Raw genomic sequence first — 61,829 nt, 5'->3', positions numbered from 1 at the left:
ATAGATCAAGCAGAGTTCTAACATCTAGAAATCGATTCCCAACTCAACAAAGTTTGTATGCATTTTTTTGTAATTAGGTTGGCATGTACATGGTTGAGTCACTTTTATTTAGGACTATAGTTATGCAAATTTTTCTTTTGGATTCAAAGTATATATGTATTCATGTATATATGTATTTATGTATATATATATATATATATATATATATATATATATATATGGATTTCACATTTGGTTATGCACATAGGTACTAAAGTATAATGGCATGGAAAATTTGAATATGCATGCATAAAACTTAAGTGATTATGGTTGATGATAGAATTAAATATGTTGTGGTCTTAGACGATGATTGAATAGATTTGTTGATGTGTCATGAATGGTAGATTAAGTATTGGACTAAAGTTGAATGAAAGATTCGAGTGATTAAGTTATTGTATACGAAGTTAACATATGGTTTGTTAAGTACATGAGATGTTCTTGCAAATAGTCATTTGTGGATAGCATATATGTAAATGGTCTAAATGAGTTGAACTAGTTAGATAGCTCGTGTGAACAAAGTATTAAATGGTTTGAATGGAGACTAAATAGTTGTATTTGGCTGAAAAGCATGATTTATGCTAGCCTATATGTTGATGTGGAAATTTGCAGGTTGAAGTGGACTTAGAAACTATAGAAATAATATGTGACATCATGACGTCAAACGTACCACATCGCGACGATAAATAACCTATAATGTCATAGTGAGACGAGGAGCCCCTTCGTCTTGACAAGGCCAAAACAGTAAGTGACGTCACGGTGTCGAGTGACATGATATAATGAGATGAAAAATTGTTTGGCGACGTCATGATGTCAACCCTGTAATTTGAATTCTTTATAATTAGGTCTTGTTACTATCTTGGGTTAGCTTTAGGGCTTTCGTAAGCTCGTGTTAGACCCAAAAATGATTGTATATCATATTGAATGCATGTTTTAATTGAATTTAATCATCTAATAGTATAATTTGATTGTAAATTATCGTAGTTGCTTTAGCAACAAATGTGGCATCCTGTAGCTCGAATCCATTGCCTAAAAAAAATACAATTGGATGTCGATTTCCTCGAATCTTGACATGATTGGAAGGCAGAATCCGTGTATCCAGTGGGAGTTAAATGCTCTCTAAAACATACTAGCATATAAGTCGTTGTTCTTTTTAAATACTTAAGCACATGCTTAACTGTTTGGTAATGTTTTAGACCAATAGTTGTCTAATATCGACTCACCAATCCTACTACAAAATAGATATTTGGTCTCGCATACATAAGATTTTGTGCTGTCGAAGCATAATGAACCTTTTTCATACTTTTTTTTTTCCATTGAGACCATTATTTAAAGAAAGATGAAAGCAAGGTTATCCATTTTTGGAATCGAAAATAGCAAAACATTCCATGTATTGTTTATGTGTGAATCTTGCAAAAAAGAAGATATCAAAATTTCAATTCTTAAAAACTTGAATTTGTAGAACACATTTAGCTTCACCCAAATCATTTATACTAAACTATTGAGTTAAACACATTTTATTAGATAATAATATCTCTAAATTATTTTTAATGCCGAAATAGAAAAGTAGAAAGCCTACCTTTTATAATTTTTAGTAATTTTAAACCTATTTTTGATAAACCCATTCATAGCAGCCAAAACTAAATTATTAGAATTTTACGCGCCACGTGGAGAAACACAACTGGATGCTCACAATTTGATACCCGTAAAAATTCGCCCGCGAAACGGAAGGGTTGGGCAAAATTTTAAAAAACGTAATCCAAACCAAAATCCCCCGCTTTAAATAAATAATAGAATAATTTCTTTATAGATTAAACACGAACAGGAAACGATCCTCTCCGTCCAATTCCACCCTGTCAAATCCAGCGACCCATACTTCCCACGTCACCCATCCTCGCACACGAAAACCAACCAATCAATTCTCTCCCTTCTCCCCTATATATTCATATTCACCTCTCACTTCTCTCATTCACCACTGACTGCACTTTCCAATCTTTAGAATCCACAACTAGTTTCAAATGGCACCCAAAGCCGAGAAGAAGCCAGCCGAGAAAAAGCCAGCTGAGGAGAAAAAGGCCGAGAAGGCCCCAGCTGAGAAAAAACCAAGAGCCGAGAAGAAGCTCCCTAAAGAAGCCGGGGACAAGAAGAAGAAGCGAAGCAAGAAGAGCATTGAAACCTACAAGATCTACATCTTCAAGGTGCTGAAGCAGGTCCATCCTGATATCGGTATTTCCAGCAAAGCCATGGGTATTATGAACAGCTTCATCAACGACATCTTCGAGAAGCTGGCTCAAGAATCTTCGAGGCTTGCACGCTATAACAAGAAGCCCACCATCACCTCCCGTGAGATTCAGACTGCCGTCAGATTGGTCCTGCCTGGGGAGTTGGCCAAGCATGCTGTTTCAGAAGGGACCAAGGCAGTTACAAAGTTCACCAGTTCTTAGTTTCCAAAAACCTAAAATACAAAAAAAAAAATCTGGGAAATATGGTTTTGTTGTAAAATTCATTAGCTTTTTGTAGGCCTTCCTGGTATTCGCGGAGCTTAAATGGAAATTTAACCATATTTTGAATTTATCTTCTTTTTTCTTTTGTCAGACTTAGGTTTAGTCCTCCAATTGCTTTGAAATTTACAATTTAATCCTAGCATTATTTTTTTATTTCATATTTTTATTTTAAAAGCAAAGATCTCTCCGAGTGATATTATAGATAGAAGTGCTAAATCTCAAAATTTAAGATTGGCTTAAAGTTTTTTGCTTTGAATTTTTATTTGTTCCACGTTCGCCGTAAGTTTCTAGGTCTTTTTGGTTGACATTTAATGCTGCAAATAATATGATTAAAACTTCTTTTGACCGGTTTTATACATAATGAAAACGAAGGTTTATACATAATGAAAACTGGTGCAAAGGCTGCTAAAAGATGGAAACGGAGATCTGTTGCAGAGAATATGACGATTAAGATCCTTTGACATGTTTGGAATGATGTGAAAGCTTGTTTGCACGATGAATACTTGTGGTGCTGTTCGAACCTATCCAGCATCTGCAAATGATGATGAAAATTTTGAGGCCATACTCAGGTGTTTGCGATTGTATGTTACCATGAGTAGTGCATTTTTAAGGTTTAATTCTAAATACTGCTCAAGGGCACCTCTTCAGTGGCCGCTTTACGGTTAATTTTGTTTTCGAACTTCCCCGCCTGTTTGCTTGAGCTAAAAAGAATGAAAAAGTTAGTGTGTTTTCAGAAACATGGGTTTTGATGGGTTTCTCTGGAAATGGTAGGAAGGGCTGATAGATGAAAATGGGCAGTTGCAATGTTGATTTCAGGGATGGTGTTTTGACGGATGCGGATCTTGCACTAGGATTCCTCAGGCTGCATCTCAAAGTCCTGAAGCCGATACTTGCTTTTTGTTTGGGCTGATGAGAAGGGTCGGGAAAGACCAAGTGCTACCCATGTAAACTCATTGCTTCTAGTTAGTTCCTGCTTCAACTACTAAGTTTGTTCCACCCTGTTATTATAAGAGTAATTTAAGTTACAATACCCTTGTTTAAGGTTTGAAATCTCAATGGCTTCCTATACTAGTTTCTTCTACCTTTTACTTAATGAATTTGATATCTGGGTTTTAGCATGTACCACTGAAATGCATCCAAGATTATTGGCAAAAGCTTCCATTTCATCAATCATGACAACCAAGTTAAGCTTATGTTAGGCAACGACTTAATTGTCTATTGGATGTGGTTTATCATTTCCCTGCAGAATAGAGATAGACACAAAGCTTCCAATAGTTGGTGAGCAGAAATGGAAGATTGAGATATGTTTATTCAATCTACCAGGAGATCTTTACAACTCCTATATTTCTTTCATCAATACTGCCCATTGGCCCCATATCTTATGCCTTTTTCACATACATCATGTTAGAGCTTCCTGCAAGGCTTATTCAACACAGCCTATTTGATTGTTTCATCTTAGTTCAAATATCCAAAACTCACAATCAAAATCTTCTTTCTTTTTAATTCTACTTGGAGTAATTACTAATCCAAACATAAAAGGCATAGAAACCAAACCAAATCCTTACATTTTAATTTCTGCGACAACTTCAAGCTCCTTTCAATGCCTTCTTCAGCTCCTCTTCCATGGAATTCTTCTCACTCATCCTTCTCTCCGTTTTCCCATTTCTTTCAATTTCTCTGTATTTCACAGAATTCAAATCCCCAAAATTTCCGCTGGAGATTTCTCGTCTCAGATCATCCACGGCTCTCTTCAGTAACGCATTCTCAGAATGCAGAGCTTCCAACTGCCGCTTTACCATAAAAATTGACTCTGCAATGTCCACATTCGTTCTTACCCCTGGACTCGCCTTGCTGGCTGTGGTTAAAGCCTGCATCGAATCAGCACCTTCCACCTGCTCGATCCCGATCTTATCCATCACCAAAAACGGAATCCCAGCCCCGCCGACGCCACTCTTCATCTCCGATGGAATCCTCATTCCCCATCGGAATTTCAACATTGCCTTTCCCTTCACTGGCACAGCCGTCCTCGCCGCTACCTCCATTCCGGACAGAATCCTCGCAATATCTCCCGAGTTCAAAGTCCCAAGTTTCCCCTTCTCGGCGAAGAAACCCGCGAAATCGACACTAGCCGACGAATCGACATCCGCAACGGCGTCATTCGTCATCTTCACGACTTTATCGAAAACGGAAGACTGGGACTTCTTGATGGAGAAATCCCGAACTGAGGCTTGAGGTGAAGCATAAAGCTAGGGTTTCCACGGCCAAGAAGGTTGAACTCAGCACTCATAAGCAAAGAGGTGGAGATGGGAGAACCGAAGGGGCCGGTGCCAGTCTTGACGATAAGTGAGAAAGGGTTCCACGTGTCAGTAGGACGGTAAGCGATCTTGATGGACGGCCCAGATTCAAAGAACGTAGAAAGATTTAAAGTGAGCTCCTTGGGTTCGCCGGCGACGATGCCTGATTGAAATGGCAAGCCCAAAATGCTTAGAGGTATTTTGGCCCTCAACACTGGCTGCTTCTCTTCCCGAAATTTCAATGAAGCTTTCATTTTCTTTTCTCAGAACCCTAACTTGGATTTCCTTTCGAACTTACTATTTTGGCAGGCACTTTTCATTCTCTCTTTTTTTTTTTTTTAAATTTAAAAAAGAAAGAAGGAAAAAAAAAAAAAAGAAAGAATAAAGAAAACAAAGGTTGAGTGCAAGTTTAGAGTCAACATGGCATTATAGCCACAAGCCGGCAAGTGATTTTTCTTATTTATTAATATAAATAAAAAGTATTTATCAAAATGATAAAATTATGGTATATTTATTTTGGTCATTTAAAACAAAATTTTTATAATTTCATCACTCAATTTGTAGGACGTTTTTATTTTAGTCACCTAACTATTAAATCTCTAGCGACAGTTAACTTGTACATGTCACATCATGTTCATACTTTCATTTTGATCACCCAACTTCTAAGTGATACGAGAAAAGAAACAAACTGAGAAAACACAGGAGAGAAGAGAGGAAGAAAATCGAGAAAGAGAGACAAGAGAGAAGCAAATTCAGTCTTGAAATTTCATAACTGTTTCTCCCCTTGGCTTATGCTTAAGAGGGAAAGAAACAACAATTGACTGAAACAGTTTGACAAGCCGCTGTGATGAAAGTTGTGCCCCCCCCTTTGCACTGTTTCATTAAACGGTGCAAAACATAAAGCACACCGTTTCATTTAAACGGTATAAAACATGAAACACATTGTTTTGACATGACTCGAACCCTAGCTAATACACATTGTTTTATTAAGTTTTCCAAATCCAAAACATTGCATTTGTTACAAGTTAACATAATTAGAAAATAACAGAGTTAATAGAAATTTAAGCAATAGAAATGACTGTTGCTGCTTCATTCAATATCAATTACTCCCATCCCCAAAAAGAATCATTGTCCTCAGGGATCAAATGTTGGAAACTATTGCTGAAGGTCTTGCAGATTTTCCCAAGTAGAGTCTTCAAGTAAAGTGTTAGCCCACTCTACTAAGGTTTCTATGGTTACATGATTCCCTTTACGCACTATACGCTTATCCACCACTCAGAATGGCTCTTTGAGAAGGGTTCCATCAGTTCCCACCAATGGCAAGCTGGCTTGACTTGGGTCCTTGCCAATATGCTTATTGAGCTGGAATATGTGGAAGATGTTGGAAAATGTACCCATATTGAAGTAAACATTTAATTGTTTTCTATGTGTTTGAACGATGAATAAATAATGTTATTTTCACATTTCACTATTATGTCTTTTGTGTTTCTGTCTTTCATATTTTGCATGCATGGTGAAATTGTGACCAGCAAACATTAGCTTATTGATTGTTTAAGTTCAAACTGATGATAAGTAACACTGTAAGAACACATTGCGAGAAAGATAGCTTACTTCAGTAGATAATCTTAACGAGTCTGCAATCCCGTTAAAAAAATCAAAGTGAGCGTTTGATTCAAATACTTCGAATGATTATTATGTCATCTACGATTTCAATTGGAGAGATGGCTAGTCTTGGCTATCGGAGTAGTTGGCTCAACGGGTAGAGACATAGATGTATTCATTAGAAGAATGATACATTGGGCTGGACCCAAGATGAATTAATTCTGAATCCGTTTGTGGATTAATTCACTTGTGACGTTCATTGTATGATTTACCGAAATCTTGAGTTAGTCACTGACCATGCGTATGTAACTCATGTGGTTTGATATAAGTGGAGACTTATGCTCTAAAGATGATTGAGCCCATAGCCGATATATTAGGTACATGGCTTTACTAACAACAATGGAATTCATAGCTTGATTAAAGAGTTAACGATATCCTCTCATTAGCATTGTGTGGATTGATAAATATGGAATGTGGCCTCGGGTTGCTTGTTCTCGAACAAACAATTTATTACAGTCATTTGTTGACAATGATCATATTAATCATTAAGAAGACATAATGGTGACAATGAGATAAAATAGGGTTGTATTGAGTGAACGGATTTAACTCAAAGGAATCAATGATATCATATGAGATTAACACACGCATGATGAGGTTATTGGACAAAGTAATTGGATGAATTGCTTTAGTAAATAGTATACAATAAGGAGTTTTCAATCGTGATACTTCTTTTGGATTGACTCCATGATTAAGAAAATTACGAATTGTAACAGCCTGATTTTGGGTCTAGTCAGAACAGTGGTTTTGGGACCACAAATTCGACGAGGAAAGATGTAATGGCCTTAATTTTCAGAGGTGTCAGAACGGTGATTCGAGATCACTAAATTCGACAAACGGGTAGAAAATATTATTATCTTAGTGAGTATAAGTTAAATGTGAAGTTAGGAAAATTTTTGAAATAGTGAATAGTACACTAGAAATAAATATTAAAATAATTAGAATCGAAAATGAGGTATCGAGACCTTGAGGATTTTAAACAGAGCCATAAATATTTTTATAAATATTTATGTAGTGTTAAAAAGTTAGTATTAAAGTTTCGTTAAGAAATTTTAAAGTTCCGATAATTAATTGAACAAAAAGGACTAAATTGTAACAAATGCAAAATTATGAGAAATGATTAAATAACTTAAATGATAAAAGGAAGACGGCTTAAAAGGAAAACAGACCGAATGTCTATTTGGGGTGGATGGCAAAGGCATGAAATCAGCAACAAAGTAAGGAGAATTAAGGGCAAAATTGGAATATTGCAAAATTTACTTAATAAAGTTAGGACCAAAGTGGAATCATCTAGATTTCTCTTTATTTTTCTGCATTCTCATCAGAAAAAACACCATAGAAGGGTTTCCTTAAGCTGGTTCTTCCTATTTTTACTGCAGGTAAGTTCAATTCTTGATTATTTCTTGAAAATTTTGTGTTTTTGTGACTTTTACAACTAGGCCCACTTATTGTATTCATTAGTTTTTGATTCTATGAAAGAAGTTGAAAGTTGCCATGAATACATGCTGGAAGTATATGATGATTTAGCATGGAATTAGAGCTTTAAATTGTTCATATGCTGATTTTATTGAAAGAATTGAATAGAAAGTGAATGTATGGGACCTAATAGTAAAAGAGGTTGAAGATAGAGTTATATGTGGAAATTCTGAATTTCAATAGTTGTGAAACAACTTATAATGTCTAGGTAAAGTATTAATTGAGAAAACTAAATTAATTGAGGGGTTAATTGAGAAAGGACCGAATTGTATAAACTGTGAAATTTGGGGCAAAAAGGAAATCAACATTTTGCACTAAAGTAGTTTTGGACAGCAGCAGTAGTATAACTTTGAAAAATCACCAAAAATTATGGGAATTGAATTAGTGGGTGAATAAAATATGAAATTAAATCTCATTGAGTCTAGTTTCTCATAAAAGAAACGGTGTAAGCAATGGAATCGTAAATCATGAGATATAATAAATTTTGTGAGACTATGTCAGAATGATTTCGGGTTCCCCTGTTCTGACTTTGGAAAATCATAAAAAATTGAAGAAACATAATTACGAGTTATAATTTATATTATTAGAATCCTTAATGAGTCTATTTTCAAAGGAAATAAATGGAAACATCATCTGAATTCTGTAAAATTAGATAATTCATTTTTAGTGAACAGTGGTCGGAGCAGTCAGACAGCGAAACAGGGGAAACTTTAAAGAATAAAATGTACTATTTGGATGAACCAAAAATTCTGAAAATTTTATGGTAATAAGGTATGTAAGTCTGTTTCAGGTTAAATTAACGGATCTTAATTTGGAGCTCTGTAGCTCTGTATAAAAATAATTTACTGACTCTGACTCGGATAAACAACTTTGAATATACATGTGAGTGAATAGTAAAATTATAGCTAGTGTTGTCTAAGTGTGTTATACACATTAAGGATGTGGAATGGAGAGGAGGAGGAGGAAAAATTGGGAAATATATGAATGATTTGTGTATAATTTGTCATATTCTTAATTATAATTGATAAACGATGAAATAGAAATAATGCATATATTTGTGCAGTATTGGTCATGGTTTAAGCTCATGTGGGAAAATAAAGTTTATAGTACGTGTGTATTGTATTTTTGGTATATGATTTGGCATGAAGTAATGTCGTGAATGGGTATTGAATTAACACATGTTGGAAAGTTTGATATATGAATAAATATTGTGGTCATGAAAGGGGTGGTAAGGTTTAAATTATGAAATCTTTAGTGAAATGGTTTATTATGTGATTATTTCCAAAAAGAATTATGTTTCAATGTACTAGTTTGCGACTATGGTTGAATGATATGTTTATATCTTGTGTGATGTGCATAGGAAACGAGTGTGGAAAGGTAATGAAATAGTAAGTTCATATGGCTGAAAATTAATGATTAAATGTTAATTTCATGAACTATATAATGTATGATGAGATATATTTATTGTTGAAATGAGAATAAAATAAAAATACGAAAACCGAATAAATGATCAAATTGAGCGGAACGCCTAATTTGAGTACTTCTGATCAGTGACAAAGTGATAAGTGGTAGCTTTAGCTACACTTATCTGTTCAAGTGATAAAGTGATAAGTGATAGCTTTAGCTACACTTATCTGATCAAGTGACAAAGTGATAAGTGGTAGCTTTAGCTACACTTATCTGATCAAGTGACAAAGTGATAAGTGGTAGCCTAGCTACACTTATCTGATCAGGGACAAGTGATAAGTGATCATACGTAAGACCATAGTTATACTATGACAAAGTGGAAGTGAAGTACTCAATTTTCCGTAACCGTGCCCTAATTTAATTAAGGATGGTAAGTGACAAATTGACCCAAAAGAGTTAAAGTAAATGGTAAAGTGGTAGTGTATTTATACCAGGATGATGTTGTTATTTTAAAGTGACATTTTCATTGCAAAAATTGAGAATTTCATAAATGTGTTATTGAATGGTATAATCGATAAACGTTGAGTTAAATGGTAAGTATGTATTAGTGTTGAACTTAATGTCATTGAGTTGTACGTGAATTAAATGGAAATTGCTAGTGATATGATTTAAATTGTGAGCATGAGAAATTGCGAATTGAATGGAATAGAAATGAAGCATTGAATTGCATGAGTATGTATCGGATCTCGTAGTAGGCCCTAATTATTATGATTATAATATTTTGAGGATATATTGTGAAAAGTTATAGAAGCATGTTAATTATTTTGAAAGTTTTAATTTAGATGAAATTTTATAACTCGGTTAAATACGTTTACAAGTGTAAGTGTTTTAGTAATGCCTCGTACCCTATTCCGGTGTTGGATACGGGTAAGGGGTGTTACACGAATTATCAGAATGATGCTTCTTGACATAATTGCAATTACTAGAGTCTAATTGTATATATCTGATTGGCCTCTCCGCTAGCTCAACGAAAGCTTAATTAGACTGCATTTGAATCAGAAGAAAATTCTACGACTTTGGAAATAATTTAATTGAGTTGATTTATTTGATGTGAAATTAAATTAGGCGGTCATAAGAATTGTTCAACTAGAGGATTTGATTAAATAATTTTCTTAAAAAATTAATTTGGAAAATCTAAGTGATTTTTGAGAAAATTAATTTTGATTAAGTAAAATTAAATTAATCAAATAAATTAAAATTAATATGATATTTTTGGAAATTAATTTTCAAGTGAGACAATTGGCCTAATGGGTAATTGAGCTTGAAAATTGGACCTGATTTCAAAATTTGGTCTCGTGAACTCAAAACCAAGATCGAAAAAAAATGATCGCACCAGACCTGGTATGTGAAACCAGACCGATGGTTCAACCAGTGGCTGGGTAGGATCGATTGGGCTGTCACTAGGCTTAGAACAAATCAATAATAGTTGAACTAACTCGGAGTGCCGTGATGGTCTCGCACCTACGATGGCACCACCAGACCCGAAATTGTCGGTGGTAGCGGTGACAACATTCTAATGGCTAGCGGGTGGTCCTTCGACGGTTGAACAGTGAAAAAATCACACTCTTATTGGACTCTACTGAATAATTTGATTTCAGATTAACTATTCTAAAAATAATATTATTTTAATAGATTTAATATATCTAATATTAAATTTAATTTGATACTTATTTTGATGGTATTTTGTTAATTTAATATTAAAGTGATTAAGTTTAATCATAGTTGAACTCTCTAAACTCCCTCTATATAAATAGAGTCATGGATCATTCTTTTACACACACTTGAATTTAAGAGAAAGTTGTAGAGAGAAAATTCTACGAAGAAATCATTTGAAAAAAATTTCTAGAGATATTTTTCTTATTTACAACTTGACCAAAAAGTTTAAAGAAATTACGAAATTACCCTACTGATAATTTTGTGAATTTTTTTTATTCGTAGCGAGCCCACACTTGGTAGATGTAAGCTTAGGGATAACGAAGAAGACTACTCGGTCATAACGTTCATCCTAGATGAATTGAAAAGGTACAATTTTGATTAAGTGTTTATTACTTTATATATTACAACCAAGCTTTTGTTTTTGGGAAAAAAAATAGAACACTGATTTTTCAAACCCAATTTTCCAATAGAACGTGAGGTGGATTCGAGATCTATCTAGTAGCTGCAACTTACAAGCAACCCTTCCAACTTTAGCTATCACTACATAAGGGCTAAAAAACATAGGGGACAACTTTGGTTCAAGATTTTCCTCATAGAATGTTGTCTATAGGGCTACAGCTTCAAGTACATGTAGTCTCCCACCTAAAACCCCTTATCAGACCTTCTATGATCAACTGTTTGATTCATCCGATCTTGAGCATTCTTTAAGTGGAACTTGAGGAGCTGCCTATCCGCTTCTCTGAGTTGGAGGCTACGATCCACTATGTCTATAGGAGAAGAGCCAGCTAGGTAGGGTAAATGGTGTGGAAGATCTTGGCCATTCATAGGGTGTAAAGTAAATGGCTAAATCACAAGTAGTGCTGCTGTACCATCATTCAACTAAAGGCAACCAAAGTAGCCAATCATTCGACCTTTCACCAGACATGTATCTAAGGTACCCCTCCAGGTACCTATTAAGAACCTTTGTCTGTCTATTTATTTTAGGGTAGGCAGTAGACATGTGGAGCCGTGTGCCTAATCTCTTGAATAATTTCTACCAAAAACTGTTGTTCAAGACATTATCGTTGTCAGATACAATCAATTCAGGTGTGCCATGTAGCTTGTATATGTGTAAAGTATTCCTAGGTCACTGTGAGGGCAGTGAATGGGTGAGACAATGCCAGAAAGTGGTCATATTTGGTCAACCTGTCCACCACCACTAATATGGTCTCTTTCCCTTTGGAGTGTGACAAGCCTTCTATAAAATCCATGTTGATTGCTAACCATGCTCGATTAGGAATTGGCAAAGGTTGTAAAGGCCTAAAATGGATTGATTTGGCACTCTTACATTTCTGACAGATGCACTCTTGCACCTACTATTTAAGACATCGAGAAAGGCCTTCAAATAGAGAAGCCCTACAATCTTGTTGTGTAGCATGTTACCCGAGTGACCTCCTACTGCCCCTCTAAGAAAATATTGAAAGAGGTCCATTCTAAGGCCGCCATTGTCCCCAACCACTACTTTCCCTTTCCTTCTGAGTATTTTTCCATCCCAAGAGTATTTGGGATGCAGTTGAGGTTGCTGTTGAACTTCCAAGCAGAATTGCTGCAACTTGGAATCAGTTAAACATGAATCAACTATTTTGGTCTACATGTTAGACCAATGAGTGCTACCTGTGTATTGAAGGAGTTGACCTTCTTACAGTTGAGGCCTTCTTGATAGGGCATCTGCCACAACATTCTGAGTACCCTTTCTATAGGTGATTAGATAATCCTATATTAGGATCTTAGCCACCTATTTCTGCTAGTAGGGGTTGATAGCCTGCCTGTCAAAGAGGAATATTAAACTTTGATGATCAATCCTTATTTGGAAATGCCTCCCTATCAAGTGGGAGTGTTATTTCTTCACTGCCAATAAAACTGCCAACATCTCATTGTCATAAATAGTGGGGGTTTGGTGTTTGATCCGTAAACTCTTGCTGTAAAAAACAATTAACTTCCCTTTTTGCTGCAACATAGCTCCAAGGCCCTAACCATAAGTATCAATGTCTATGAAAAACTAAACTTGGAAGTCAAGTAAGGCAAGAACTGGTGCTTAACAAATTGCCTGCTTAAGTTGTTGATAGGCTACATTGGTTGCACCAGTCCACTCCTATTCCATATTTTTTTTAAAAGGGCAGTCAAAGGTTTGGCTATAACCCTATAAAGCCTAATGAACATTCTATAATAACTAGTCAACCCCAAGAATCCTCTTAGTTATTTGATTGATACTGGTGCAAACCAATTAAGCACACTTTCTACTTTTGAAGCATCCATGGCTATTGATCCTTTGGAGATGATGTGGCCCAAGTACTTAATCCGAGTGGTATCCAAACCGCACTTATTCTTTTTGGCAAACAATTAATGTTCCCTTAAAAACTGCAAAACCTCCTTAAGGTGTGACACGTGATCAAAACAGCCAGTTTGTAACACTCCTAACCCCTATCCGTCGCTGGATTAGGGTTAAAGGGCATTACCGAACAAATCGTGATTTACCCCAATCATTTACTCACCAAGGCATAATTATACTTTTATTTTATTATCAGAGTTAAAAATATTCACAGTTCAATAAAAGACTAATCATAAATTAGCGAATCAATACTATTCAAAAATTACGAATTTGAACTTATACATATAAACAAAAGAACATGATCCATGTTTAATAGTCAATTCTCTTGACATATACTAAACCATTCAAATTGTTCAATGTTGCAATCTTACTACCATAACCGAACATGAATATTCTAGACATATTCAAACATATATATTTATTTCATGTCAACCTACATTTTGCTTATTACCAAATTTGTGTAAAAAAAAAACCACTTCACTCAAGTCAATTTAAAACCTTCACGTTCCATAATCACTACTTAGCTAACTTAAGCATATTACATCATTGTATGCAAATTATTCAATCCATAATATACTTTATAATATTATAACAAAACCTAAATTATATCAACTAGCATATTCAAATATGAAACACAACCAATCCATATATGTCTCATTGTTTTAATACATTTTATGTCCAAATATATTAGCACCTTAAAACCTAATTTTATATCTATACCTAAGACCGGGCATATATATATTCTTATTACATTGTACTTATTAATCAACCAAACCATTTTAGTAATTACCCATCATTATAATATAAGTTTACAATTATACAAAATTATCAACATCATTTTAAGTCAATTTCTCAAATGATTTAAGACCAAACTTAAGCTTTCATTTACAAGCTATAACCAAATACATGGCATACCATAATCAAACGAAGCACATACATATATGGCATACTACTATTACTAGCCATACATATTCAACTTAATGATCCACATTTCATATACACACGACATTCGGTTTGCATCATAACATTCGAACATAATACATACCAAATATACATATATAATATAAACTAAGCCATACCGAATATAAGTAAGTAAACCATCATTTTGATCATCTTCTATATGTATAAATACCAAAATCAAACAAAAAGAAATAAGCCTTTTTCGCATTGCTTTTCTTTATATACATAATCAAAATCAAACCCAAATTTATATGTATATATATATATATATATATATATATATATATATACTAGCCTATACATGCCATAAGTTCAAAATGAATTTTTTTTTAAATACCGAAAGTAGTCGATAGTGTGAATGACTTCACCGATGACCCCCGAGCACGTAACGACCTCCAAAATCTATAAAACAAAGACAAATAGATACACAAAGTAAGCTAACTTAGCTTAAAAAGTCTTAAGCAAATACTTATATAATGTATCATTAAATAGGCAATATATCAAGATCGAATATACACAAGTTTATACATCACTAATACATTCATATATCTCAAATCATTTTTGTCATGACTACTTGATTATACTCAGGCTTCCAATCATTTGCATCCAATTAACATAGGGCCAAACTCACCTTTCATATACACATATACTTATGTTAGCTTTATATATCATTTTTGCGATAACTAACCAATTTACTTACCAAATTTTTCGAATAGCTAAGTAAACATCACGTACCTGATCAGTTTAGTTCATTAATCCCACTTGACATCACTTCGGTGTAAAGCCTACTAAGCAAAAATCTTAATATGATAAACCAGCACGAAGCCTGCTAGGCATAAAGCCTGTTATGGTACACCGGCATTAAGCCTGCTAGGCGTAAAGCCTGATATAATTCATTGGCATAAAGCCTGTTAGGCATAAAGCCTGATATAATTCACCGGCATAAAGCCTGCTAGGCGTAAAACTCGATTATCACTGATACAAAATCAATCTTACACATAATTCATATCTATATAGGAAGTACTAATAAATCTTTAAAATGTAAACTAAACATTTTAAACATAGTATCTCAAATAGAATCGAACTTTTGCTCAAATTTCACAATCATTTCACATTCGGCTAACATATGAAAATTTCTACAATTAAATTCAGCATATAAAATTCATATAAAATTTAATTTAATGACATTTATTTGCTTAAAGATTACCTCGGACGATGAAAATCGAAATAGGACGATTAATCGACGACTTTGGTTTTTCCTGGATCCAACTCCGATTTCTTTGGTTCTTGATCTAAATGTATTCAAAATAAACTAGTTTAAATATAATTCCATTCAATTTAGTCCAAAAACACATAAATGGGTAAATTACTATTTTGCCCCTAACATTTTACACTTTTTACAATTTAGTCCCTAGTGCATAAAACACAAAATACACAAAATTTGCACACACCATGCTAGGGCTGATTGTTCCTTGTCTTCATACAAGTCGTCACATTTAATTTATTTCACATTTTAGTTCCTCAAAATTTTATTTTCACAATTTAGCCCTAATTACTCAAATTCACCAAAAATTCAAAGACAAAACATATTAATCTAACACATATATTTCATATTTCACCTACTAACATCATAAAACTCAAATATTCATCAATGACACATTTCAAAACCATCAACAATTCACAAAATTAAAACATGGGTTTTGAAGTATTCAAAGCAACGATCTCAAAAACGTAAAAATTATCAAAAACCGAACTAAAACTCACCTTGAATCAAGCTTAAAAAAAATGGTCGAAGCTTAACTTGTTTTCTTTCTTTTTTTTTTCTTTTTTTTTACATACGGCTATGAAGAAAGATGAAAGCTATGGTTTTCATTTTTGTTTTACTTTAACATATATTAACCATTTATTATTTTACTAATTTAACATTTGTTTCTAAATTTATATACTTTATAATACAAGGTCATTCTTGACCATTATCACCCACTTACTTAATAGTGGGCTAATTACCTATTAAGGACTCCACATTAAAAAGACATTAGCAATTTAACACTTTACGCATTAACTAGCCACTTTTTCATTTTACGCGATTAAGCCTTTTTTCTTTAATCGGTCACTCAAACGACAAAAATTAAAACACGAAAAATTCACACAATCAAATTCACACATAATAAACACACAAAATAACATTAAAATATTTTTTTGACTTGGATTTGTGGTCTTGAAACCACTATGTCTGATTAGGGTCGAAATCGGGCTGTTACACAGTTGGGTAGACCAATATGTCATCGAAAAACAAAAAGGCTGTCTTCCTCAGGAGGGTTTTCAAGAAAACATTCATCAATGCTTGGAAGCTAGAGGGAGCATTGGTTAGGCCAAAAGGCATAACCAACAACTCATAGCGGCCCTCATGAGTTCTAAAATTTGTCTTGTGAATATCCTTCTCCCACATTTTGATTTGGTGGTAGCCAAACCTTAAGTTTAGCTTAGAGAAGTAAGTGGCATGCCCCGATTCATAAGGTAGCTCATCTATGACAGGTATTGGGAATTTTCCCTTGATGGGAAACTGGTTAAGATGTTTATAATCTACACAAAGTCTCCAACTTCTATCTTTTTTCTTCACCATGATAATTGGATAAGCAAAGAGATAGTTGCTATCTCTGGTTATACCAGCTTGTAACATCTCTTGTATCAGCCTCATCCATATCACTTTTTTGGACTGTAGGGTAATGGTAAGATCTGAATTTCACCACCTTACTCTCATCGTGAAGAGGAATCCGATGATCTTGCAATCGGGAGGGAGGTAGACCACTAGGAACTTGGAAAACATCCTCAAACTCTGCCAATAATTGTTGAAGGTCCACACTGGAGGATTTACTAGACATTGTCAAAGATTCCTGGTTGCTAGGAGATAGTAGCATAGGGTAGGGCCCCTGTCCCAACATGGGGTACTTACTATGTATAGCAATTGCCTCCTATTGAAATAATTCGGTTTAAAAAACAAGTTTGTTGAACAACAGAAAATTATTTTTTTCCCTTCTAAAATTGACTTCTTGTGTTATTTATAGTAATAAACTCTAACCAAATTAATATTTGTGTTTTGGGTTAAGCGATATAGGTCATTTTCTAGCTTTTTACTAACACGACCTTCTTTGTTATTTTCAAACCCTTGACTTGCTTAGAGTATGGACTTTAAATTCATGAATCGATTAACACAATGAAAACTTTATTGATATTTCGATAGGGAAGATCAATACTCTCCATGGGCTAGAAACCAAAAGTTAAACACTCTCAAAGAATAGAATTTATTTGTAGAACAAATCTCACTCAAATTTGATAGAGTAACAACGCTTAATGTTGTATATCTTGACCTAGCCCTAAAACCTTAAACCCTAGTCCACAGTATCTATCTATAGAAAATCACAAGAGTCATAGTTGAACAAGAGAATACAAAATAATAATATTTTAATAGAAAATATACAGTCCTTTTGGGACTGACTAGGGTGGGCGACGACAACCCCTTTGAAACTAGGGTTTGCTGCCCACCACTCATCAAATGGGCTCGAAATAACTAAATAAAAGTACAATATTAAATCCAAATAGGATAATTTTAACAAAAAAAAAAATCATTAAGGCAATGGCTGTTCAAAAAAGCAATATTAAATTATATTCGAACAACAATGGCACCAAAAATGATTGAAGCTTATTTTAATTGATAAAAATGTAATATAATATTATGATAGTATTGTTTTTAAAATTAGTAAATACTCTCCAAAACTGTCCTTTTATCTATTTATTATTTGTTTGGTATAAATTAAAATATTTAATAGATTTGTTTTGAAAACGATTATTTTGTAGTCACTATTAGTAAATATATTTATTAATTTAATATAAACATCTTTCGTATTTATTATGAATATTTATTATAATTATTATACGTTACTTTACCTTTTTTTATCAAAAAATATTTTAACTTACTTACTTATATAATTTCAAATTAATATATTATTTAAAATTTAAAAATTATCATTATCAACAATAAATAATAATTAAATATACATTATTTAAAAATTAGATGCGTAAAATCACTGCATGTGACTTACAAAGTAGCATTTTAGAAGAGATGATTCTTATAAAGAGAACAAAATAAATTAATAAATTAATAAATAAAGCAATCTCAAAAGGTAATTAATATATATAATATTATTATATTAATATAGAATATATTAATAGAATAAATATAACATGTAATATAATAAAATATATAACTAAGTTATACAAAAGATATTTAATATATATTTTATATATATATAAAACTTGACCATAAGCTAGAATAGATGATATTCTGTTAAAAATTACTCGAGTAAACGACTAAAACTGCAAACAAACCTATTCAAGCATATTATCAAAATTCATTACTTTTTTTCCAGGTTTATGTCATTGTCTGTCTCACTGTGTTCTCTTTTTTCATTTCTGTGCTACAAAACCCCAAAGGTAAAATTGTACTATGGTAATTTTGATTGACCTGTATTTCCTGCACAACAATTCTTTTTTTTTTTAAAGAAAAAACCTGTACATTTTAGGAGGAAGACTCTTGAAGGGGGGAAAAAAACAGTAGCTTTCCAATTGCAATGCTCAAAATTTCATCACTCATGCTCTGGTTTACGGATCAATCGAATTTCTGGGACTGGCTTCTGCAGTATGGATGTACCCTGGAAGACCATCATTTGGTAGTCTCTTCTATACTTGTCTAGCTGCAGCATATGCATAATCATAGAGAGAAGATATGTTATTTTCATCTGTAGATAAGACTACAATTTAACCAAAGAAAGCAACCCTGCAGGCTGACAGAAATATTACGATCATACCTCCTCCTTGGTTATCTTGCTGAATCCGAATTTCTTTGTCCATATGGATTCTGCTTCATCAGCTGCTGGAAGCACGACATTTTTCACATTTAGGAACCCAAGCAGCTTTTCTAGGCAAGTGAAAAGGCATTGGAAATAACCCTGCATAGTCAAATCTTGTTTTAGTTACCAAATTACCAAAGAGCTTGGTTGGGTGGGAAATGTTTTTTCACAAGCAGTGAATGTTACCTGTCCTTCACCTTCGGTACTAGTTGCAACTAAGGGAATTTCAGCCACCTCCTGCCCAAATATCCTAAAAATACCAGCTGACACCACCACTTGACTGCATGATAGGAAAAGAAGATTCAGGGCACTCAGATACACCCCTCACTCTATAAAGATAATACTGAAAAGAAACTTGATGAAATAAGATGAGAGACTCACTTGACAGTTAATATTGCACAGTACATGCCACCAAAATCTTGGTCCTTCACACTTCTCCTGCAATACCATTTGGTGATATTATTCACAGCTGACTTATTGGGAGTTCAGTGCTACATTATTAGCAAACATTAAGTAGACAAGAATAAAATATTGCTTACCCATAAACCATTGATGGAATGAGATCACCTTTACTTGATCCAGAGTCGCTTATAGGGTCAAAGCGTTCCTAATAAAAGCACAAACATCACATCATCAATAAATTAGTACTAAACCGGATAGCTTCTGGTTTACATCAAAGACAGATCAACACAAATTACAAAAAGATGCCTAATCCCTGATGCACTGCAGTGACTACAAGAATTAAAGCTCACATGAATGCCATAGAGGCTAAAGAAGATGGCCAAAAACAAAATGTTTCCTAGCTAATGATGCTGGTATCGAAATTGATCATCAGCAAGAAAACTACATACATGGAAGATTGCAACAGCTTTGGAAAGCAATACTCTAGTGTCATCAGAAGATATCATTTTCCCACTGAGAACCCTCCATCTTATATCAAGACTGGCCTTGCTCTCCAACCTATTTTTTTCATATTTCTTCTTTACAACAAGCAGAGACGAGTCAGGAAGCTTCTCTTCCCCACGAACTATCAATTTCTGTAGAGCAGAATGAATTCTATTGCAATCTGTGCAACAAAACCACTTTCCTTCTGGCAACTCCTGTAGAAAGCATGGTGTCCAACTCATTTATTAAACAGGAAAAATCAGGAAAACTATGAAACTATTTAACAGAGAGAAATGGTACCTTAAGGTCATCCATATTATGATCCCTCAGACAGCCCACGTGATACTCTCTCTCACACTATGGAAAAATAAAATAAAATAAAATAGGTCATTAAGAGCCAGTAACAGGGTTAGAATATTCTGTACAAGCTTGAATTTGACAACCACATACACAAACAGAACCAAGAAGCTACCTGATCACAAAGTATAACAGTGCGTGGACCAAATCCTGATTTGCTAAAAGCATGACCTCTGCAAAATTTCAAGCATGTTAATACAGAATAACCATACAAATTCTGAAAAGATTATAGAGAGGAGAGAGAAAAAAAACTGAAACAGCAAAATTTAAGCCTCCGCTTGAGTACAGCACCAGAACATGTGGAGATCAGAAATTAGTCAATTTGCAAATAAAGACAAGCTTTAGGATTGGCTTAACAAGCAATTTCTCAGCAATGCAGACTGTGAATCAATCCAGAGATTTTAACAATCTAGAAGATTCCAGGTCTATGTTATAATGTTAGATTTAACAACTGCTTGCAAATGGAATCCAGTTAATAGCAAATATTTTGCTAAGCATAAATGTTATAAATTTATTAAAGCTAAAAGATTCCCATTCTTTAAATGAAGTGAGGACGGGAGGGTTTATTGAGGATGAATAGGAATGATTCATAACAACAAAGACATCTTCTAAATGGTAATAACAGAATGGTCCTGACCTGCATAGCACACATACGCTGGGAACTTCTGTCTCAGGAGTTTTGATGATTCGAATGGATCTCTTTGTTATCTGTTCTATTGGATCAATTCCTGCAACTCTTCCAGCAGCTAGAGCATTGGCATTACGTTCCACAAACTTTTCCTTTTGGAAGGTATTCTGGCAATATCTACAGTGCCAAGTACCAGTTGGAATGCTTGGTAGAGAAACACACTCTGCAATCGGCCAGTATCAAGAGCTCAACAGGAATCCATACCCATAACAAAAATGCATTTCTGGATAATTAATTAATTTTAAATGATAACCCCGTCCAAATGACCCAAGGCACGGTGCACACTAGCAACCCAAGAGAAACACAAAAGCACACAAAAACCAAATAGGAAGAAATCCTAAAAGTGGGCACAATATGGTAATAGATTCTCATCTCCTGATGCTAAATTGAGTTGCAAGGATGGGGAAAAGGTGGAGGAAACACAATCCTCATATGAAGAGTAATACCATTAACCGCATGGGTAAGTAACTGGAATATGTCACCAGAACACAATTAGGCCTCCACTAGAGCCATTCCCTTAAGATTTTCATTATGGGCAAGACAACTAAAGGCAAAAGCTGTAACCCTCAAGTTCAAGGAAAAAAGATTCTAAGATAATAGTTATAATTTGACAAAACTGAACAAAAAAAATTGGATAGACACATGCGTGCATACACACAGGAAAAGAAGGCAGACACTGAGAAATTGTTTTGGAAGTTGTTAAGGGTAATAATCATATAAGCTTATCCCCAAAAAAGAGAGCCATCATTAAGTTTGGAAGATAATAGAATATTGAAGGAAAAAGTTGAAAACCTACCTTTGTGAAAAGCCCTTGGACATGTATTACAGCAAAATAGATCCCCTCCTTGCAAACAGATGCTACATAGGTCATCACAATCATTTGTAGAGTACTTCTGATTTTTCAACAGGGATATTGACAATTCATGGAGAGATACTCCATTTGATGTGTAAATGTGTTGAAAACTGTAAAGAAAGTAACACCACGTGAAAAACACATTCATGTTTATAGATATATACATACAATAAATGCACATAGTTTCCTTATATTCCATCCATGCTTAAAATTGGTGGTACTTGCCCATCCTAACATAACCATAATATCAAACACTTTTGAAAGATATACAGAAACTACATGCCCTGGAGCTCACAACTGGAACATATCAATCATAAGATTAAAGATGACCAAAAACAACAAAACTTGACAACCTAGAACTGAAGAGAGACTTACGGCTTGCGACGACTTGCCCAACCAGCATGAGCCTCAAACTGAGAGGGGCTTATCTGCACATTTAACATGAAGACTATAAAAGGACTGAGAAAAATTAGGAAACAACATTTAATTGGGGAAAACAAGTAAGGTACCTCTGAATTGCAACAGGTACAAAGTATTCCATATCCCCTTTTATAACCAACAAGCATTTTCTGCAACACACCAAATCACCTCTTACATTAGACATGTTAGAATAAGACAAGATTTATGGTAAAATAAACTAACACTAACCTTTCCACGAACAAAATACCCTAGTTCAGCTCCATTTGGCAACCCATTTTCCTCGAATACCAATTTATGCATCCGCAGATCTCTTAGAAAAAAAACATCAAGAGATTAGCAAAACAACAAAAAGATAAGTGACCACATCAACTATATACAGTAGTGAAACGTTAAACACACAAACAGAATATGATTATAATGATAATAATAACAACAACAATAATACTTACTTTCTAGTTACTCTTCCCTGACTCTTAGTTTGTGACGAGCTGCATTTTGAAGCACTGATTGGTGACTTTGGAACCACAGTTGATCCGGGTGATCTGAATTTAACCAAACAAAAGGAAAATGAGGGGTGAATAAGTAAAACTTTAAGAGAAATAATATCTTATCTTTGATCCTACAGAATGAATGAAATACTGCACGAGTAAAAGCAATGTGAATGCAGTCAAAGCATTGCAGGCAAACAAATGTGAATGCGACCAAAGGGTTATAACATGGTAACATTCCTAAAAACAGTAAGAAGTTTCCATATAGGATGAAATTGCAAGAATGGTTTACTTTGCCTATTACTAATCTAACAAGGCCACCAAATGATAGAATTCTTGGATTTTGTACAAGTCAGCATGGTGGTGAACCAAAAGACGGGTTCAAAACACAGGACAAACCATACCTATCACTAGCACCATCAGCCACTTCAATTGAGCTGTCTTGACACTCTTTTAGATCCACACATGAATTACATAGAGTCATAGGTTTTCCAGAATCAGCATCAGTAATAGATGCTACAATAATAAAAGGAACAGAATGTTAAACCCTTGGAGGACAAACAAAAAGAGAAAAGAGAAAATAAAATATAAAAGAAATGGAAGATTAACCTCTACAGTTAAAACAAAAGCTGGATTTCTTCATTGAAGATCCAATCACCATCCTCAGAGCATTCTCTAATGTGGTCAATGAACTATCTTTGCAGGCATTCATTACATCACGCAGGGTATGCCCATTCTCAAGGTAAATGTACTCTGCAGGACGTTTGTTTGAGCTACCAGCATGATTCTCATATAAGGTAGGAGTAACTACCTACATTCATGATAAATCATCAAATAAAAGAAACTACCATATTCGCAAATACATAAAATATGGCATCATGAAAAAGAACCCATTAATAAATAAACCCTTACATTAACCCCCTTGCAAGCACTGCAAAAACACAATATTCCAGAGCCCTTGATTACTCCTCGAAGCTCATTACTTCCTGAATTTCTTGTAACCTACGATAACAGGAACATTCAAAAACCAACATATTCCAAATAAAAGAGCATGAAAAAAAACATTTCATCTACAAATTCTTTTTCCAGAACTATACCTTTGAGCTTCGGGCATACCTCACATTTGCCCCTTCAAGCATCCCTGAATCAAAAAGATCCTTTAACTTTGTAGGGAAGTTTCTAACAAACTTAGTAGACACATTAATTTCGGGCGTTATCAGACTATCCACACCTTTAACTCCATTATCATCACGACCACTTTTCACATCACTGGCATTCACAATAACAGCATCTCCTAAAACAGCTCCCTTCACCGTCTCCACCTTTGGCTTCAACGAGGATCGGGTATATGTACGTAAAGGTTTCTCTTGCTTCACCACTTCCTCTACCTTACTATTACCCTCGAAACTAGCAAAAAAAGGCACTCTCGAATCCCTTTTGCAGGGCTCACTTTTTATCACCAAATCCTCCTTTCCCTTTTCCCCTTCTACATTCTTCGTTGCATCCTCCAATTCACTTTGTTTCTTTCCAATGTCAACATCCATTTTTGATACCTTCTCTTCCTTTTCATCTAGCGTACCTATTATTGTCTTTTCGGGTTCACTTTCTCCCTTCCCTTCATTGCCAACCACATCTTCAAACATTGTTTCAATGACCACACTTTTAATTTCCTCTTCCTTTCCCGCTTCAACCCTTTTTGACTCCTCTTCTTCACAACCATCCACCTCTGTCTTCGGTTCTTCCACATCCACGACGTCGCTTTTGGCCTCTTCTTCACTCATCAAATCTATCGGTTCTTCCTCAGCCTTAGGTTCTCTCTTCAATTTTTTGTTACTCCTCTTACCTGGACTCAACGCTGGTCCATTCTGTGACTTCCTAGACCGAGTCCGACCCAAAGACCCACACATCTCCGCTTGAACCTTCAAAGCAAACTCGAATTCGCGCTTCAGACCCGTTCTTACCCGAGATAGCACCACGAAATCCTTCCCTTCAGTATGATTCGCCATTTAAATTTAAAATAAATAAATAAACAAAACCCTCCGATATATCAAGAACCCTAGAGCCAAAAACAAATCAAAAGAGATTCACAAAAAAAAACATGCATTTGAGATAAGTCAACGGAAGGAAATTTTAGGGTTTTAGGGTATTTCCAAATAGCCAAAAAAAGAAAAATAAATAAATAAATCTTAGGGTTTTTCGTGGGGTTGTCTGAATCACATATTGTTGGGGGGGCAAGAACACGAAAACAAACTAGGGAGGAGAAAGATTTATATACGATAACATTCGTAGATGTAGAATGACGAAACTAGCCCTTACAGATCGACATCGTTTTAGATTTGTCTGGTGGGTCATGTATTTTTGTTATTTTTCAGGTGGCCCCCTCAAATTTAGGTTTTTGAGTTAGTTAGCCCTTCTATTTGGGAACTTTGTAAACTTCAAATTCTAATTCTAACCCAAGTTAACTATAAAACGAATTTATAGGAATTAGATCCTGAATTTTTTATAGACTTTTGGAAAATAAAATAAAATTTAAATATTTCATAAAATACTACCGAAAAGTTTTAAGGGGAATGTTTATAAATATCTCCTATCAATCAACTTTAAAATTTACATAAAATTTTCCATCACGCACAATGTCTCATCAACTTATCCATCTAAAAAGGTTTTTGACTTTGCTCTTGCTCTTGCTCTTGCTCGTATACATTGTACATTAAATTAATGATTAGTTAAGTGATTGTGAAAATACCATATAAAGTCCACCCCATTAAAATTTTCCATTAGATAAAATCAAGTATCAAATAGAGCAAGGAAGTAGAAAATCAATTGTGCTTCATTTTATAAAAAAAAAACAACAAGTTTTAGAATGTTAGTATGTATATAATTCAACATCTACCATACATCATACTTCAAATTTCAAGACATAAATGAATATTATGATTTTTATTTTATGAAAAATATCTTTATGATTCACAAAAGTAGCCAAAACATCTTCAATATTGAACCCTATATTATTATATTTCATAGATTTTAAATTCAAGTATACTATACTCTTTTCATTCTTTTTTTCCAGAAAATATGGTGTAACTCTAATTCTATTAATAGATGATATATCAAACTGTAATTATGCATTTGATATCAGGGTAAAAATTACAATAAAGAAAACGTATAAGGACTTGTTAGCAAACATCTAAAGATAAAACCTCAGGCTAAGGACACAAAATTAAAAACTCAGCAGATGTAGGGGCATTCTCGACTGTTACCAGCTGCTCCTAGTTTCATTTTCGCGGCTGGGCCAATTAACGTTTTCTCCCACCAATCAGATTGCGCCAAATAAGTTTTGCGAGCGCTTTAAGGGATGACACCTACCTCCACATGCATTCATTGCTCGTGAATTTCACGTCGAGCAGCTGTTGGTTTGAATTGCGCGTTCCTCACTAGAGTTTGGCCTACTGTTTTGCGTGGCGCGTCAGAGAAAATAATAGATTACGCGAATGCTCGAGAATACCGGGGAATATGGTCGTATAGTGAAAATGAGAATTTTTTTACAGTGGTGGCGGGAAAGGATATGGCCGTTAGTTTATTTAAATATATTCACACTAGGTTGATTATTTATTTGTGTCAATTTGTAGATTAAAAATTTAAAAAATTAAAATATACTCTAATTCTATTTTTATTTTTAAAGATTTAGAGTCTCTAATTTTTGAATTAAAAAATTTAGATCCAATTGTTGTCATTATTATTATTTTTTTTGAAAATGGCTTCCATAGAGTATTAGAGAAAAATAAACCTGCATGGGCGAGGTCAAGTCCAAAGACAAAAGCAGCAAATTGTAGCATGTCCTAATACAAACAGAAAAATACCAAAGAAAAAACAGAAGATAAAAGAAAAAGAAACTCAAAAGGCTGCCCCATAAGCAGCTGATGGAAGCCGAAAATCCCAAAGCCAAATCCGATGAGCTTGCAAGCATAACAATGGAAAAAAAAGAAGACACAACAAGGACAAGTAGAGAGATGCGACAGTTCCAGCCCAATGCATGTGACGAAATTAAGGCAAAAAAGTGTTCAACCCCTTGTCCGTAGCCATTGCGCTTTCCACCTGAAACGGAACCTCCTCAACCCAGAAACGATCCGATGTCCAACGAAATCCCAACGCCGCAGGTTGGTAAGCAACTCGATTATACTCTCTGAAGCAATGACAAACTATAGCCGCAGCAAAAAAGGTAATTAATTGTAACCTCCCTTCTGTAATCAGTGCCTGGATCTCTGACCGGTTAGCCTATGTGCTATTGAGTTTGTGTAGCACATGAAGATAGTCCCCTTCAAACACAACCCAAGCTAGACCAAGGTCCCGAGCGAATTCTAACGCCGACAAAAGAGCCAACACTTCTGCAGCAAAAGCCGACGAAACCTAACCATGGATCCTAGTACAAACGCCAAGCACTTAGCCCTGGGCATCTTGTACCCCCTTCTGTATGCAGCATCAAAGTTAGCCTTAACCAGAGGTGCAGACGGAGGATGCCAGCGTGCAGTGCGCAAAACTCTCGGAACCGTTCCTGGCATGGCCAGCACCGATCGGCCACCCATGTAGGATCGAATAAAAGAGACCAACTTAATAGACGTCGAACCAAGGCTCTCGTGATAGTACCTGTCGTATGACCACCATAGTGCCCAAATCGTGGTAAGGATAAATGCTAACTTGTCCCAAGTATGTACTTGACAAAGAAAACCCAACCAACTCACAAGATCCGAATCATTGTAGGTACCATCCCAGGATACGAGCAGTTGATTCCAAACCGAAATGGCAAAAGAGCAGTCCCGAAGCATGTGAATAAGTGTCTTAAGTATATTTAGGCATCTAGGGTAGAATTGTGTGGTAGAGATATATCGATTGTAAAGGTTGTGTAATGTGGGTACATAATTGCAATGGAATCTCCAAACTATTATGTGAACTTTAGGAGGGACCCGAACCTTCCAAATTGTTGTAAACAAATCACGTGAACTTAGTGGGTTAGAGGGACTATAGGGAATAGGGACTTGTTGCATAGGCCAATGAAGCAACCTATAACCACTACGGACAGAGTAACAACCTGTTGGATCATCTTTCCAGACTATCAAATCATCACCAGCCAAACGAGAGAGAGGAATGCTTAAAATGCGAACTGCCTCAACGGTCGAAAACAACTCACTGGTGTGACATTTTGAAATAGGTTGATTATTTATTTAAATCAAATTATGGAGTAAAATTTCGAAGGTTAAAATATGATCTAAGTCCCTATACATGTGAAATTTAGTCTCATTATTTTACTCTTTTTTTTTAGAATTTAGGTTCAATTATTACTCAGATTCAATCTTTTAGTTAAATTCAATAGTGTAACATTTTAAAATTAAACAAAAATCACTTAGTAATGATGTGATTAAAAATTGCATTGAAAATGTTAATGTGAATTTTTTCTTAAAAGCATACATTCGAATTTGTCATAATAGAATAATTATTTTGTTGGAATAATATTCTTTAAAAATGGGTACAACATTGTAATTGAAATAGTTAACAACATTAACTATTTAGAATAATTAATGATATTATAAAACTAGAAGGACCAATTTATGTTAAAAATAAAGTATATGGATTTAATCCTAGTTTTAGCATAGTATAGGGCTAAATTTAAAATTTGACCATTGTCTTATAATGTAAAAAAGTAAGTCAAACTCAAAAGATGTATTTGTCTCTAAGACCTTTAAAGCATTCAAATATATATAACCATGTAACATTTTAATTGAAAATTTAACTATATTAACTATTCAAAGCTACCTAATAAAATTATGACAATATAGGATTAAATTATGTTAGAAATAAAAGTATAATGATTAAATTTTAAATTTGAGTATACTTGAAACACTAAAAATGAAATCAAATCATTTTCGTGAAATGCCAAAAAAAAAAAGAAAAGAAAAGGAGGACAATTTACCTAAAAAAGCCGTTTTTTTCAAAATTTATTGAAATGGGCCATTTTTTTGATTATTTACCGGAATGGGCCATTTTCCGGGAAATCGCGTCCCGTCGCCAGCGATGTCGAGTGCGATGTCAGACATCGCGTCACATCATCATGACTTGCCGACGGAAGGAAATCGCCCTCAAGGACGCGATTTCCTTCCACGCTAGCGTGTCGCTACCGACGTGACGCGATGTCCTGACACGTAGCGCTTTCCTGGGGACGCGATTTTGACTTTTTTTCACGTTTGGTTTTTTTGGCTTTTAGGGTTTAGGGTTCAAGCTTTTTAGGGTTTTTAGGTCCCAGAATAAATTATTTCGAGTTGACATTTCTGGTCAAATAGTATAAAATCGCTTCTACCAAGATGCTATTTGAGAAGAAATTGTGAAATCGCGCCCCCGTGGACGCGATTTTGCTACAGTAGGTTATGTAAGAAATAAATTTTTTTGACGTTTCTAAGCAAATATTATAAAATCGCCTCTACCAGGATGCTATTTGAGAAGAAATTGTGAAATCGCGCCCTCGTGGACGTGATTTTGCTACAGTAGGTCATGTAAGAAATAATTTTTTTGACGTTTCTGAGCAAATAGTATAAAATCGCTTCTACCAAGATGCTATTTGAGAAGAAATTATGAAATCGCGCCCTCGTAGACGCGATTTTGCTACAGTAACAAGTTTGGGCTGAGGCTATAAATTAGGCAGAAAATGTTCTTAGAATGCATAAGTCATAGTAGAAACAATTTAGAGAGGCTAAGAAAGTTAGAGTTTCAAAATGAGTGAACGTATTAGTGCTGTTATTTACTATGATGGTGAGGTTTGCCACACCGAGAATGGTGTTGTTTTCGGAGAATACAGTGCGACTGTCATTTAACCAGAACATAGATTTGACAGAACTTCGTAAAAGAATTAGGCGTAAAATCTTCGGAACGACGCCAATGAAAGTTCTATCAATCACGTATCGATTTTGTTCTTGTGTTGATCCGGTGACATATGACTCGTTCGACATAAAATGTACTCGTAGCTTGGAGGCAATGGTGCAGACTCATCTTGCTAGTGGAGCAACTTATATTGAGTTATATGTACAATTTACGTCACCAACTAATGTACTTCCGTCCGGTGTTCGAGATCTATACACGACTCCTGTCTGACACTCGGTTAATGGGTTACAAAATACGGAACAGCCTATGTTCGGTAGAGGTGTCGAATGCACATCCCCCGCAAGACACTTTGTCGGTGGATGGGACATGTACGTCGGTGGCTCGACGTTTGATGCTGGAAATACATACTGGGGAACTACATCAAGTTCTAGTGGATGGCAATCTACATCCAATTGGGGACGTTATCAAATACCCAGAAGAAGGGATGACGTACTACCTACGATGTCAACCGGTGAGGGGACATCGTATGCTGCAGATGATTGTGGGTTAGAAGATGACTCCGATGTGGATCCACCTCGAGAGCCCGAGCCGGATGGTGCATACGTGAGATTATTTTCTGAACCGGAGCCGATTCCAACAGAAGGTGAAGATGCTGAAAGGAGTTCAGATGAAGAAGAAAATCCACAATTCAGAGCATACTCACCTCCAGCCCACATGTATAATATCGATCTATCAGCGGATGATGCGTTAGAGTTTCTAGATCTACCACACCGGTTGCGCGATTGTACAAGTTCGGGGGTAGATTTCAGTGAACTTGAAGTTGGTAATTAGTTTACCAATAAGGATAGTTTTATTGGTGTTTTGAAACAGCATAGCATCAAAAACGGTGTTAATTACCACGTCGTTAAATTAAAATCTGATAAGTTTGAGGCGAAATGTGCGGTACAAGACGACACATGTTCATGGAAAATCGTGGCCTCGTTAAGGAAAAGGACAGGGTTGTGGGAGATAAAAAAGTACAAAGGTCCACATACATGTGCTGCAGGTATAGGATTGAATGTATCTGAATAATAATTTTATTTTGCAATGTTGCATTATTTAATGTACTCCCTTTGTAGGTGTTTCACAAGATCATCCCAAAATGGATTCAGCTATGTTAGCTAGCTTGATACTGCCCACGATAAAAGCAGATCCTAGGACTTCAGTGTCGGTGATAATTGCCAATATCCGTAGCCAAATGGGGTACACGCCCTCTTACCGCAAGGCTTGGATAGCTAAGCAGAAGGCGTTGGAGAAGATGCATAGTGGGTGGGATGCCTCATATAATGAAATATGACAGTGGTGTCAAGTGCTAGAGAGATACGTCCCAGGTGCCATCACAGACCTTGAAATAGAACATGCGTACTACAATGGCTGATACGTGGATGCTAAGTGTTCAAACGCCTATTTTGGACCTTTAAGCAATGCCGAGACGCATTTCTATACTGCAAGCCGATGGTACAAATTGACGGTACCTTCATGTTTGGTAGGTATATTCATCGGCTATTGGTTGCAGTAGCACAGGACGGCGGTGAGAGAATTCTTCCAATTGCATTTGCAATAACACCGGGGGAGTCGTCTGATGACTGGGATTTCTTTCTCTCGAGGTTAAGGAGGCTTGTGTGCCACCAACTTGATATTTGTGTTATTTCAGATCGGGGCGCCGGTATACTAGCTGCATTTGATCGAGAGGGAAGCTTGTGGCAGCGCACACACCATAGATATTGCCTAAGACACGTTGCTTCGAACTACTACAGGCAATATCCATCTAAGCGTAAACGACGACAAGTGACCAACATGGGTATTTAGTCTATAACTGTATTATTTCGTTTGTCAATTTGAATTAGTTTTATTGGTAGAAGTGGTATAAAATATTCGCTATGATCTTATATTAGCAGGGTATGAAATAAATAAAGATCGTTTTGCCGAGATGTTGGCAATTTTACGATCCAAAAACGGAGAAGGGGTGGACTACCTTTGTAACATACGTTTCGAATAGTGGGCACAAGCATACGACGGAGGCCTACGATATGGCCATATGACGTCGAACCTGGCAGAATGCATAAATTCTGTTCTTAAAGGAACGCGCCATCTACCGATAACATCGGTTGTGCGAGAGACATATTTCCGCTTATGGGTGCTATTTCCAAAGCGAGCAAAGAACTTATGCAGCGATGCGGGTGGCCATGTATGGTGCAGTAAGGTAGTTCAAGAAATTAACAAGGCGAAGGCGAAGGCGAGGGCAAACATCATGCACACAGTGTGTCACGATCGAGACAATTTATGGTTTCGCGTGACGGAGTTTGACAGACCACACCAAGGTGTTGTTGGCGGGCAATATCGTGTACACTTGCGAAACATGACTTGTGACTGTGGGAAGTTTGATGGACTTCGTTTTCCATGAGTTCATGTTATTACAGTTTGTCAGAAACTCCGTCTGGATCCGATGAGTTATGTGGACGAAGTGTACAAATTAGAAAACATGTACAATGTATGGAGACACGTTTTCCCACCGGTCCTAGATGAACGTAAGTGGCCGCCCGTATCTCTTGTTCCTTTTAAGCTGTTACCGGATAGAGAATTGCGTCGCAAACCAAATGGTCGACTTTGCTCCACTAGAATACGGAACAATATGGATATCCGAGAAACAGCCAGTCAACAGAAGTTGTGCGGATGGTGTAGGAACCCAGGCCATACAAATCGATCATGCCCTAATCGCAATAGTTGAATGTAATTTTAGAAAAAAATATTTTATTAAATTATTAATTGATAATTGTATTAATTGTTAGTAAAATTATCAAATTAGTTTAATTTCTTAATTGTTAGTACTAGTCAAAATATTTTACCAAATCTAACATTATGTAAAATTATGTAAAATTATGTAAAATTATTAAGTCCCAAAATTTTGTTAATGGTTAGTAAAATTATCAAATTATGTAAAATTATGTAAAATTATTAAGCCAAAGAAATTTTAATTAAATTAGGTAAAATTATCAAATTATGTAAAATTATTAAGTCCAAAATTGTGTTAATGGTTAGTAAAATTATCAAATTATGTAAAATTATTAAGTCCAACAATTGTGTTAATGGTTAGTAAAATTATCAAATTATGTAAAATTAGGTTAGGTTAGATTTTTAATTAAGTTAGGTTAGGGTTAGGTTTTTAATTAAGTTAGGGTTTTAATTAAATTAGGTTAGGTTAGAGTTTTTAATTAAGTTAGGTTAGGGTTAGAGTTTTAATTAAGTTAGGGTTTTAATTAAATTAGGTTAGGGTTAGGTTTTAATTAAGTTAGGGTTTTAATTAAATTAGGTTAGGGTTAGAGTTTTAATTAAGTTAGGTTAGGTTAGGGTTTTAATTAAATTAGGTTAGGGTTAGAGTTTTTAATTAAGTTAGGTTTTTAATTAAATTAGGTTAGGATTAGGATTTTAATTAAATTAGGTTAGAGTTAGGGTTTTTAATTAAGTTAGGTTAGGGTTAGGTTTTTAATTAAGTTAGGTTAGGTTAGGGTTTTAATTGTTAGGGTTTTTAATTAAGTTAGGTTAGGTTAGGTTTTAATTGTTAGGTTTTAATTAAATTAGGTTAGGTTAGGGTTTTTAATTAAGGTTAGGTTTTTAATTAAGTTAGGTTAGGGTTAGGGTTTTAATTGTTAGGGTTTTAATGGTTAGTAAAATTATCAAATTACGTAAAATTATTAAGTCCAACAATTGTGTTAATGGTTAGTAAAATTATCAAATTATGTAAAATTAGGTTAGGGTTAAGGTTTTTAATTAAGTTAGGATTTTAATTAAATTAGGTTAGGGTTAGGTTTTTAATTAAGTTAGGTTTTTAATTAAGTTAGGTTAGGGTTAGGTTTTTAATTGTTAGGGTTTTAATTAAATTAGGTTAGGTTAGGGTTTTAATTAAGTTAGGGTTTTTAATTAAGTTAGGTTAGGGTTAGGGTTTTTAATTAAGTTAGGTTAGGTTAGGGTTTTTAATTAAGTTAGGTTATGGTTAGGGTTTTTAATTAAGTTAGGTTAGGGTTAAGGTTTTTAATTAAGTTAGGGTTTTTAATTAAATTAGGTTAGGGTTAGGGTTAGGGTTAGGGTTTTTAATTAAGTTAGGTTAGGGTTAGGGTTTTTAAGTAAGTTAGGGTTTTTAATCAAATTAGGGTTTTTATTACATCAAATAGAACTTCTATTTTATTATATTAAATAAACTTCTATTTTATTACATTAGATAATAAATTCAAATACGACAATCAATGTCTATGCCCGGGGGATTCGGTTCCACATGGCGGCCGTCGACGGTTACGCGCTGGATTCCTCATTCCTCTAGCTTCCGGCGGCAGTTGTTCTTCCTCCGGTGGTGATTGTGGTTCTTCCGGTTCGACATTTGGTTGTCGGACTTGGGACAATGATCCACCTTCAAAGAATAGTGTATGTGGAGGTGTTTGCATCATGAACGGCGACAGTATTTGAAAGCCATACGTTGGTGGCGAGTGGTAAAAAGAAGAGCTCCTCGACGGCCCCCCTTGCGATCCCTCCTGCGCTGCTGGCCTAGATATCGGCGGTCCGCTTCAAGATAACAGAAATGGAGCTGAACCGCATTTGGCTCCAACCCGCCATAGGATTCTAAAAGGATACATGTAAGGGTTCGGTACATATAAGGGCTAGGAAACACACATGGCATCATAGGGAAAGGCGGTTGCATGGGTATCATCTGCTGAATTGTCGCGTCAGTGATGCGTCGGTGCTCTCGTTAGGGACGGTGATTGCATGGCCGATGATGAGCCGGTGATCGTCTGGGCCTCGTTGAGGGGTGCCTTCGTAGTCTTCGTCTTGGATTTAGAGGCCCGCGCCTTTCCCTTCCGACACGTATTTGCCGCTGCTTCTCCTTTGGCGTAAGTAAATACGGCTTGCCATGGATCCTAAACGATGGCATGTATTCTGGAACGCACGCTAACTCCGGAACGATGATTTGTTCCCGAGTAGGTAGATATTCATGCTGATTTTCCCACATTTCCGTGTACTCGGACCAATATCTAGGCCAATCCGTACCTAATAGCCGAAGGTCGATTTTGTGGTGATCGTCAAACACCTCAAGGTCCGCAGGAATCAGTTGTCTACATCCAAACTGTCGTAGCACACTGTCTGTCTGGTGGGGCTCTACGGTTGCATAGTTGATCAACATCACTTTCGCGTGCTGCGCTCGATTTTGTAAAACTCTTCCGGATTACCGCCCAATTGCCGGATCCTTGTATGGTGTCCATTGAAACTATATGAACATGATAGAAATATTAGTTATATACATAATACTAAATACTAAATACTAAATATCAATCGACTAGCGAATGTATGGAAATATCTATTTGCAATAATACTTACTTCGCTTCCGACCGCTGCTCCAATAGAAGCCGATATCTTCAAGTTCGATCGGTAATCCACGATAACTTGCGGATGGTTCCACCTAATTAAATAAATTTTAGCATACTTTTATTCTTACAAAATCTACATAATAATTCCAAAATGTAATATAAAATTTACCTCGTTACGAGTGGGAATGCATATGGGTGGTTCACTCGAGGACGAGAAATGGAAAGCGAAACCGTGCCCATGATTACGAGCGACAGCAACCTTCGATGTTTGCTCTCCTCGGTCGCGCTCAAGACATCTCCCGATATAATATTGCTAAGACGGCAGACTTCAACTAAATTCACCGGCTCCTCTAAAATCAACGAGTTTTAGCACCACCTTAGATGTACACTCTCGTGACGTGTCGTGCATCGATAACCTCCAATTATTTGAAGAATGTATGATCGAGCATATCGAATTCTTTCAATTTCGTTGAATTTGCATTCGGATCGGGAAGGTGGCACGTAACCAGCCCATCTCGACCTTACCTCCATCCATTTTATCCGAATAGCGCCCAAAGCTCAGAGCACACCGCCTCCCAATTGCTAGATTGGGCACCCGTGATCGGGTGCTCGCCCACCGCAATCCCAATTGCAGATGGACATCTTCTAGAGTGATAGTGCACTCTCCACATGGAAGATGGAATGTGTGCGTCTCGGGTCTCCACCTCTCGATCAATGCACTGATCAATTTCAGGTCCAACTTGCATCCTCGGCCTACCGTCGCCACGTGCCAAAAACCCGCTTCCCGCAGGTAGTTCTCTACTAACGGTGATGGAGGAGCATGCATATTCCGGATATTGCATTCCAATACCCGATCTTCGACTTTTATAACAAATAATAAATTAATAATTATCTAAAATACATAAATAAAAAATCTTAAATAATATTTAAAAATTAAATTTAATACTTACCATTTTCATTTGCTCCACCGATATGTGATTCCTATCAAGACGAATTAATGATCCGCCATTGATGAAAATATAAAAATTTAAAATTATTTTTAAAAATATAAAAAATTTAAAATTATTTTAAAAATATAAAAAATATAAAATTATTTTAAAAATGAAATTGAGGGAAATTGAAATTAAATATGGATTTGAGAGAATTTTGGAAGGAAATTGAGAGGATTAGAGAGGAAATATTAGATAGGATTTGTTTGTGAAAAAAAATAAAAGGGTGGGGGTATTTATAGTTTTTTTTTTATCGTTGGGGGGCAATAGTCAAAATTTTGACAGTTGGGGTACTGTTCACGCACGGCCTACATTGCGTCCACGTCGGTAGCGACTGGCCGACGTGGAAGGAAATCGCCCCTCAAGGACGCAATTTCTTTCCACGCCGCCAGGTCGCTGCCGACGTGGACGCGATGTCCCGACATCGCACTCGACATCGCTACCGACGTGGACACGATTTCCCGGAAAATGGCCCATTCCGGTAAATAATTAAAAAAACGACTTTTTAGGTAAATTGCCCAGAAAAGGAGAATTGGTGGATGTCCACGTGTCAGTAAGAGGAAGGTCCAAAGTATTTTTTAATAGTAAGGTAATGATAAATTTTCAATTTTGATATGATGAAATTTAAAATTTAATGTTTATACTTTAATTTAATATAATTGGGTTTTCTATTTTGACAATCACATTAGTTAGTCCTTTGATTAAAATGTTGATATATTTTTAAAAACTATTTTTAACACACAAAAAATTATCTTAGTTAAAATGTATATTTTAAGAAAAATCGCCTCAATAATTTAATTTGAATAGATAATGATATTAATTATTTGGACCAACTAATGGTACTATAAGAATATATGGACCAAATTAGATTGAATTAAAATGTAGATACTAATCATAAATTTAAATATAGTATAAGGATCACAGTCATAATTTAACCTAAAATAATTTATACCTAATACCATCACCTTTATTTTTAAAACTTCCATCGTTATAATTATTTTAATAAGTATATATTAAAATATCACAAAATAATGTGGGTGAAAAAGTTTGTGTAATAATTTTAAAATGTACAAAATATATAAAAAAACCATTAGTTGAAGCGGTAAAGATAAAATTTTGTAAATGCTTATGGTAATCTTACCATATGCAATATTTTTAATGGTTGTATTTAAAATATAAAGAAACAAAAGTACTATCGTGAGAATATAACTTATATTAAATATGAAAGGACATTTTAGTAATTTTTGATTGAATTGGTGCCGGTTGATTTGTGATTGTGATACCAACTCAGTCAAAGATTTAAATAATAAAATATAAATATTGAGTGTACCAATCTTGAACAACTTAACGATACATAGCAAATCTCAATCCTATTTTTGGAGTTATAAATTTCCACTAAATTTAAAAAAAAAATATGAGGTATGGCTCTACTTTTGGTGATTCCCTAGATAAGTTCTGATTTTTAGTCTAATTATTCATTATAATATTAATTTATATTTGTTATTCTTCGGATTATATTATTATAATTATAAATTTATTTAAAAAATAATGAATAAATATGACACTTAAAAATTATATTATAAGATTAATTATAACATGCTTTGCCTCAAAAAATACTTTGCTTGGATTTGGATTTTTACTTTGTCTCCATTAGTGCTTTAGCTAAAGCATATGTATTGTTTTCTCATCGTTATTGCAAAAGAAGGGGCAAAGGAAAGATACCAAGTAGAAATTTCCATCCAAATGATGGCGCAAACCTCAATTTTGACTTAAAATTTAGGCAGATTTTGATCACATCGGATCATACATGTCAAGGATTGTCTTCATGATGGGGTATTATTGTTTTTGAAGGTCACGATTTTGTTCATTCGAAAAAATGCCTCATGCAACCACGGTCCAATACTTAACTAACGGGGGCGGCTTAGGACTTGCTTAGAGGTGAAGCTTGAATCAGAAAAGAAGGTAAGAACTTCAAGTCCCTGTCCCAAAATTCATTACCTTCTAAATTTATCAGCTTTGGTGCTACTTTCAATATGTTATACCCCTCATTTTCACCAAAGTATTTGTTTTTGAAACTTAAGCCTTGATCATGGAAATCAGATTTTCATTAGAGATTTTGTTTTTCTTGAATTATCTTTTTTTCTTCTTCTATATATTCGTTTTAATGCTTATTTAGATACAAATACGAGTTTTTAATATGGAAATTTGAGTACGAGGATATAATATTCTAATGATCCTTTAAATATATGAAAAATTTTAATTAACGTTTGGAAAGTAGTATTTCAAAAATAGTGTAAATTGAGTACTAAACAATTTGATAAACCATATTCTTATACTTTTCTAATATATATTTTATTGGATTTTAACTAGTTGTCTACTTTATTCTTATCATTTACACAATAATTGAAATCTCGGAGAATTAAGGGTTTTTAAAATTCTAAAGACCGCATAATTTAAAAATAATATTAAAATAAATAATATAAAAATACGAAATAAGAATATCATTAAATTTATAAATATATAAATATTTTTAATAATATAATATAAAAATTAAAACTAAATTTTAAAGTTAATTTTTTATTTTATTGTGATAATTTCAATTGAGAATTTGAATTACTCAAATTGAAATCTCTTTGAAATGTTAAAACTATCTATTATGTTTATCCAAATAAGTAAATTTATTTTTAAAATTTTATTAAAATAAAAATACTTAAAATCTTTCACCAAAACACACTCTAAAATTTTTATTATATTTATGATGACACGACCACCCAAATCCATCATAAATTAATATAAAATAATCTACTCAAAATGGATGGTCGATGCATTTACTTACAATTAGTGTAAAAACAACGGTGACATTGAGATTAAATACTCTAGCAATACTTGTCACATCCCGAAAATCGGGTTAGAAGAAATTGGATTGTGAAATTATGTTAAAGGAAATTAATTTGGTTTAATAGTTAAGTATTGTGCTTGTGTGTGTGAGATTCTGGGTTCAAATACTGTTCCATGAATTTTGTTAATTTTTGCCCAAACTCCTATCTTTGAGCTTATAGCTTAAGTATTATTTTTGCTCAATTGATGATAAGAATGAGTTTATTAGTTCAGTGGTTAGGTGTCAACTTATAAACTCAGGGCAAATTCTGATAAGGATAACTAATCAGATGTATTAGGAGTTAGTGGGTGGTTTAAAAAAAAAAAAGAATTATCTCCTAATTTCTCTTCCATGTTCCCCACTTTTTCCCTGATTTTGTTTTTCACCTTAGTTTTCTAGAGTTGTTGAAATTAATCTGATGTTTCTTTTCCCAAAATATTCCTTCTTCTTTTCTCTATTTTGATCTCTGCAAAAACTCCTTCTCTTCTTTATTTTGTTTCCAATTATTATTATGGAGACTCTATTTTTCTGCTAACCTTTGTGCTGTGCATTTTGAACGAGAGTTAGCGAGTTCATCATTATGTAAGTGTCATTCATGTTCTTTTCTTTTTATTTTTCCCATAGTATGTTATTTATTTTTTCTGGTTTTGTGTAAGATGAATGGTTCTAATGCATATTTAGTTTTGTTTTGATCGTTAATGGCCTCTTGTAGGTGAGGATTGTTTTAGCATTTATTTATTCAACGTATAATGGGTTTTAGGAAATACTGCTGCAAGTGTGGTAAGCAATCAAATACTTTGAAGGGACTATTACGTTTGGTGTTAAGGCCGAATTTAGTGTTTGAATTTGGTATATCATTGTTCATTGATTTGTTTTGGATGACGTTTTAGGGTGCTGGAATTGCGTTTGTTAAATCGGTATCAAAAAACGACCAGGTGTGTAATGAAAACTCGAGAAAATAATGAACGACAAAAGCTAAAAATTGAGACCGTCGGCGCCACAAGGCCGTGTGCCGTGTGAGCCCAAAAATTGATAAGTTTCCCTAGAGTCGTGTTCAATGTATGAGTCGAATGTAGGCTTCTTGTAGGGTCCGTATGATACAAATTAGGCCATAAATCACGATTCCTGATATTCTGTTAGCATAAAATATAAATTATGTACAGATGTTAATAAGATATAGGTTAAGTATAATACTATAAGTAGTGTGAGTTTTTAACAAAAGTTGTGCATTAATTATTTATGTTTAAACGTTAATCAGTTATGATTAATATATGTTTTGAATCGTGATTAAATGATGATTGAGAAGTACTAATATGTTTACCAATTCTGAAACTAAGGTAAATGCTCTGACTTGTATTCTGTGATTGTTTGATCGGTTGTGTGATAATGGAATATGTTATATTTTGACACTCATGTTTTGTGATATTATGACATGATTTTTTTTAATTAATTTGATCTCTTAATACGAGATAAATTTTTGAAATCGCCATATTTGATTGCATGTTAAGTATGCCATTGTCCTGATTCTGTTCTGTGTGTCATATCACGTGCATGGGGTTGAGATGTTTTTATAAGGAGGAAGTTCTGATAGTTTAATGATCTGCCTCATCTGGTAGTTTGTCCACATTTCTGTTTTGGTAGCTTGATTGCAATATAGTGGCTCGACCACTTATATTCTGATTTGACAGTTTTAACTGCAACTCTGGTGGTAATGTCTACAATTATCTGTTGGTGTGATTTGGATGGACGAGTTCTGGAGAACACTATTTTGGTGTGTAGCGGAGTTGGGTAGGAAGTTTTCTGAAAAAAATCTAGATTTTGGTTTTCTGAAAATTCTGCATCGGCATAATCATGCATTCTCAGTTCTATTTGCTTGTGCGTCACGAAATTCTCTTTGACACTCTGATTTGTATATATGATCTCTGTTTAGGTTTAGTTATACACTGAGCTTTATAGCTCACCCATTTTATTTTATTACTGATGTTTCAGGTAATCGGTAAATTAGAATTGGACGACGTGCGGGAGCTCGGGTGGTTTAATCAGTTAAATTAAAAAAATGGTGATTTTCGTAATTTTTTATTTTGGTATTTTGGGAACTGTAATTTATTTTTGGGCTTTGTTTTGGTTTCTGTTTAATTCGTCGGTATTGATATTTGCGAACGTGATACTACAAAACCTCACAAGTTAAATTTAAAATTCGGTTTTCTAAATTAAAACTCTGAAAGTTTTCCGTTGCAAATTAGATAATCCCTAAAAAGTTTTTCTGTAAATAAACAAACGACTTCAATGAGTATTTTCCTTAAAACTAGAAATGATTTGTCAAAATACTTATTTTCAAACACGATTTTGAACTCAAATTTTGGGATTAAGTTAAGCGTTTACGAAATTAAGTTTTTCTAGACATTTGAGAAAGTTTTTGGCAAATTTTATATTTCTGAAAAGCGTTTTTAGTTTGATTGAAGCAAAGGATTTTAAACAAGTTAACGTAATTCCTCAATATCTGGTTATGACTTCTAGGTCGAGTTTGAGGTTTTACAATATTGTAACGTGAGACAAAAAAAAAATTAAGCGTACCATACTGAAAGTAAACATCCATCCAAAGGGTAATCAGTGAAGCTTCTCCACATAAGCAATTTGGGGGTTTTTTTTTTAACAATTATCTCTCTATCGTACAAGCAAAGCCAGTTAAGACTTCAAATTGATCCTTTATATAAAAGTTTATTCTTCCACTCATCGTTGGTCCAAAGTCTAAAAGCAAATTAGTATATATGGGTTAATGTTTGCTATATATATATATTATAATGTATGTTAACAAAATGATAACAAATGCTTAAAAATAAAATTAGGTGAATTTAGTTTTAAAATTTTTAATGAATATCAAATATAAATTCTATTGGGATATTACCCCAGCTGCAGGCTTGAGCTAGCTTGGCCTAAGATGCAAGGAGTGAGTACAGCAATGAATCTTGCATCATTTGAAGGAGAAGAAAAGAACATAAAATGAATCTGTCTTGAGTTCCATTCAAGAAACCTTAAAGTCCCTCCAAGGGAATCAATAAAGAACAAAGACAATAGGGAAAATGAAAAAGAAAAACCATTCAGAATTCCCTTCGCCTTTGTATATATATTGAAGAAGTTGATTAGGCAAAATATTCGCCAACTTTTTGTCCTGTATAAAACAGGTAGCAAGCATCCAAATCATAACTGTCCCTCAAAAATGGCTGGTAATACAGCACCAGCTACACAACAGCCAGTTAAGCATTTTAACCTAGTAAGATGTGTCGCCGTTTGCTTGCTAACCCTTATTGTTCTTGTTGGTCTAGCCGTCCTCATCACTTGGTTAGTCATTAGGCCTAAAAGGTTGGTTTACACCCTTGAAAATGGTTCACTCCAACATTTCAACCTCAACAATAAGCATATCAATGCCACCTTTGATTTTGTGCTCATGGCATATAATCCCAATACCAAAACTTCCGTCTACTACGACTCCATGGAGTCTGTGGTGTCGTACAAAGATCAAACTCTCGCGCTTGATACGATCGATCCTTTCCATCAACCTCATAGGGACACGGCTCGAGTAGAAACCAAGCTCGTGGCTCAAAATTTGGCACTGTCGCCATCGACGTATAAGGACCTCAGGGGTGAAAAATCATCTGGAGAGATCGAAGTTGACGTTCATTACAAGTCGAGGGTTCGATTCAAGGTAGGTATGTGGAAGTCGAAACATCGTACTCTAAAAATTGTGTGTCCCTCGGTGAAACTGCACTTTTCTTGGTCTAGACATTTTGAGAATGTACCATGTGAAGTAGAACTCTAGTTTTGTTTTGTCTGGTCTTTCTCCCATTTTTACATGGCTAATTTGTGTTCTAATGTTGCCATTTTGTCCTTTGTGAAAATTGTTTTTCTTTTTACTTGCTCTCACAAAATGCAAAATTAAATGTATTAACCGGTATACACCTCGTCATTGTAAGAAAAAAATTGAATTATTTTGCAGTAATTCAAACTACTTGGAGGTGGTTGGACAAAAAATGTGTTTAAATTCTTAGTTGATAACAGTCCCTATTGGTTATCCTTAATATATATATATATATATATATATATATATCACACCTAATTAAGTTCATACTGCTAATTAAAATAATCAATTGAGTTCTTGTATTAAATTTGTACTCAATTAAGTTCTACCATGAACTAAAATAATTAATTAAGCCCCTCCGTTAAAGGTTTTCGTCATTGTCTTCGTTGATCGTTAAAATAAATTGATAAACCAATCAAATAGTGACGTGACGACTTATGGTTTAATCTAATATTTTTCCCATAAAATTATTAAAAAATCATAAAAAATATAGATAAAATCATAAAAATAAAAAATTATCAAAAATATAAAAATGATTAATTATTTAAAAAGATGAAAATTGATATCAACTTATAAAATTTATAAAAAAAATATAAAATAATCTAATAAATTATAAAAAATATAAAATTAATAAAACATATTTAAAATATTTAAAATTTTGTTTATATTTTTTATTTTTTAATGTTTTATTTAATTGAGCCAGACAAATCAGTCGAACTGGCAAATCGATAGTCTGATCGGTTCGATCATCGGTCCGATTCTGAAAATCGTGCTTAGAATTTCATTCTGACATATGCTAATAGTTGGATAATGAAATTTTTGTTTGATAAAAATATTTAAAAATAAAAAATCAATTTAACCGCCTAGTTCTCAGGTTAACCAGTATAATGGCTTTCCTCGGACCAGTACTCTTACCGATTTTGGGCTAATCGGTCCAGTTCAAGTATTTATGATTTTTTATAATTTTTATAATTTTATATCAATTTTAATATCTTTTAAGAATTCTAACACATTTTTTACTTTTAAATAAGCTTTATTAATTTTATAAATTTTTAGGTTTTATAATATTTATAAGTATTTATATATATATATATATAATTTTAATAAGTTTATATTAATTTTAATATTTTTAATATTTAATATTATATTTTATAATTTTTTAGTTTTTCTAATTTTTATAAAATTTTAATCATTTTATGAGAAAAATTAGATTACACTATCACGTTTCACCATTTAATTGGTCTGTTAATTTATGTCAACGATCAACATGATCAATAATGAAAATGCTAACGAAATAATTAAATAATTATTTTAATAAATGAAAAGATTTAATTAGATGTGAATTTAATATTAAAAGTTTGATTAAATTTTTTTACATTCGGACGATATTTATTAAAATCCTCACGACTCATCTCAGCTACGTGGAGTAGGTAGCCATATTTACAAAAGAAAGCATTCCATTGGCCTCTCTTTTTTAAAGTTTACCGAGTTAACACTTAACATGAAGAAAGTTCGTAAACCATCATAGACTCTTGAAGTAAGGAATCTGGTGTTGAAAAATAGAAATAAAATTATAAAATGGGAACTTACATGACAGGTAACTTAATTATATTTAAATTTTCTTCATCAATTTTTAAAACTCTCAAAATGGTTACTTTCGAAATTTTAATTACTTTAGAATTGATCTAAATTGCATTTGTAGGAATTGATTTGACATAGCAAAACAAAGATGGTTGAATATTGTCATAACTTTGAGTCTTATACTCAATTTGATTACCAACAATCTAGACTACACAACATGAACAACATATAACAAGAGCAACAATATTGTTGAAAAATATAAAATCGAGATGTGTCTGAGGAAGTGCCCACTTCCTTTACCACTGCGGCAAATAACAAATTTTTATATTTAAGAGATTGACAATTTATTGAATTATATCTTTGGGCTAAGTCAAGATCATGGATTATATTTAGCCCATTAATGAAAATCATCACTTGGAGAAATTTATTTGGAGAATCAGATCATATCAAATCGAGTTTATCAAATCTCTTAGATCAAGGAATTTGGATTGGATCAAAACATTGAAGACATATTCCAATCGTTCTTGTTTACCTTATTTGTTATTATTATATTGTATTCAACTAGTTTAGTTGTTATTTAATAGAGATTTTGATAGATTTTCATTATGTTAGTAAGTCTCGAAAAATTCTATATAATTGAGAGGCTTGTATAGGTTGATGTACGGTGAACAATTGAGAGTACTTATCTGTTCAAGTGAGGAACATTATTTGAGAGAGTGCATTTAAGATTGTAAAACCTTTATGTTGTGGTTTTATAGACTAAGTTTTCAGGGAAAGAATTTAGTGGTGAGAGGTCCAGTCTTCAAAGGTAGAATAGTGAGGAATTATATTGGGGTGTGATAAATTTATGATCACTAATTGTAGTTGTTTAGAGATGGTGGGTTTTTCTCACTGAGTTAGGCTCCACAGGCGTAGGGAAACCAATTTGTGTAAACAAACTTTGTTGTTCCCCGTTTACTTTGTGTTTTCGTAGTACTTGGAGAAGTGCCAAATTCTACAGTCACTTGTCTTTATATTTAGCTTATTAATCGATTACTTCTTTCTGGTCAACAATTAGTATCAGAGCCTCCCACTTAACATAATAGTGTAGATTCTTGATGTTGCTAATCGCTAGCTATGGAAGGATTATCTACCTCTCGATCCCTAACGTTGGTGATTGGTCACTATCCTCATTGGACGGCTTACATGAAATCCTATATCAAATCTATTGGTGAAAAAGCTTGATATTCAATCCTCACAAGATGGGAGCCACCTATAATGGACACTGAAGATGGAAGAGTGACTAAGCCCGAGATTCAATAGACAACCAAAAAAGAACGCCTTGCTAATGCTAAATCTAAAACATTGTACACAAACTTCTGTGGTGTAGATCAGGAGTTTAATAGCATGTTCCCATCCTGCACATTAGTGAAGTTGTAAGAGCATGTCCATCCAATACACCAATAGACTCATAAATGAATAACCATCCAACATACCAAGGTATACATAAGTATAGTGTAACACCCCTAACCCTTATCCGTCACTGGAACAGGGTTACGAAACATTACCAAACTTTACAAATTAAATACGAACATTTCTCAACCTTTATTACACATATTAAGAATCAATCATATAACACTCATATTGTCCCTTAGATGGACCCTCGAGGCCCAATATTCACCTTACAAATGAATCGAGATTAAACCGAGTACTCAGGGAATTTTTTCCAAAATCTCAAAAAATTTCTTAGAAGCGAGGGACACACACTCGTGTGGCTCACATTGCCAGGAGACATGCCCGTGTCTTAGGCCGTGTGGGCATTTGATATGTGGCACACGGCCGTGTCCCAGCCTTACCCGTGTAACTCTCTGACTTGGGTCATACGGCCAACCACACGCCAGTGTGCTAGGCCGTGTGCAAGGTGCAAGGGTCACACGGCCAAGCCACACGCCCGTGTGCTAGGCCGTAAGTAAAAACCTGGGTATTCTGTTTTGAAATTCAAGGTGCAGGGGACACACGACTAGACTACACGCCCATGTGCCAGGCCGTGCGTCACACACGGTTGAGACACATGCCCGTGTCTCTGCCCGTGTAGACGAAAATAGGCCGTTTTAAGACCACTTTTCTCACCCATTATGATATCACCCTATACACAACATTTTAATATCTCGATACATCCCAAACAAGAAATTAACTCAAGCCAAATATCATGTTTTAAGCATGACATACATCCTAAACACTCAAATTCTTAAACTTACCTATTTAATCCATCTAATTGGTTTATCAAAATCTACTACTAGTTACATAAACATACATACAATATATATATCATTCACAACCACATTTCAAATTATATCATTGTCAATTCAACCCTATACATGCCATATAAACCAAAATTTACATTGTAAAAACTACCGAATTAAACTGGATAATGTAGCTTGATGTGTTGATCCGATCTTCCGACGACACGTTAATCTACAAGAACATTAAACAACATGAGTAAACTTAATGAAGCTTTGTAAGTTCAATAGGTTAAACATTGGCTTTATCGAACTTAATATGATAAATTAAATTGTAAATAAATCATACATTTTTCCCTGTCAATTGCAATATAATCAATAAACACACTTCCTTCAGATCAATATCAATAATAATCTATAAATCTTTCAACTCAATCACATAAGTCTTTTACCATTTCTTTCTGAATCGAAGAACGACTTACGAATATAATAAATTAAATTGTAAATAAATCATACATTTTTCCCTGTCAATTACAATATAATCAGTAAACACACTTCCTTCAGATATCAATAATAATCTATAAATCTATAAGTCTTTTACCATTTCTTTCTGAATCAAAGAACGGCTTACGAATATGAGTACATCGTTTTTTGTGTGCCATAGTCCAACTATGGTCTTACACATGCATTGCCATGGCCCTGCCATGGTTTTACATTTATAGTGCCATAACCCAGTTATGGTCTTATCATCAGAATTCCTTAGCCCAACTATGGTCTTACATATATTTATACTGCCATGGTCCAACTATGGTCTTACGTTCAAGGTGCCATAACCCAGTTATGGTCTTTTCATTAAAATGACATAGCCCAGCTATGGTCTTACATTTAAACATTTCTATGATCCAACCATGGTCTTATCCGTCAATTCATTCTTTGCCCCAGAATAATCGTACTCAATCCTGCGTTCTACTCATTTTAAACATTCAATTTAATTTTCATACTTTTACAATAATCTTACTTTCAACAAAAAAATGTGAATAAATACATTATACCATTCCTAAATTAACAAATAATGATGAAAGTTTAACCATATGAACTTACCTGGGTTGGATTGTAAAATTGGTAGTAGTTCAGAGACTACTCGGCTACTTTTCCTTTTTCTCGTTGATCTATGAGCTCTTGATCTAGAATGTAAAATTTTTCTTTCATTAGCATATATTTCAACTTCAGTACACTTCACAATTTATACCCTTCAAATTTTGAAATTACACAATTACCCTAACATTTACAATTTTTGCAATTTAGTCCATCACCAATTAACTCATCAAAATGAGCTAATTTTTCTCAACTAATAATTTATCTAAATATTATAAGCTATTACACAGCCTTTAATAAACAAACTTTAATACCAAACCCTAAGATTTAATCTTTTCAAATTTTGGTCCTAAAATCAATTTCTATTGAAATTACTTGATAAAATCATCATATAACAAAATTAAAACTTCAAATCCATGTTAATTCATCATAAAAATCCAGCACCCATCAATGGTAACTTTCAAAATTACCCATAGAATAAAAAACTAATGAATTAGATAGTTGGACGTAATTGTAAAAATCTTAAAAACACAAAAATTACAAGAAAAGAGCAAGAATTGAACTCACATGATGAAAAAATATGAAAAACCAGCTTAGAGGACCTTCAATGGCATTTTTGGACTGAAAATTAGAAGAAGAATAGCCTAGAAAAGTTTAGAATTTAATTTATTTAAGTTAATTTCACAAAATTTACAATTTTGCCCTTAAATCACCTAATTCCAAGATTTTTTTTCTGCTTATGCCGCCTCAACCATTCCTTGGGTGTCTAATTGCCCTTTTAGTCCTCCCTTATTTACCATTTATGCTATTTAATCACTTTAGCAAGTTTTCCACATTTTTCAATTTAGTTCTTTTTAATTAATTAACTATCGAAACGATAAAATTTTCTAACAAAACTTTAATACTACCTTAATGACACTCCTTAAATATTTATAAAAATATTTACGGCTCGGTTTATAAAATCAAGGTCTCGATACCCCGTTTTCAAAACCAATTAACCTAATAATTCATTCTAAATTCAAATTACTATTTCACAAATCTTTCTAAAATCACATTTAACTCATAAATATTAAATAATAAAATTTATGAGTTTACTCATCAGAATTGGTGACTTCAAATCATCGTTTCCATTACCACTTAAAATTCAAGCTGTTACATATAGAGCTCGAAGGCATCGAATCATATCCCTCCATAAGACTCCATGCAAACTATACTCGAATTATGTTTGCCACTGTTAATAGGACGTTTTAAAGATCATACAACATCATAACGTGCATCATTCATATATTTCCATCATAACAATTCAACCAACATCATTCCATATCATAATATCATATAAATCACTTTGAAGCCATCATATCCAAGTAACATCCCATATACACATATATCATCAAGTTATCCTAGTAATTTCTTAAGCCTAGATACTTAATAAATTTATGTAAGGAAAACAAATTATGCTAGCACAAACCGGAGTCGTCGCTCGGTGATCGCCTTCTGCTTCCCTTTGTCTCCTATGATTCCAATTTCGTCTTTAGCTACATTCGATAATACAATTACGGAAACGATGTTTCACACATTCAACATAGAAAAACATGGAATTAAAACATAATATGCATAGTCTAAAATTAACCTCTTAGAACCTTAATGTTCAAAATTCCCGTAACTCATAATTCTCCTGATCGAATCTAATTACATTGATAGTCATCCAATTATTGATAAATTTAATATACTCAATCACATAATCTTTACTAAAATCCTCATTCACAACACTGTTACTAACCCTCAAAAGACCTTTGAATCTGTCAGTTTCGACACCATTATTCACGATAACATTTGGAGAATTAAAGTCCTCAAAATCATCTCCTGTGTAACTTTGTTACTGTTTGTATTGGTTCTTTTTTATTTATTTATTCCTCGAGTCTCCTCATCTTCATTTTCACTCAAAAACTCAACATCAAATGATAAAGCATCTCCTGATTCTGTACTACTCGCATATCATCTTCTTCATCGTCAACCTCATGTACTCTCTCACCAATATTTTCGACAATATTTACACTATCTTCATGCCTCACAAGTTCAATTTCAACATTGTTAACATCAATATCAGCCTTGCCAGATTCATTTTTTCAACCATCTATATCGCCTCCTTAGTTTTCACCTCTAGGGACTAAAGGGTTGTCATCCAACAACTCAGGAACATCAATAATACAGATCTACAATGCCACATTTAACCAAAACATTTATCAAATCAGTTACCTAGAATCATCATTAACCAACATGAAACTGTAGGTACAGGCCACGATAGGTATGCTAAGATAAATAAATGGCTTATCAACACACCCCAATTCTCCAACATAGTCTTCTATAATAACAAGAGATAGCATCTCAAGATCAACTTGAAAACTATCACTTCTGTCATTCACGTTCAAATATTCTTACCATATATATTTAACCTTTTGGCTGGTCATCATATATGCTGCATATAATAAAATTTAATTTAATGATTTTCTTCAACCATAATAAAATTAATTTTAATATAAAATAAGGAAAAAAATTAGAAAATATTATTTTACTTATGTGCCCATCCAAATCAACAATTAATTTCCATGTAATTTATTAATTTAAATTACATGTCATCAAATAATGCCAAGTAATTAAAATTAAGGGCTTTTATGAGTATAGATTAAAAAAGGTTTATTTAGATAAAAATTTAAGGATTTATTTAAATAATCACAAATTCTAGTTATATTTAAAATAATATTTTTTAATATGTGTGAAAATCATATATTTAGAATAAATATGGGTGTTTAAAAATAAAATACAATCAATAATAAAATTTATGGTTTAAAACTGATTAATAATAACACATTAAATATGTACGATCTTAAAAAACAGAATAAATGGTGAGGAAAATGAAATTTAAACTTACAAATATATCGTATTAAGAAAACTAAATGCACCACAATTGTTTATCATGGTGTTATCATCAATTTTAAGTTAGTGTCGAGTTGACTTGTGACACCAACTCAATCAATAGCATTATTAATATAGAAATTTTATCACATGCATATGCACGTAAAAACGTATTTAAAATATAGATGTGTGCTTTTAATCTCATCATAAGGGCACTCGTGTTGTGAGTAAAAATATATTTACATAAAAAAATAATGAGACATTAGTTACAACCACATAAAAATGTTCTTATGATAATTATTATTATTTAATTGAGTTTGCATTTAAAAATATTTAAATTATTTTTATAAAATAATTAAAGTATATCTAAAATTATCATATGTAATTAGAAAAAGAACTGGATAACAAAACCTTTTAAAAGAAGTAGAGTGTTTGAATTGCCGTTAACGCCGCGAAATTACCGGTCATCCTCATTTCTCCCTCGCTAGTTGAAATTCCGCAATTACCCTTCCCAGACCTTTATTTTGAAATTTCAACCCCAAACAGCGAATTCGTGAAAGAAGTTCCAAATTCATAAAATGTTAAATCCAAAATTTGGAATCTTTCATAATTAGCCCCACAATAAACGGACCATAAGGGTCCGTTAACAAAAATAGGCAATTAAAAATAAAAAAAAATTTACGTGTCCCCATTTTTCTCCTATTATTCACAAAAAAATCTCTTCTTCCCTCTATTTCTCTCCAGTTCTTTCTCTTTCTGTCTCTCTTTGGATTTCGTTTCCTTCGAAAATCAAAGAGCTCAAGCTTCTACGGTACCTTTTTTTTTCTTCATTTTTCTCTCTTTAATTGGTGGCGTGTATTGTGTTTTGTTGTTGTTCGGATCTTCAGTTTTTTTTTTAATGTAGTTTGGCAATGTTACTTTTCTTGTTTGGTTGCTGAGAATTTTGAGAAAAAAGAAGAAGAAGAGAACATTAGATTTGAATTTCTAAGAAATTGGAAAAGGTTAATTTGTGTGTATGCGTGTGTGTCTGCTCGCCTGTATTTTTATTTTTTTGGCGTGAGACTGTAAAAATTGAGATTTGGATTTTTTATTATTATCTTTCTACATTTTCTCAGCGGCCAAACAAGGGAATTTTTCTTTCCTGTAAGTCAATTAAGATTATAGTTTCTTATCGTGTTTGGTGGAGTTTGTTGTAAATACTTTATGCTTTCTTTAATTCTATTTTCTACCTTATTTTATCCAGGTGAGACGTGACATTGAGGAAGTTGAATGAGTATCAAGAGTGTTACAATTGTTTTATGAAAATAAGTTAGGAAAAGAAAAACTAAGATTCCTAGTTGTGCTTTATGTGTGTGTTTGCTCTGAAGATTGATAGTGTTGATGCAACTGCTGATTAAGGTCAATGAGGACGAGATTTTCTAGATTTAGGTGTTTATGGAAGTATTGATTATCCTTCCAAGCATTTAAAGCTGTGGGTACAAAGAGTTTGGTAGTTTAGACATTGCAGCAGTATGGCTATTGCTGGTCTACACAATGTTTCTGTGCTCGAAAATTCTTTTCCAAGAGAGTCTCAGTCTCAACCATCAAGATCAAGAAGGCGGGAAAATGGTAGCACCCGGGCATCCTCAATCTTGCAGATGTGGCGGGAACTGGAGGATGAGCATGTGGTGAGTCACGCTCAAGAGAGAGGAAGTAAAAGAATGCTCCAAAAAAGGACTGATGACCTGTCGATGACTGATTCTGACAGCCAAAATGGCGAACATATTGTTGTTTCAGAGGATATGAGCACGAGTGTGAATGAGTTTGGACAATGGTCCCAAGATCGATTCAGGTCACGGAGTGGGAATGCGGATTCAAGTAATTTTAATTGTGAACACTCATCTGATTTGGGGGAAGTTGAAAGGGAAAGGGTAAGGCAAATCTTTCGGGAGTGGATGAACAGTGGTGGTAGGGAACGTACATCTAATGTTTCCCGTAGAAATAACAGTTCAAGGGCCCAGTTGCTTGATGAAACTGAGCAGGAGAGAATCAGACCTATAAGGGAGTGTGTGCAGATGAACAGTCAGCAGAGAGGTGCTTGTATTCAGAGTAGAGAAGAGCAAGCGGCTGATGCTGGTGCCGGTATTGAACATGTTCTTGATGGATTGGAGATTAACCAGAATGAAGACCGAACTGAGCATGTGCATAGGGCCATTCGGAAATTATGTGGCCGACAGGCGCTGCTTGATATGCTTAAAAAGGCTGCGGGAGAAAGGCAAACAGAGGTTCAGGGTTTGCTGGAGCTTCGGGCTGTATCAAATTTTGCCCATCGCAAACGCATTCAGGTATACTAGATGCTTTAAAAGTATTGCCATTTTTTCTTTGGTGGCTGGCTATTGTCTTTATATCTTTTCATTTTGTGCATGTTCTTCCAGAATTTCAAACATAAACGAAGACAGAAAAACACTGTAAGGTAGATGATAACTTGGTTATTTGGTCTTATAGATTCTTGTTGGTAATTGAAATTGTTTTGCTTGATTTTGAGAGCTATTGGACTGGTGTCAATCACAAAGCTAATATTGTTCATGCAATGGGACTGCTAGTTGCCTCAATTGCCCCAGTAGCTTAAAAGTCATCTTTTAAGTGTATTTCATGTTCTAACAACAGTATTAGATGTGTTGGTTATACTTTCCCCTTAAAATTCTTGAAAGAAGCTACTTTGCAATTATGAGATGTATATGGAAAAGAGAAAGTCCATATATCATACTAACGAGAGTAGATGTTTAATGAAAAAAGTAATACTAGCATGACTGTTTCAACAACTGCTTGCCCTTTTATCTTCTTATGGTTGTTGATGTTACCGCTATTAGCTTGTAGCTTGTTCTGGAAATTAAATGGTTCATAGATTTATAGTTCTGAAAAGAATTAGGCTATTAGATGTCTGTTGTTATTGGCTACTAAAAGGCTGTCAAATTTTTTAAAATGTTTATGGATCTTCTATATGTGTGATTTGTTTGAAAGCAACCGTTGTTTAGTTTAGCTTGGTATCTTTAGATCAAGGGCATAAAGATCCTATCTTTAATGTTCCATCATCTTGATTTTTACATTACTGAACATGGACTGGTTTTACTGTAATTCCTTTTTTCCATATCGTGTTTTCTTTTTGCAGTCATTGTTGAGAGGTAGATTCTTGAGAAATGACAAAAGGGTTGCTGGTGACAAATCTACCTCCATAGCAGCCAGTGAATTAGGCCTATTAAGACAAAAACAGACCGTATCTGGTCTAAGGTACTGAAAGAATTCCACTCGTTTTTCTGTAAGCATTTTTTTTATGGAACTTAATTTGAGATAAACTTTAAGCAAGCGGAAGTTGTGCTGCCAGCTTCTCAAGCAGAGCAATGTAGTTCTAGTCTTATTATTTCCATTTTCACCTGACTATTCATGAAAATCTAAAGCTGGATTTAGATTCTTGAATTTAAGACAAGGACTTTAGACCTCTAATTTAGTTTGGATGTTTTCACAGAAGCTTAAAATAATGCGGCTTCTATTGATTTGACTCAAAAAACTCAAATTTACTTGTCATGTGAGACGTCCCTTATCAATGACAATGTCAGGACATTTTGATTCTTGATTGCAGGAAGTTCAGAAAGATGGTCATTTAACTAGATAATAAGTTTACGATTCCTTGTTCATCTGATTTATATGATGTCATTTTCACCATTTGGCAGTAACATTTTGCAAACCGTGCCCTTTTTCAGGGAAGGTTTTTTCTCCAGATTGGATAATTCTGGTTGTGGTCCTGCAAGCAGTAAATATTGCGATACACCATCTAACTCTGACACTAAGGGTAACAGAACAGAACAAAACCATGTTGATGATTCAAATGAAGTCATAGATATTTTAAATGGACAATCTGAACGTGAGAACAAGGAAACTGACAACCAGAGTGTTTTGGATGGTATAACTGATTTAGTGGCTGATGTTGTTGAAGATGTAAGTTGGCAGGACCAAAGCGGAGATGTTACTGGACAAGTCCTGGATGGGGACTGGAAAGAAACTAATGCTAGTGAGTCATCCCTTGAACAGAATGAAGCTCGAGAACATTGTAACATAAAAGAAGTTGGTGAAGCATCTCATGAACATTTTCCCCAAGATGGCGAGAGTGGGACCTTTGGGTTAATTAATGTCGTAGAAAATTTAGAACAGAATCTAGTTCAATATATTGATGGGCAAGAACCTGCTTCTCAAGTTGAACAACTGCAGGAGGATGATCAGGAAAATGAAGACGCAATGTGGCAGGAAGCTAGTGTTGAGTATAATGTATCGATGGATGGTCATAATGAAGAAGCCTCTGGCATGCACCATGAAGATGGTGGGAATGACGATGGTAGCTTGCTTGAGACAACACGGAATTGGTTGCAATGGTCTTATGATCAAGAACCCGGTGGGAGAGCAGACGCATTTTATTTTCCTGAAGATAATGTAGAGAGTATGGAGCTCAGGGAACTGTTAGATAGGTGTAATTCTGTAACTGTTGGTTCTACTTTGCTCTAACTTCTCATTTTTCTTGAAGCACCTCTATCCGAAACCTGTCTTTGATACATATTCAGACATCAGTATGGGATATGTTCCTCTAAAGACCATACAAATGCATAGGAAAATATAGAAAAAGCTAAACATACCCTTGTTAGACGCATAACTGTATCTCACAGTGACACTCAGACCTGAGTGTTGACCAGTTATTTTACTAATACAACCTATTTTTAATATTGTAGGAGAAGTGTCTCTACCCTTCTTCATAGTGGTTTCCGTGAGATTCTTGACCGGTTGATGCAATCATTTAGGGAAAGGCGAAATCATCTCTATATTGACTTGGAGCTAAATGAAACATCTGCTACTCCTGCTTCAGTTGAACAAGATGTCGAACAGCAAAGCAGGGCTCAGAGTGAGGGTCAGGGAGATGCTGAGGTTCCTCCACTTGCTCTTCCTTCACCTAGGATGCCATACACTCCTGCTTCTGTAGAACAATACATAGAATGGCATACCAGGGACCGGAATGAGGGTCAAGGGGATGTCGAGGTTCCTCCACTTGCTCTTCCTTCACCCAGGATGACATATATGCAACCACTTTGGGACCAGGATTCATACCATTATAATTGGGTTCCACATGATATGCATCAGCAGTTTGGAATTGTACGTACATCTCTTCTTTTTGCCCACAACTTTCTTCTGTTCTGGTTATCTTTTGAAAAGTTGATCGCTCTACTATCCTAATTTGTTAGTAGATTTTTCTAACCAAATCCATTTTTTATTTATTTGGTACATTACAAATTGGGGAGGGGGATTCAACAGGGTTCAAACCCTGGTCATTGGAGTCCCAAACAAGGGGTTTAATCACTGCTCTCATTGTCAAAATCCAATATTTCTTGTACCATATTGTTTCTTTTTATTTGTTTGTTGAATTTAAAATTGTTGCTTGATATTGCTAATGTAGTGATCTCATAATAATCATGCCTTGTTGGTGAACTTAAGTTTCAGCAAGCTTGCAGAATGGATGAATTCAGATTGACCTATCTAACTCATTTGGTCTCCATTTTAATTGAACCGTGTTGCTAATTTGGTGCAGGAGTGGGATATCATTAATGATTTGAGGTTGGACATGGCAAGACTGCAGCAAAGGATGAATGGCATGCAGAGGATGCTTGGGGCCTGCATGGAAATGCAACTCGACTTACAGCGATCAATAAGACAAGAAGTCTCTGCTGCCCTCAATCGTTCAGCTGGTTCACGAGGTTTGTTTCTTCTTTCCTATCATATCTGCTCAATCGGGTAATTCTGCCTTTGGGATTATCCCGGAAAGTGATTCCCTCTTCTTTTTATCTCTCCTTGGTCTCTTACAAGTGGCACTATTTCTCTTTGATTACTTTTATAACCCTCAAGCAGCACTACTTATCCTAATTAGTCCCATTTGAGGATCAAGAGGAATAAGATTCTGGCACCAGGGTATAAGCTACTATATTTTTAATGTCCTAACAATATGTTTTTTCACACTATAATTTGTTCGTTGTACACTTATAATTTGCTTGTCCGGTTTGTTCATTATCCATCACGATATTCTGCTGCACAGGGATGATTGATGACAGCTCGTCCAAGGATGCCCACAATTGGGATAATGTCAGGAAAGGGCTCTGTTGTATATGCTCCAAAGGCAATATCGATTCACTACTATACAGGTAAATCTCATGAAGTTCGTCCTCCAATTTCATATAAGATTTCAGGCCTTATTTAACATTTGTTATGATATCTGTATCTGCCATATTATTATTATTATTATTACAGATGTGGGCACATGTGCGCTTGCTTTAAATGTGGCAATGAATTGGTCCAAAGTGGAGCCAAGTGTCCAATGTGTCGTGCACCGGTAATTGAGGTCGTCCGTGCTTACTCAATCCAATAAAAAGAACAAAAGAAAAAGAAACAATTATAGAATCTCTCATCAGCTTTTGCTTCAGGATCACTCCAGGTATCTTATTTTTCTTTTTTATCTTTCTCCTTTCTCTTTCCCCTTTCTGAGATCATTGCCATGATTAGGTATGAATATGATTGAAACAGAAAATCCAATCTTCTAATGCATTATCAATCTATTTCTACTGCTATAAAGTTTCTGGCTGAATTTGGTGTGACTTAATGACATCAATTCTAAAATAAGGAAGTCACTTAGTAAAATAATAACAAAGAAAAAAAATATTATTATGGATTATGGTAGACTTATCAAATTAGAATAATGTGTCATCTACTATTAAAAACAAACCAAATTCAATAGACAAAAAGATCAAATTTTGATTAAACATATCTAAGTATTTAATCAAGTGACACCAATTTAATAGTAAAATTAGTTTCTTATTCCGAGTTTGGTTGCATATTTAATTAAAATAATTTATATTTGTTTTTAAAACTTGTTACAAAATAATATTTTTAAATTCTTTATAATTTGTATTATGATCCATAGAAGTTTAGAATGAAAAACTTAATATTTAAAATAAACTTGAATTAATTGTTATTTGTGATAATATATTCAAAGCCAAATAATGATGATATATTATTTAAAAATTTAAGAGAAAAACAAAAATCATTATTGAAAATTATTATATAAACATATAATGTTAATTTAAAATTAATAAACTTTGATTGTAAAACTTTTAAATGAGCATTAGCATATACTAATGTAGTTCATTTATGCATTATAAAATGTTTTATGATAATATTTAATTTACTTTTTTGTAATTATATATGTATAATTATGAATAAGATTATGTAAATATTATATTTTAATAGAACAATGTTCCAATTTTATCGGATGTCCCTGAAGGGTGATAGAACAATGTTAAAATAATATTAACATTTATTATTTATTCTAATTAGGTATTTTGAAAATTATGTATAAGAAAAATACTTAATATTTTTAAAAATATAGTATTTTAATATGTATTACTTAATTTTTAGTTTAATTTACATGTGATATTTGAAAATAAACATAGTTTTTAAATAGCTATTAGTTAAAATTTTAATTTTTAATGTTTAGTTAAAATTATAAAATATAGTTTTTCAACATTTTTAGTTTAACATTTAAATATAATAATAAAATTATCAATTAATTAATTGAAGCTATACGTTAAGTACTAATATGTTTGTGTTAATTTTATAGAAGTAAGATTTTACAAATAAAAAAAAAGAAAATTTTTCATAAGTAATTGAAAATGCATAAGGACTAATGTAGATAATATTATTAAGTTGTTTTTAATTAAAATAACTATAAAATTGTATTGCTAAATTAGTAGAAAGGATAGGCGAAAAAATTATGTCAACAAAGTCTTATTTTCTTATTTTCTTTTGGTTGTAACAAGACATCACTTAAAATTTAATTTACTTTTCTTTTGAAATATGATTGTCTGTATTATTATTGAAGTATGTTGATTTCAGATGGATTTGTTTGATTAAAGTTGTACTCTGTTTTTTTGTTTTGATTTATGGAAATCACGGTTTTACCCTTCAAAAAAAACTGTTTGAGTTGGTGTTACATATTAATTAAGTCTCAACTCAAGTAGAATATTGTCAAATATCACATAATTGTAAAAATAATAAATATATTGTTAGGTCCTCTTTGTCTTTTTATATTTTTATATAAAATTAAAAATATATTACTTAACTCTAAACTCCATAATTTTTAATATTTTCATTTCTATCATTTCAATCAAAATTACATTTATTTTTTGTGAATATTTCATAAATATATTTATCCATCTCAGTTTTAGTCTTTTAACATTTTTATAAGTTCTTTCTCTTTTCATTATTTTCTTTACTTTTTAATTATAAATATCTTATTTTCTAAATAAATGTTTCTTATAAATCATTATTTTCACTAAGAAATTAGTTTACATAGGGCTAATTTTTATTTTTTAATTATAAATATAAAATCATTATTTTAGTATCATTAATCCGGATAAATATTTTGCAGTCAAGATTTGAATAAATTTTTTGATAGTCTAAGACAGTTATGGTAGACAATTATGTATTCTATTTATTATATAATTAGTATCTAAATTGTTCTATGTTTATTTTATTATAATCATATTTAAACTATTTTTAATTTATATAAAATTTGATAATATTCCTTTTAATCTTGTAGGTTGTACATTTTTATTAGAATTTGTCCATGGTGAAAGCTCCTGCTGCCCAAGTCCAACTGTCAAGACCGTTTTGTGAAAAAAAAATGTTACAACTATTGAAAACGTATAATAAGATGTAATTGTATGTTTTAAAAAATTTTGATTTTTTTTTGGTATGGTTATAGCGGTTAATTTGTGTCTGTTAATATGTGCCGAAATCTTATCATGTGTCCTCATAAATGTCCATCAATTGGAGAGGAGGATTTATCATTATACTGTGTCCCAAACATGACTTGATATTGCTTTCTTTTAAGTCCAACATTCCTTGAAAATAATGCAGAAGCTGTGGTTTTTAATACCTAATAATAGAAATAACTTTTAAAGCAAACCATGGAAATGAAGAACTTGTTACATGATAGTTGTAGAAAACATGTCCTAGAAAACCTAAATCAAACTAACCTCCTTTTAATTATAGTACAAAACAAAATTCAAAGGTGGCAACACCAAGGAACATCAAAACCTACCTACAATCTAGTAATACATCCTAGAAAAACTAAACCAATTTGGAGCGTTTTATATCGTAGGAAGCATAGTTAGTGACAGCTTTACTTCCTTCAGCCACAGCATGTTTGCCAAGCTCCCCTGGCAAAACCAATCTCACTGCCCCTTGAATCTCCCTCGAAGACAGTGTCTTCCTGTCCGTGTACTGTGACAGCTTGGTTGCCTCGTTCGTAATCTTCTCGAACATGTCGTTCATCAAGCTGTTGATCACCGACATCGCCTTGGATGAAATCGCCATTCCAGGATGAACCTGTTTCAGTACCCTGAAAACGTACGTCTTGTACCCTTCATGCCCCACCAATTCTTTCTTCTTCCCTCTCTTTCTCTTTCCTTTCTTTTCTTCTTTCCTCGGTTCTTCTTCCTCATGAACTGGCTCTGTTTTCTCTTCTCCTTGCACTCTGTTTTTTTGGCCTGGAGCTTCCACTTTGCGGGGTTCTTTTTCTGCTTTGTCTTCAGTTGACCCTTGTATGGGAATTTCAGTGATTACCCTTTCTCCTGCCTCTTCTATGTCTTCCAAAGGAACCGTATCCAGCTGTTGTTGATCACCATTGTTGTCTCCCTCTGTTTTATCAATCACAGCTACTTGAACAGTTTCCTTAACGATTTTCTTAGTAGACCTCACTACAACTTTTGCTCGACGTTTGGGAGCCATTTTTCCTGCAATATTTCTTTCCTTTCACTCTTATCCAATTCAAAAGTGTAATGGATTATAATGAAACAGATTTACAACCAGTATTAGACATGGCTATAGAGTGACATGTGGGATGGCAAGTGTCACTTCCTCGAGTTGTTGCAAAATTCAATTCTCTACGTGGGAGTTAAAAAGTGAAAGCATTGCCATTTGCCACCCACTACCTCGTTGTTGGGTAATTTTTGTTAGTAAAAGAAGTGTTATTATTAGTGTCTAATTTTGAATTTTTTTTTTCTAGAAAAATAATGAAATTAGTTAAATTTAATTAGTTTAGTTATTGGTTAATTTTTTTATAAAGTTAAACTAATTTTCTTTTCAATTCTGTAACATATAAATTGTTGAGTAACTGATGATCAGAATATAAATACAATGACATTAATCGACAAATTACAACGTCTATATATTAAATTACTACCAGAAAAATGAAGCATTATAAAATTCAACTTCAACATAACTTATATAAAAATAATGTGGGGATTTTTATTAAGAGAAAGAAGGTTGAAGAAGGGGAATGGTATAAAATTCAAAACCAAAAGAGAAAGTAACTTTATTTCCATGTAGAGGTTTCTGGTTTCCTTGGGTTATCAGTTGTCATTAACTGTTAAAAGACGGTTACTATGTGATTAAGAGCTTAATCACAGTTTACGAATCACAAGTGATATTATTATTATCCTACCATAAATTTATATTTTGGCCTCCAATCTTCCCAAACTTCGCTGCACCCCCAAAATTTTATTATAACATAATTATTAATTAAGTTTGATGTCATATTTCTTAGAAAAACTACCCATCATTTCCATTAAAGATACAATGCCATTTAGAGCTGATTTTTTCTCTAATAATAAATAATAATTATTAAAATGCCTATTAACTTAAAAATAATTTAATTTTATCATAGTATACTATTATTTCGAAAATGATATTTTCTAACCCATAGGATGGGTGACACGAGTTCTAGGGTAAGTAATTAGAGATGGTTTTTGATAAATTTGTTGATTGGAGGTTAATTTAAATTTTAAAATATTTTAGTCTTTTTTAAGATTGAGTTGTTTTGGTGTTCAGCTTATTTTAGATTAGGGTCTGGAGTGATCTAATTCCAAAAAAAAAACAGAAGAAAACATCC

General features: G+C 33.8%; 5 protein-coding genes, 1 long non-coding RNA gene and 1 other non-coding gene across 8 annotated transcripts; 4 read left to right on the top strand and 3 right to left on the bottom strand.

Annotated features, from left to right (window-relative positions):
- Positions 1 to 1,992: 1,992 nt before the first annotated feature.
- Positions 1,993 to 2,610, top strand: LOC105799139 (histone H2B). The gene has a single exon (XM_012629540.2). The coding sequence runs from the start codon at positions 2,055 to 2,057 to the stop codon at positions 2,478 to 2,480; it is 426 nt and encodes a 141-aa protein (XP_012484994.1). The 5' UTR covers positions 1,993 to 2,054; the 3' UTR covers positions 2,481 to 2,610.
- Positions 2,611 to 3,815: 1,205 nt separating this feature from the next.
- LOC105799138 (uncharacterized) lies at positions 3,816 to 5,187 on the bottom strand. Its single transcript, XR_008189064.1, has one exon. It is a non-coding gene; the product is annotated as an uncharacterized LOC105799138 (transcript).
- Positions 5,188 to 18,795: 13,608 nt separating this feature from the next.
- LOC105799137 (uncharacterized) lies at positions 18,796 to 25,253 on the bottom strand. Its single transcript, XM_012629538.2, has 18 exons — positions 24,116 to 25,253; positions 23,931 to 24,020; positions 23,628 to 23,829; positions 23,423 to 23,534; positions 22,980 to 23,072; positions 22,759 to 22,840; positions 22,620 to 22,679; positions 22,486 to 22,538; positions 22,054 to 22,220; positions 21,207 to 21,420; positions 20,685 to 20,742; positions 20,513 to 20,569; positions 20,179 to 20,427; positions 19,867 to 19,934; positions 19,709 to 19,765; positions 19,514 to 19,607; positions 19,286 to 19,426; positions 18,796 to 19,171 (listed from the first exon to the last, which is right to left on the bottom strand). Exons 1-18 carry the CDS (start codon positions 25,022 to 25,024, stop codon positions 19,064 to 19,066), a joined length of 2,814 nt encoding a protein of 937 aa, XP_012484992.1. The 5' UTR covers positions 25,025 to 25,253; the 3' UTR covers positions 18,796 to 19,063.
- A 12,677-nt stretch (positions 25,254 to 37,930) lies between these two features.
- LOC128032759 (uncharacterized) lies at positions 37,931 to 41,361 on the top strand. Of its 2 annotated transcripts, XR_008189067.1 has the most exons (3): positions 39,094 to 39,925; positions 40,036 to 40,080; positions 41,135 to 41,361. It is a non-coding gene; the product is annotated as an uncharacterized LOC128032759 (long non-coding RNA). The 2 variants fall into 2 exon arrangements; XR_008189066.1 differs by lacking the exons at positions 39,094 to 39,925; positions 40,036 to 40,080 and adding an exon at positions 37,931 to 38,229.
- Positions 41,362 to 42,295: 934 nt separating this feature from the next.
- Positions 42,296 to 43,198, top strand: LOC105799136 (uncharacterized protein At1g08160). Its single transcript, XM_012629537.2, has one exon. It carries the CDS (start codon positions 42,363 to 42,365, stop codon positions 42,960 to 42,962), a length of 600 nt encoding a protein of 199 aa, XP_012484991.1. The 5' UTR covers positions 42,296 to 42,362; the 3' UTR covers positions 42,963 to 43,198.
- An 8,264-nt stretch (positions 43,199 to 51,462) lies between these two features.
- Positions 51,463 to 59,727, top strand: LOC105799134 (uncharacterized). The gene is made up of 9 exons (XM_012629532.2): positions 51,463 to 51,620; positions 52,053 to 53,133; positions 53,958 to 54,076; positions 54,547 to 55,305; positions 55,564 to 55,981; positions 56,415 to 56,580; positions 56,916 to 57,021; positions 57,128 to 57,311; positions 59,475 to 59,727. Exons 2-8 carry the CDS (start codon positions 52,321 to 52,323, stop codon positions 57,243 to 57,245), a joined length of 2,499 nt encoding a protein of 832 aa, XP_012484986.1. The 5' UTR covers positions 51,463 to 51,620; positions 52,053 to 52,320; the 3' UTR covers positions 57,246 to 57,311; positions 59,475 to 59,727.
- A 90-nt stretch (positions 59,728 to 59,817) lies between these two features.
- LOC105799135 (uncharacterized) lies at positions 59,818 to 60,898 on the bottom strand. Its single transcript, XM_012629535.2, has one exon. The coding sequence runs from the start codon at positions 60,665 to 60,667 to the stop codon at positions 60,008 to 60,010; it is 660 nt and encodes a 219-aa protein (XP_012484989.1). The 5' UTR covers positions 60,668 to 60,898; the 3' UTR covers positions 59,818 to 60,007.
- Positions 60,899 to 61,829: the final 931 nt, after the last annotated feature.

The sequence above is a fragment of the Gossypium raimondii genome, chromosome 9 (assembly GCF_025698545.1).
Source record: "Gossypium raimondii isolate GPD5lz chromosome 9, ASM2569854v1, whole genome shotgun sequence".
Taxonomy (NCBI): Eukaryota; Viridiplantae; Streptophyta; class Magnoliopsida; order Malvales; family Malvaceae; genus Gossypium; species Gossypium raimondii.
Note: the sequence above shows the minus strand (reverse complement) of the source record. Positions and strands in the feature narration are given on the sequence as shown.

Excerpts from the sequence above, each read along its gene's own strand:
- LOC105799139 (XM_012629540.2), top strand. The coding sequence starts at position 2,055 with ATGGCACCCAAAGCCGAGAAGAAGCCAGCCGAGAAAAAGCCAGCTGAG.
- LOC105799137 (XM_012629538.2), bottom strand. The coding sequence starts at position 25,024 with ATGGCGAATCATACTGAAGGGAAGGATTTCGTGGTGCTATCTCGGGTA. Across the intron at positions 24,021-24,115 it reads GGTATGCCCGAAGCTCAAAG|GTTACAAGAAATTCAGGAAG; the intron begins GTATAGTTCTGG and ends CTGTTATCGTAG. Across the intron at positions 20,743-21,206 it reads AGCGTATGTGTGCTATGCAG|AGGTCATGCTTTTAGCAAAT; the intron begins GTCAGGACCATT and ends GAAATTTTGCAG.
- LOC105799136 (XM_012629537.2), top strand. The coding sequence starts at position 42,363 with ATGGCTGGTAATACAGCACCAGCTACACAACAGCCAGTTAAGCATTTT.
- LOC105799134 (XM_012629532.2), top strand. The coding sequence starts at position 52,321 with ATGGCTATTGCTGGTCTACACAATGTTTCTGTGCTCGAAAATTCTTTT. Across the intron at positions 53,134-53,957 it reads CCCATCGCAAACGCATTCAG|TCATTGTTGAGAGGTAGATT; the intron begins GTATACTAGATG and ends TTCTTTTTGCAG. Across the intron at positions 56,581-56,915 it reads TCGTTCAGCTGGTTCACGAG|GGATGATTGATGACAGCTCG; the intron begins GTTTGTTTCTTC and ends TCTGCTGCACAG.
- LOC105799135 (XM_012629535.2), bottom strand. The coding sequence starts at position 60,667 with ATGGCTCCCAAACGTCGAGCAAAAGTTGTAGTGAGGTCTACTAAGAAA.